This window comes from Suncus etruscus, chromosome 7, assembly GCF_024139225.1.
Source record: "Suncus etruscus isolate mSunEtr1 chromosome 7, mSunEtr1.pri.cur, whole genome shotgun sequence".
Taxonomy (NCBI): Eukaryota; Metazoa; Chordata; class Mammalia; order Eulipotyphla; family Soricidae; genus Suncus; species Suncus etruscus.
This window is the reverse complement of record NC_064854.1, coordinates 7,213,409-7,282,718: the sequence shown is the minus strand read 5'-3', so window position 1 is coordinate 7,282,718 and position 69,310 is coordinate 7,213,409. Positions and strand designations below refer to the sequence as shown.

The window sequence follows — 69,310 nt, the reverse complement described above, 5'->3', positions numbered from 1 at the left end:
GCTGTTGGGTGTCACGTGTGTTTTCTCCTTCCCAGAAACTGGGGCCTGTCTGTCAGGGGCTGGGAGCGACTGGCTGGCACTCTGGGCCTCAGCAGAGGCATCTGGACCGCCTCTTCCCTGTTCACCGGCGCCCGGCCTGGCCATCTGGCTGCCCAGGGCAGAGGGGTGGAAACTGTTCTGGGTGTACAGGGGTTCCCATATAGGAGAGGCCAGCTGTTGGGCTCTGGGCCCCATGACCCCTGAGGGCCTGTCCTGGGAAGGACCACGGCTATGATTGCTGCCTGAGACTCCTCCATTGCTCTGGGCCTCCTCTGTGTCCCTCCTAGGGCACCTCATAGGCCTGTGTGCCCACTCAGGTCTCAGTCTCTTCAGACTCTGGGAGCTCTGGAACTGAGGCCTCTTCAAGCAGGACCTTGTTCGTGTGGGCTAAAGTAATTGTGGGTCTGTGTGGGATTGTACACAGCACATTGTACTGGGGGGCGGGCATCCTGGGACCCAGGGCAGGTTCCTATGAAAGCAGATTTTTGATGAATAGTCGATTGTTAGGCTAGAGTGATAGCCCAGTGGGGCACTTGCCTAGTGTATGGCCGATCCCTGACATGATATCCGGTCCCCTGGACTCCCACTGGAGGGATCCTTGAGCACAGAATGGGTGTTGCCCAAAAACAACTGAAGAGAACAAAAGTTGGCTTCTTTTCTCCTTGGAGCCTCATCCCAGCTGTCCTCTCAATTAGTCCCTGAGCTTTGGGACCCATAGTGCGTGGTGGTGTGAGCAACTGTGCAGAGCAGACCTGGGTCATTCCCATTAACAGATAGCCAGGGACTCCCATAAGGAGCAGCCCTGAAGCATTGTAAGAACCCCAGGAAATGTCTGGGACCAGGTGGTAGGAATAGGTAGCTCGCAGGAGTATAGATGTGAGGCTATTTGGCACCTCAAAGGACAAAATACATCTAATAAAGTGGCAGCAAGAGGAGCCAGAGCGGTGGTGCAAGCGGTAGGGCATTTGGCTTGCATGTGCTAACCTAGGAAGGACCACAATTCGATCCCTCTGCATTCCATATGGTCCCCCAAGTCAGGAGCGATTTCTGAGCACATAAGCAGGAGTAACACCTGAGCATCACTAGGTATGACCTCCCTCCTCCCCCCCCCCCAAAAAAAAAAAGAAGAAAAAGTGGCAGCAAGAGCAGGGATGGGGCCCGAGGGTGCAGCCAATCGGTCCAACTGCTCAAAAGAGGGGTGTTTGTGAGGGCACAGGCAGGGGGAGGAGAGACCCAGTCAGTCCTAACAAGAATGCTTCACAGAGCTGTGGAGGCCTCAGGTGCCCCAGCAGGGCAGGAAGGAGGCAAAGGCTGGCATGGCTGTGAGGCTCTGTGGCATCATTTCTTTTGGGGTTTTCTCCAAGATGTTCAGGTGCTTGGCAACTGGCCGCCTTCTGCTCCAGCCTTTGCCTCACTCAGTCTCTCCCCACATCTGTGTCCCTGCTTCATCTGTCTGCTACTCTTGCCTCCCTCACAAAGTCAACCTTGTGCCCGTGGGTGCTTTCTGTTGCCTTGGCCCTGCTTCAAATGAAGAGAGAAGGGCCACTCTTGGCATTGGGGGGGCCCTGGGTGACCCCAGGGTGGCTGGTCACTATCAGCGGCTCCCCTGGACCCGGCTTCCTGTCTGGGCACTCCCACCCAGGCCGCACAATGCACCATTGTTCCCTCTACTCTGAGAAGCTTCCTCAGGACGTGAGGCCTGCGCAAGTGGCGCAGATTCTAGAGTCCGGCAAGACCCGGCTTGGCTGCTGCAAGGATGTTTTTCTCCAGAGAAAGCTGAGCCCTGAGAGCGGTGGACTGTCTGGCTGGGCTCCCACTCAGGGGGCCCAGTGATCTCTTGGGAAGGCTCCTGGTTTCTGAGACCCCAGGCATTGGGAACCCCCAATATCCAGAGTCCAGTAATGGGGCCCATAATAACGCAGATTCTGTCTCCAGACTCTGCTTCAAGTGCTCCTTTCCAGGCCCTGCCCTACACCCTCTGACTGAGGTGCACCTACCAATGCCTGGCTGGACTCAGGAAGCCCACCGCACACTTGGCACCATACAACCCTGCCTTCGGCCAACCCCAGCCTCTCTCTCTCCCCCGCCCTTGAGGTTGCTGACAGGGAAAGAGTTGAGTCCTCTGACCCCAGCAGCTTTATGGCAGCCACCGGCTCAGAGATTCCAAGGGGCCTGTCCAAAGTGGGGGACGAGGTGCAGGGGGCTCAGGCCTGGTTTTGACCCACGGCTCCCTCTTGACTCCCTACACCTCAAAGGGAAGGGGAATACTGTCACCATCTTAGGGACAAAAATCTTCTTTAGGAAGGATCTAAGTGGATCAAACTGGGCCTAAGAGTTAGCATGAGAGCACTTGGTTTGCATGTGACCAAGCACTACCAGGAGTGACCTATGAGCACAGAGCCAGGAGTACGTCCTGAGCACCATCAGACATGACCTTTCTCAAGTAAGTCAAACTTGGGTAGGAGGGACATAGGGACTCTCGGGAATACAGCACATTCCTCTGGGCTAAAGAGCCCCCTCCCCAGGTTTGCCCACACCAAGGAGGACCTGCAGAAGGCAACCTTCCAGTTGTCCTCAGCCAAATGCTCTTTTGCTGCTGGGGGTGTGCGTGCATGAATAGGGGGTGTGTGATACCCATCATCCTTGCAGACCCCAGAAATAGCCTTCCAGAACATTCTCTCGTGGGGGGACTCTGGCCCCCAAGTCCTTACCCTCTTGAGCTGGAGCTTCTAAATGCTCTGATAACCTTGCTGGCCAACCCTGAGCACTGCATGGAGATAGTGAAAGGATTTAATGAGCGAAAGTTCCAGACAGCCCTGAACCCATTCGTGGTGCTGGCCATGATAAAACGGCTGTTTTCTTCCTAATAGCACAGTCCAGGACCCTGAGGGCTTCAAAGCAACTTCACAGCTCCGGCCTGTGAAAATATTGAGCCAAATTCAAACATGCATTTCTCTTATCACCAGCATGAAAACTGCATCTTTGTGAGGCTGAGGGACCCACGGGACCCAGGAAGTAATACCTCAGGATGCAAACACTGAGATGCAGAACCACTTTGTAGAGCCTGGATTGGCAGGCTCATCCGGGGAAATTTAACCAACTGAGGTTAAACCAACGCTCCCCTGACCCTCATGCCCTTGAACAAGTAGCTTTTCTAAAGAATCCAGGTAAATCAGAGTAAGTGGACAGCTGAATACCACCCCCTGACATCCAAATGAATCTACTTTAAAAAGAATAATAAGACTCTCAAATAATAACCATGGGGATGAAAATAAAGGGGGAGGGGAAGAGGGCTGGTGTGGCAAGGTTTTGTGCTTCTTTTTTGTTTGTTTGTTTTTCTTTCTTTTATTTTTTGCATAGGCACAGTAAGTATTGGGGAAATTAGAAAGGGAATAAGTGAATCCCTTGGCCTAAGAGATCCAGGGTCTCTCCACCCTTGAAGCATACTGTCATGGGAACAACTACAGGCTGCCTACACGCTCATTTTCACACTCCAAGGTTTGTTTTTTTTGTGTGTGTGTTTTTGGTTATGTTTTTCTTCTTTTTTTTTTCATTTCTTCTTTTGACTTAATATTTATAACCTCTAGAGTCTAGACGAACTCCTCCCAGTTCTTTTCTTTTTCTTTTCTTTTTTTTTTCTAAAAGAACAACATAACTTGAATCATCTTGTTCTGCCCATAAATTGAGGGGAGAAAAATGGATGGTATCAGGACCAAACAGTCCTATGAACATTGGGTAAAAACAAAAAATTATCAGATGCAAACACCAACCCCAAAGTCAGTGAAAACAGAAACGATACCAATCTACAACAAGCTATACACAGAGGGGACCAGTTGCACTAACAGTCGGGAGGGCAAAGGAAGGAGATAGTGGATGCATGCTGGGAACAGGGGTGGAGGGAAGACAACACTGGTGGTGGAAATGCCCCTGATGCATTGTCACTATGTACCTTAAATATTACTGTGAAAGACTCCTACCTAACTCACTTTGTTCACAATAAAAATTACAAAAGAAAAAAAAAAGGAAAAAAAAGAATAAGATTCTCCTAAAGTCATGTTTGAAGGTGCTCGTTAGTCTGTGATGCTCTGGGACTTTTGGGGCTTACCTTCATACCCCTCAGAAAAGTAGAACCGAGACATACCCAGGTCCTCCAGGATTTGGTTGGAAACTCAGGGCTTTGTTTCTTTCCTGGCCGACCCCCAGGGCATAAACCACCTCTTGGCCAAACTCTGGTTAGGCCACTAGAATTGAGTGGGACTACAGTAGGGGTTGTGGCAGGGATGTAAGTCTACCCATCCCTAAATTTAGGGACAAAGCCACATGGGGCATTTCTGGGAGTTCTCTCAGACCAAGCATAGTGACAGAGTGTCCAAGAGCTTTGAGTCTCATATTTGAATCTGGCACAGAAATTGATCTTCTACCAGGACAGGCCCTCGAACTGACTTGGTACCTACTTGCCCCAGGGTAGGCTCAGATGCCACTCTGATGGCACCCTGGAAATCAGCAATGATGTATTTTCAAGACAGATGACTTCCCTGCCTCACTACCTAATGGTGAGATGATACCAGGAGACACTTTAAGACACCTTGACTTCAACATGGGATCTGTACAAACACCAAGATCTCTAACTAAGGATGCCTGGCTGTGACAATCGTGATTGAAGAGAACTTTTTCAGGGACCATGAAGAAAGACTTTGGGGTTAGACAAATTAGACAAAATGCCTGGCTTATGTTTTTCCAACTTTTGCTGTACCTATGCTAAAAACTGCCACCCCTTTTCTTTTTCAGATGGAGACATCTTTTTTTCCTTAGAATCGTGGGGGCAAAAGTTACTTTGTTTTACCTCATATTTCTGCATTTTTCTATAAAGTTCAGAAGGGGGAGATGTAGCTAATCACCTTAAACACACACCCTGTTTTAATATCCAGAGCATAAACTCTGCTTTCCCTAATCCCTTACTCTTCCTTCCCTAAACACAGAAGACACACCCTCTCACATTGGCTGACACTGAGTCCACACCTTACTCTCCCCTAATATAAATGTCCATTTCCTACCTATAATAAACTGAATTAATCTCTCAAAGTGGCTGGTGGCTACTTCTTTGTGAGTGTTCTACTCTTCTGAGATCTTCCCTCACCAGTGGCTTCAGCATCCAGTGACTCCAGTGACCTCACAAGTGACTACGTCTTGGGATCTGACCTTACGGGCATCATTTACAGAGGGAATGGGGATCCTGGGAGCACAGTGAGAAGTTTCATGAATGGGTGAGACTGGGGAAGAAGCTGCTCCCTTCAGAAGTCCTCCCCACCCCATCTTTCCCAAGCTGTCCCTCCCCTCCTTCCTTTGTGCAGCACCTTCCTACCTGGTCCCTGGTAGGGGTGCGGTTGAGCACAGGAAGGGGAGAGGCTCAGCTCACCCAGTCTAATAAGATATCACCATGGTCCGGCCCTTGGTTACAAGCAGTGAATTTATTTTCGAGTCAAACCTAGTTTGAACACAAGCTTTGTGCCTGCTGAGGATGGCTGCAAGGCCCCCTCCTGCAACCCTTTCCCAACTAAAGCAGGGTTCTGGGATGACTCAGGTTAGGTAAAGAAACCCACATCTCCTCAGCCCCATTGCACACCCTGTGCTGGGCATCCTGGGACCAAGAGAACTTCGTGGCCACTATGTGCCTCAGGAGAATCCAAATAAGTCAGCTGTGTGTCCCAACCAAAACAGAGAAGTGGGGAAGTCCCAGGGAACCCTACTTCCCTTTGGCTTTTCAGAAGACAGGGCTGGGCAGCAGGGCTGCCCTAAATTCCTAAAAGACTTGGAGAAATGGGGGGGGGGGCAGGTGAAACCCCCAGGAGTAAGAGGCCACCAAGTGTCGGGAAACTAATGATGCCTTTTTCCGGGGCCTCTGACCTGGGAGCATCCTGGGGGTTGAGCATGGCTCTCATGGCTCCTGCTGTGGACTTTTAGTGTCTCCCAACTTTTCAGCCACTTAGAACCTCAACGACCTTCTTTGGAACTTTGCAAATTCTAGATCATTCCAAGTTAAGGTCTGACCTGGACTGGTCCTGAGTATAGGAACTAGCTGTGAGTGGTACCCCCAGGGAGACAAGGGGCACTCTGCAGAGTAGGAGCGAGGTGTCCACCAGCCAGGAATCTCAGATGCATATTTCTGTTGCCTTTTGCAGAGCTGGAGAATGTGAAGCCCATGGAGGCAGGAATTGGGGGGCTGCGCAGGGCATCTTGGGGATTTTGAGAACCACCATGCCTGGGGGTGGGGCTGGGACACTGACAGTGTCCCAGGAAGATGAGTGAGGGAGGAAGGAGGATCAGGGCAAAGACAGAAACTGGCTGTCTCATCTCTGGGCCAAGTCTGTTATCCAGACCAGCCACCGGCCTGAGGCCCCACTGTAACCCCAAGCTGCCTAGTCATCTTGGAGCCCCCAAAACACTATGTGGTCAGCCCAGGAGACCCCTAGGTCCTTCCTCTATCTCCCCTCCTCTGACTCTTCAATACCTGCCCACTCCTGGGGGGGCTTTCTTCCTTTCCAGCCTTGCTTCTGTGGGCCTGACCCAGGCCATTTTCTTCTTTGGGGTTCCCCAACCCTGCCTTATTCATGGACTCCTCCATAGTTTTTTGGAAAATAGCTTCCACAGAACTCTCTCTCTCTCTCTCTCTCTCTCTCTCTCTGGAAATCTCTTGCTCGCTCTCTCCACAGAAATCTCTCTATCCACAGAAGTCTCTCTCTCTCCATGAAAATCTCTCTCTCTCACTCACTCTTGCTCTCTCTCTCTCTCAAAATCTGCAGCTGCCTCCAGCCATGGAAGCATTTTCCGTCAAGCTCCATTGCCCGCTAATTGTTTCCTGGCTGTCAGGTCTGTGTTTTCTGCTGGGCACCAGGGTCGCCCCCACAGCACACAGACAGAATAGTAGAGCACTGGGCAGCCTGAAGGCCCAGTGTCGGGCACGGCCTGCGGGCGTGGGACTCTTCCCAAGACACCCCCCCACCCTATTACTCTGTTACTCCCAATGACTTCCACTCTCCACACCTGCCTCACTCCCTGTCCCTTTGGTTCTTGGTCCCTGAAGCATATACCTTTGACTGTTTGTTGCCCAAGCTTCTGAGCCTTCTCTAGCGCTGGCTCTCCTAGTTCTAGAATTTTCTAAACAGCACCTTCCCAAAGAGCCCAGTCTGTTCACCCTGGTCTCCCAATCGGATCCCTGCTGAATCGTCCGGTGTAGACCAGGGGAAAAAACTTCGCCCTTAGCCTGGCCTCTAAGACCCTGACGTCCTTGGGGTCTGCCAAAAGTTTGCAGACAGGGCAAGGCAAGGCAAGGGGCTATCTGGAACCTTCTTTGTACCTTCCTTCCCTGCTGACTCTTCTGCCCTCCTGACATCTATTACCTCTGCTGGGCACCATTTTCTGATAAATACTGATTCATGTTTCCCCTAGCTCTAGCATGAATCTCATAGTTGTTTGGCGACAATTCCAGTCCAGGGAAATAAATTTTGTGATATTGGGGTCCCAAGACAGGAGCTGGAAAGACAAAAGGCTCAAATACTTCGAGTGGGGTTAGGCTAATATTCGAGCAGTTGTGTTAAAGCAGCTGAGGACAGAGGAAACCAGCCCTGCTGCATCTTGGGGCTCCATAGATGCGGCCTCAGCTCCCAAAGGGCCAGGCGCCTCTTTAGTGGGCCATCACCTTAGTGAGCTGACGCCCAGATCAGTCACTGCCAAGTTTGACCCATCAGTGAGCTGCACCAGCATTTACTTCTCGCTTTCTTTTTCCCTCTAAAGATCACTTGCAGGGGCTGGAGCGATAGCACAGTGGTAGGCCCTTTGCCAACCTAGATTCAATCCCTAGCACTGCTGGACAGTCTCACTTAAGGAAGTAAGTACAAGAGAGAGGAAGAGGAAGATAGGGTGTGCAGAGAGTTCACCTAGAACCATAGCAGGAAAGGGGCCCCTTAACAAACTCCAAGTAAGGTCTAACCACAGGGAAGACTGGGTTATAGGCACAATGGGGAGGGCCAAGTCACTCTGACCAGATATGAGTGCCAAGGAGCGAGTGTGCAGGTAAGGGATGGAAGGCAAGGTGAAGACTGGCCTTGGGTAGAAAGCTGGGGTGTGAGAAACCCACCCCATGACACCACTCCCTTCAGCTCATGGGCTTGTCCTCACCAGGCCTGAGCAGTCCTACATTCGCTGCTGCTTCTTTCTTTTTTTCTTCTTCTTCTTCTTCTTCTTCTTCTTCTTCTTCTTCTTCTTCTTCTTCTTCTTCTTCTTCTTCTTCTTCTTCTTCTTCTTCTTCTTCTTCTTCTTCTCCTCCTCCTCCTTCTCCTCCTCCTCCTTCTTTCTTCTTCTTCTTCTTCTTCTTCTTCTTCTTCTTCTTCTTCTTCTTCTCCTCCTCCTTCTCCTCCTTCTTCTTCTTCTTCTTCTCCTTCTTCTTCTTCTTCTTCTTCTTCTTCTTCTTCTTCTTCTTCTTCTTCTTCTTCTTCTTCTTCTTCTTCTCCTCCTCCTCCTCCTCCTCCTTCTTCTTCCTTCTTCTTCTTCTTCTTCTTTTCCTCCTCCTCCTCCTTCTTTCTTCTTCTTCTTCTTCTTCTTCTTCTTCTTCTCCTCCTCCTCCTCCTCCTTCTCCTTCTTCTTCTTCTTCTTCTTCTTCTTCTTCTTCTCCTCCTCCTCCTCCTTCTTCTTCTTCCTTCTTCTTCTTCTTCTTCTTCTCCTCCTCCTCCTTCTTTCTTCTTCTTCTTCTTCTCCTCCTCCTCCTTCTCCTTCTTCTTCTTCTTCTTCTTCTTCTTCTTCTTCTTCTCCTCCTCCTCCTCCTCCTTCTTTCTTCTTCTTCTTCTTCTCCTCCTCCTCCTCCTCCTCCTCCTCCTCCTTCTTCTTCTTCTTCTTCTTCTTCTCCTCCTCCTCCTCCTCCTTCCTTCTTCTTCTTCTTTTCCTCCTCCTCCTTCTTTCTTCTTCTTCTTCTTCTTCTTCTTCTTCTTCTTCTTCTTCTTCTTCTCCTCCTCCTTCTCCTTCTTCTTCTTCTTCTTCTTCTTCTTCTTCTCCTCCTCCTCCTCCTTCTTCTTCTTCCTTCTTCTTCTTCTTCTTCTTCTCCTCCTCCTCCTCCTTCTTCTTCTCCTTCTTTCTTCTTCTTCTACTTCTACTTCTTCTCCTCTTCTTTTCTTCTTCTTCTCTTTGTTCTTTCTTCTTCCTTCTTCCTTCTTCTCTTTCTTCTTCTTTTCTTCTTCCTTCTTCTTTTCTTCCTTCTTCCTTCTTTCTTCTTCTTCTTCCTTTTCTTTCTTTTTCTTTCTTCTTTTCTTCTTCTTTCTTCTTCATTTCTTTTTTCTTCTTTCCTTCTCCTCCTCCTCCTCTTCTCCTTCTCCTTCTTCTCCTCCTCTTCTTTGCTTCTCCTCCTCCTCTTCTTTCTTTCTTTCTTTCTTTCTTTCTTTCTTTCTTTCTTTCTTTCTTTCTTTCTTTCTTTCTTTCTTTCTTTTTTTTTTTGGTTTTTGGGACACACCCAGTGGGGCTCAGGGGTTACTCCTGGCTCTGTGCTCAGAAATTGTTCCTGGCTCAGGGGCCCATATGGGATACTGGGGGCCACTGAACCTGGATCTGTCCTGGGCCAGCCTTGTGCAAGCAAATATCCTACTGCTGTGCTACCACTCGGCCCCCATACATTCACTTCTTCTGGGCTTCCCTCAGGATTCAGAGAGAGAGAGGGACATGACTGAAGCCAAGGGTTTTTGCAAGCACCCTGGTTCCTCCTATTAGGATGCCTTCAACTGTGGGGTACAGGACTGAGCTCCTATGCAATGATTGGCAGCCTCAGGCCATGCAGCCTGTGTGTGAGAACCAGGCCTGAAGTTCTTGGCCTCTAACTTGCATCATTTCTCTGTGGTTCGTGCTAGCAACTCAGTGGGCCCTGGTGGACAAAGGGCTCCAGATCTGCCCAGTCCATGTGGCCAGAAAGAAGCTGCTGGGAACAAGAGGGACAACCCCCAAGAAAACTAGGGCCCAGCTCTGGACTTGCGTGTCACACAGACGCCTGCCACAGGCCCCTGGGTCCAGCAGAGGGGGGCTAGGGGGACTGTGTCTCAGCACCTGTCATTGGGGAGGGAGGGAAACAATCATTTCCTTTATATTTGTCAAGGGTTGAGTCATCCAGGTCAGCCCTGGCTTGGCACATCCACTTGTTGTCCCTGCCAAGGGAGATGTTGAGAAGGGAAGGTTGATTTATTTGGTGACATGTGTGCCAACATCAGCCAGGAAGAAAAAAAGAGGAAAAAGAAAGAATTAAGAGACAAGACAGGCCAGGAAGTATGTGGTATCCCCAGAGGACTCTCCTCAGTGGCTGCAGGATCACATGTCCAGCCTTTGTGTGGGAGTCTGGCGGTGCACAGAGCTCATACCGGGGAGAAGAAATATGTCCCTGCAAAATAGGGGAGCCCTGAATCTTGGTAGTCTGAGGCCTGCTAGTCCTCCAAAGGCAGTAAAAGTGTGTGGGGACGGGGAGCCAAGCCCAAACAGAAGAGCCCAGATTGTCTGACCCCTTTGAAGCTCTGCCTGAATGGCCATGTCCTTGCTCTTGACTTCATGGCCGCCCTCTCACCAGCCATCTATTAGGCCATCTGTGCCCAAACTGAGTGTTGAAAGAGGCGTTCGGGGGAGGGAGGTGGGAGATTTGGGGCATTGGTGACGGGAATGTTGCACTGGTGAAGGGGGGTGTTATTTCTATGACTGAAACCCAACTACAATCATGTTTGTAATCAAATTGTATACATAGAGACATTAATAATTGAAGAAAAAAAAGAAAGAGGTGTTCAGTGAGGGAGCAGAGCAGGGAGCACAGCAGGGAGGGCATTTGCCTTGCACATGGCTCACCCTGGTTTGATCCCCGGCATCCCACAGGGTTCTCCAAGCTCTGCCAGGAATGATCCCTGAGCCTGAGCACAGAGCCAGGAGGAATCCCAGGTATGGCCCAAAACAAACAAACAAAAAAAGTTCACTGAGCTCAAGGCAGTGCTTCTCTCCTAAAGTAGAGCAATCACCTAAACATGGCCTGGGACTGGGTTGAGGGTCTATACTGGGGGAACAGGACACCACCCTCTGAACAGCCATCAGGGTATCTTGATTCATAAAATGGGGGGAGATAAAAGTAATGGCTGATTCTGAGGTCAGTCAAAAACCATATTCAACCCCCTGAGCACAGAGCTAGGAGTAGTCCCTAACACGCTGGACAGTCTCACCCAGGGAAGTAAGTGCAGGAGACGGGGAGAGGGAGAGAGGATGTGCAGAGAGTTCTCCCAGAACCATGCAGCAGGAAAGGGGAGCCCTTAAGAACCTCCAAATAAGGCCTACTTGGGCTGAAGTGATAGCACAGCAGTAGGGCGTTTGCCTTGCATGCAGACAATCTGGGACAGACTCAATCTGGGAGGTTCGATCCCCGGCATCCCATATAGTCCCCAGATCCAGCCAGGAGCAATTTCTGTGCTGCAGGACCAGGAGTAACCCCTGAGTGCTGCTGGATGTAGCCCAAAAACAAAACAAAACAAAAAAACAAAACAAAAACCAAGTAAGGCCTAGCCACACGGGGATAATGGAGAGGGCCAAATCGTCATGATCAGATCTGAGCGCCAAGGAGAGCCAAGTGGCTGGGCTGATAGGTGTCTAGAGCAGGACTGGAGCCTTGTGAGAAAGAGAGGGAAGAGACACTTCAAACGAAGACCCTTCCATCAATTAGCTTAATTTTTTCCCCTTGCCAAGCCAGAAAAGAGTGTCATTCGTTAATATTAGCGATAGCCCCGCTTCGAGAATGCGGTTTCCTGCTGTGCATCTCCGGTGTGGGCCAGAGGGAGCAGTTTCAGCGCCTTAATCAGGCGGAGACATGATGAGATTTGTGCTTGGAAAGGTCGCGTGGCTGCAGGGGAGAGAAGAGAGGGGGAGAGGAGGTGGCGAGAAGGCGCTGGTGGAGTCTCAGCCCTGATGAGCACTGGTAATTGGGCATTGTCGAGGAGGGCAAATTCCTGGAAGACATCTTGTCCCTTTTTGAGGACCCCAACTAAAAGTGAGGCACAGACATGGCTTCATTTTTAGCAGTGCCCACTTCATCTTGAATTTTTCTGGTCTTCAAAGTTTAGTGGAGTCTGAACCAATACCTGTCACCTATTTTAGGGGAGAAGAACAGACACAGCCCTGGGGCTCTCTGAGGCTGGAAATATTTGAAGTTTGAAGAACTATTTGGGGAGACTATTGGGGAGAAAGCAAAGCTGTTTCTTCAGGCTGGCCAGCACCTGCAAACAGACACTCATTAGGCTCGGGGGCCTTTGGCTGTCTTAAAGGACCATCTGTCTTGCAACAGGCACTGGGAAAGGCCGCCTCTGACAGGGTGTTCTGTGGACGCCCCTCTTCCCAAGAAGAATCTAGAATGTTTAGATTCCCAGGCTGCAGGAAAATATCTGAAAAACGTGCTCAGAGGGGAATAACAGGATTCCGAGGGAGTTTCGTGCCTGGGGCCCCCCATTGAAGGAGGAGCCACAGACTGCTGGATCACTCAGGCAGTGAATCTCCGGTGGGCCCCATTTTACTCTCCACCCACCTGTCATCCTTTCCCAAACCTCACCTGGGCCCTTCCCACCTGCAGAAAGATGACAAAAAGGTGAGGAGACACTTGTCTCCGAAAGTATTTTCAAATATTAGAAAGTGAGTGTGAAACCCAAGAAACGGGACACCCCCAGGCTCTGGGATCAGACTCCTGCCTCAAGCTAACAATGAGTCACCGTGAAAAACTTTTAAAACATAAAACCATCAACCTAGATTTCCATTCCAAGGAAACACATACTTGGCCAGGAGGGAATGCTTTTAAAAAAAATCAGGCTTAAGCCACTTGACAGGAAAATGAAACAGCCAAGAAACATTCAAATATAATGATTTACATCCTCCCCCCCCTTCCCACCCACTCCCTCCCCGTGTGGGTCAGGGCGGCCACCCCAATCCCTGCCAGAAGGCTTGTCCTTCCCCAGCTTCCCCTGTGGTTCCCGAATTCCCGCAGATCGTCCCAGGCAAGGCTGGACCAGATGAGAGATGCCTTCTGCCAAACTCATGGGTTCTTCTCTATCAACTCCTCTGGGGGGCTCTCTGGTTGTTTTGGGGGGTAATCGGAGAGGTTTCCTTCCATTATTTATGTATGTGAGCACTGTTCATTTCTCACAAAGAAATGGAAGCTTGATTATTCCCTAAACCTAAGGATGGGATTGGTCCTATAATAAATATTTAAGATTGATCAGGAAAAGCGACCCACCACCAGCTGCTAACACCCAAGCCCAGGTATTACTTGGTTAAGCTTGGCCAAGCCAAGGGAATGAATGAATAACTATCATCTATAACATTGCTCAACATCTGATGACGTATGAAGATATCCACGCATCTCCACGCATCTCATTTGATCTTCCCCAGAGAGGCAGACAAGGCTAGGATAATAAGGACGATGAGTTTTTAAATTTTATTATTTTACAGGTAGGGGCTGTAACAGACTTTTAGAATCACAGGAAAAAGAGAGAGAGAGGTCAAGAGTATGGGGGTGAGATTCATGCACACATTGAAAACAGCAAAAACATCAGCAACCCTGCCACACTGCTCCAGGTTCTGCCAAACCCAAAGCGGCCGTGGGTGAAAAGATGAATAAAACACAGTCCCTGTCCCTGCGGAGGAGGAAGGTCACGTTCCAGCCCAGGAGTAAACAAGGTGCTGAGAGCTCCAGAGAGGAAAACACGATTCTGCCCTGACTTTGCCACCTCAGCCTTATTGAGGTCTCCGCTGGCTGGTGGGAGTTGTGAGGGGAGGGTTGGCCATGTGCCCAGGAGTGGGGGTCCCCTGCTTCCAGACCAGGCAGACACCCTGGATCCTCTGGTCCATTGTATCTGCGGGTCTTTGGGCCCAATGCAGATGTATAAGGGTGGGGAGCGACCCGGCAGGGTCTGTCTCCTCTTCTGGACATGGCAGGCCTCGAGCACTGACTTGCCCTCAGTCAGGGATCCCCCAGGTCATTCCCAACAACAGCCCTATGCCCAACAAGCAGGAGGGTTGGCCACACCAGCCCCATGTCTCCCACCAGGCTTGGTGCCACTCTGTGTCCCCCGGGCTGCCCACCCTGCCCTGGCTTCAGACAAGGGGGTTTGGAGTTGTGGGGCCCACTAGGGGTGCAGATCCAGGCTTGGCTCTGAGGTGTGTGTGTGTGTGGGGTGGTGGTGAACAAAGTTGGAGCGACTTTGGCACCTGAGATGCTGCCACTCTCCAGTGGCCCCTGCAGAAAGCAGTGGGTGGTTGCTCCTCATGGCCCAGAGTGCTCCCCATGACCTCCAAGTGTTCCTCATGACCCACCAGGTGTTCCTCCATGACCCCTGGGTGTCCCCATGACCTCTGAGAGTACCCATGACCCACTGGGTATCCCACAAGTGCTCCTCATGACCCATCAGATGTCCCCATAGCCCCTAGGTGACCTCATGACCCATGGGTGGCCCCTATGACCTCTGAAAGTTCCCACAACCCACTGGGTGTCCTCCAAGACCCCCAAGTGCTCCCCACGATCCTTGGGGTGCTCCTTATGACCCATCAAGTGACTCCACAACTCCTGGGTGACCCCTATGATCTCTGAGAGTCCCCATAACCCATTGGGTGTCCTCCAAGACCACCAAGTCCTCACCACAATCCTTGGGGTGCTCCTCATGATGCCTGGGGTGTTCCTCAGGCCCACCAGGCATCCCCCACGATCCCTTAGTGCCCCTATGACCCACCGGGAGTCCCACACTATCTCCTGAGTACCATCTAAGACCCCCCAGATGCCCCATGACCATCAAGAGTCCCCACGGCCTGCCAGGTGTCCTCCGTCACCCCCAGAGTGCTCTCCATACCCTCAGAATTCTCCCTACAATCCCTGGGGTGCTCCTTATGACCCATCAGGTGTCCCTCATAACCCCTGAGTGACCCCAGAGCCCCTGGGTGACACCTATGACCTCGGAGAGTCCCCATGACCCACTGGGTGTCCTCCAAGACCACCAATTACTCCCCACGATCCCTGGGGTGCTCCTTACAACCCACCAGGCGTCCCTTACGACCCACTAGGTGTTCCTTACGACTCCTGGGTGCCCCCGCCAAATCTCCAAGAGCCCCCATGACCCACCGGGTGTCCCACAGTACCTCCTGAGTACCATCTAAGGCCCCCAGATGTCCCCCACAACCACCAAGAGTCCCCATGACCCACCGATGTCCCCCATGACCCCCAGAGTGCTCCTCATGATCCTCAGAATGCTCCCCATGACCCCTTAGGTGTTACCCACGACCTCTGAGTGCTCCTCAAGACACATCAGCTATTTCCCCATAACCTGTGGGTGTCTGTCACGGCCTCTGAGAGTCCGCACGACCTGTCAGGTGTCTCCTAAGTGTTCTCACGACCTCTGAGTGCTCCTCACGACCCGTAGAATGCTCCTCATGACCCCTGAGTGGTCCCCACAATCCCTGAGTTCTCCCCACAACCCTCAGGTGTCACCCCACGACTTCTGAATGTTCCTCAAGACCCATCAGGTGTCCCCCCCATGATCCCTGGGTGTCCCCTGAGTGCTCCTCATGACCCGTAGAGTGCTCCCCACGACCCCTCAGGTATTTCCCCACGACCCCTGGGTGTCCATTCATGACCTCTGAGAGTCCCCACAACCCACTGGGTGTCCCCTAGAAGTGTTGCCTACGACCCTCAGAGTGCTCCCCATAACCTCTCAGGTGTCACCCATGACCTCTGAGTGCTCATCACAATGCCCTGAATGCTCCCCATGACCCCTGAGTGTCCCCACGACCCCTGGGTGTCCCCCATGGTCCCTGATTCCTCCTTAGGACCCCTAGAGTGTTCCTCACGACTCAGGAGTTTCCCCACATCCTTGGGTGTCTGTCATGACCTCTGAGAGTCCCCACGACCCCTCAGGTGTCACCCACGACGCCTGAGTGTTCCTCGCGACCCCCCAGATTGCTTCCCACGACCCTGGAGTGTGTTCCTCAGGACCCCTTGAGTCCTTGAGTGTTCCCCACAACCTCTCAGGTGCCACCCCGCGACTTGTGAGTGTTCCTCAAGACCCATCAGGTGTCCCCCACGACCCCTGCGTGCCCCCACTCCCTCTGAGTGCTCCCCACGACCCCTGAGTGTCCATGCATGACCTGTGAGAGTCCCCCACGACCCACCGGGTGTCCCCTAAGTGTTGCCCAGAGGCCCTGGAGTGCGCCCCACTGTCCCCAGGGTGAGCACCACGGACACCCTTGGCTTTCAGCCCTTTTTCTTTCCCGCCTTCCTTCCTTCGGGGCAGCTTATCGAAAACACATGTTTCTTGAGGCTGTCCCTTGCAGCGTCGAGGAGGAGAAGGAACAAGCGAAGGGAACGCAGCCCTGCTGTCTGCCCACCCGGAACGTTGGGCGCCGGGTGCCGGGCTCCGGGGGACGGCGCGACGGACGCGCACCGGAAGCGGCCTGGGGGACCCGCGGGGACGGACCGAGGGCGGAAGCGGCCCGGCCGGCATCTGCGGCGGCGTCGGGCGGGCGGCGGCGGGCGGGCGGGCTGGCGTCGGGGCCGCGGGGGCGGGAGCGGCGGGGCGCGATCGGCCGACCCCGACCCCGACCCTTCCCTGCCCGACCCGGGGCGGGGCCGCAGCAGCCTCCGCCCGGCTGGGCGCGGGCGGGGCGGGCGGGGCGGGGCGGGCGGCCAAGGCCTAGTGGGCCGCGCGAGGCCCGTCTGGGGGCCGAACCCCGAAAGGATCGGGGGGCTCCGGGGGCCTCTAGAGCCCGTGCCCGGCGCCTCGAGGCGGGGTCGGGGCTCCCAGGGGAAAGGGGGGCTGCAGGCCGGCCCAGCTCAGCTCTGGTGCCTGGAGGGGTCCTGCCCCACATCTCCTGCCATAGGCCCAGTTCTTGATCCCCCCAAATCAGGACACCACACCCTGAGTTTTGGGGCTCACCTCTCCCCCTAGGTGGGATGGAGTGGGCCTGATCCCCCCATCTCCTGCCACAGGCCCAATTCTTGATCCCCCCAATCAGGACACTCCCCCTTAGGGTTTTGGGGTCCCCCTCTTCCCCTGGGTGCAGGGCTGGGGTGGGCTTGATGCCCCCCATCTCCTCCCATAGGCCCATTTTTTATTCCCCCCCAATCAGGACACCCACCCCTGAGGGTTTTGGGGTCCCCTCTGCCCCTGGTGAGTCTGGGGTGGTCTTGATTCCCCCCCCATCTGTCCTAGGCCCAGTTTTTGATCCCCCCCTCAATCAGGACACCCCCCTGAGCTTTGGGGTCCCCTTCTCCCCCTGGGTGGCTGGGGTGGGCCTGGGTGAGCTTGGGGTCGGGTTGAGGGTCGAGGGTTCAGGGGGGACACCATGGCCACCCGGCGTCTGACCGACGCCTTCTTGTTGTTGCGGAACCACTCGGTCCAAAGCCGGCAGCTGCTGGCCGAGCAAGTGAGTAGCCTCAGCGCCTGCCGCCCTCCTCGCCCTCCTCCGCGCTCTCGTAGCCGGGCTGCGGTGAGTGCCCCCCACGCGTCCGTCCGCCCCCCACATCGCCTCCGCCGCCCACACCCGGTCTGGGGCTCCCTGTGGGGCTCCGGGCCTCCTTAGGCCCAGGCCTGGCTCCGCTCTCTCTTGCTCTCCAGCTGATGGAGCTGCAGGGACTTGCACTCCCAAAATGCAGAGAGCAAAACCTAAGAAGCAGCTGCAGCAGCTGGAAAAGGAGAGAGAGAGGTGGCATGGCACACACACACACACACACACACACACACAAACACACACACACACACACACACACAAACACTCAGAGAAATGCACAAATAGAAATATATACCAACAGAAACACACACACACACACACACACACACACACCACACCACACCCTTTTGGGGTCCCATACACACACCCTTGAGGATGGGGTCCCATACAGACAAACCCAGCACACCCTGGGGTTGGGGGTCCCATACACAAACACACACACTACAACACACACACAGTACACCCTGGGGGTGGGGTCCCATACACACTCACAGCACGCACACACACCCTGGGGATGGGGTCCCATATACACACAAACCCAGCACACCTTGGGTTTGGGGGTTCCACACACACACACACACACACCCTGGGGCTGGGGTCCCATACACACACAAACCCAGCACACCCTGGGGTTGGGAGTCCCATACACACACACACTACAACACACACACAGCACACCCTGGGGGTGGGGTCCCATCCTGGGGTGGGCAGGGCATTCAGAGGTGAGGTGGGGGTTCCTCTTTCTCCTCCTCCTCCTCCCTGGAGTGCAAGTTTATGTGAGGGCTGCAGACTGGGGACTTGCACCCCCAATCTGAGCCTGCCTTAGCCTAGCTGAGGCCTTCCCTCCCCTCCCCTCCCATCTCTCTCCACTTCCCTCCCTCCCCGCCCTCTCTCTCTCACTCTTTTCCCCCTCCCTCCCTGGCTCCCTCCCTCCCCACGCCTCCTCCTCCTCCTCCTTCCTCCCTCCTCCTTCCTCCCTCCTCCCTCCTCCCTCCTCCCTCCTCCCTCCTCCCTCCTCCCTCGGTGTGGGAGCCAGGCCTGGCTCTGCCTAGATTAGGGGTGCGAGTTTTTGAGGCCTTCCTAGGGGCGCTGTTGGGGAGGCGTCCAGGGCCGCACCGGAAACGCGGCTTTTACCTCCACTGCAACTTTGAAAACACAAAACGTGTTGTGCATGGGAAATGAGCCTGCAGACTCGTGTGTGTGTGTGTGTGTGTGTGTGTGTGTGTGTGTGTGTGTGATTTCATGACCCTGATGTATGTGTGTGTGTGTGACTGTGATTTCATTTCATGGACCTGATGGTCTATTTCAGAGTGTGTGTGTATTTGTGTTTCATCTCACTTCATGAACCTGAACTCCAGCTGTAGAATCTTCTAGAGGAAAGTCTAGTAGAATACTCGATTGTACCTTTATTGGGCTGTTTTTTTTTTCCCCCTATTTATTGCTGTAGGATCCTCCACGTTACCTCCTTAATGCCTTGAGCCTGGGGTTCCTGCTCCCCAGGGTAGGGGTGCAAGGGGCTGGGGCTGCAGGATTGATCTCAGCCAAACGGTGGTGGGACCCCCATGTGCTCCAATATCTTTCGTAGACCCCTGAAGTTTAAGAATTGAGCACACACAACATTTCCCAAGCAAGGCAGCCCTGGAGCAGGACGGCCTGGCCAGGCTCAAGCCAGGAGTACAGTCCCAGGAATTAATGTTTGAAACCTGCCTCAGCCTTGGGAGCTGGGGCGTCTTTCTCAGCAACTGTTTGCCTTCTAATTATTTTACTACTTCATCTAAATACTTAACCAAATTGCATCTCGTGTCTCGGTTATCTACAAAGACAGGGTTTTTTTTCCCCCTTTCTGGAAATCACAAGTGGAAATGTGTTTGGTGTTTTGTGCTCCCTGAGAGAGAGAAAAGGGGCTTTAAAAGCCGTGAACAATTTTAGAAATAAAATCACTGTAACTCGGGTCAAAAGTCCAGAAAACCGAGGCCCTGGGTCTGTTGGGTTTTTTTTTATTTGCATGAGAATGGGGCTGTTTTAGCATTTGTAAACAGAAAGGAATGAATGGCTTTGTAAATGCAAAAAAGGAAACGGTTAATTCCAGCGCTAATTTTGAAAAGAATGTTCTGAAATAATTATGCCAAGAATTGGAGTGGAAATGAAATGACCGAGTTTCTTTAGTGAAGCATGGGTTTTGTTAAATAAGATGTACAAACCGCTTGTTTCTTAAATGTCTTGATTTCATGCTACTTTGTGGGGGGGGGGAAAAACCCACACACACACACACACACATGAGAACGCGAGCTTGTTTTTAACTTATCTGTTTTATTTGATTGAAAAACATTGTTGGCTTTTACATTTTTAATCTTGTAAGACTCCAAACACCCAGACCCTCGGGTAATTTGATATTCTTTTATTATTATTAATCATGAAATCAGACGCTGTAGGAAAAAAAAAAAACTGTTGTCCGACGCGGGCAGCTCTTTAAAAGTGCTTCTCGGGCAAACGGCTTTTTAAAACATTTCTTTAAATTAAGTATTAAAAACTATAAATAAGCAAATTCAAATGAAAAATAGCCAAAGCACACAATTTGGAAAAATAAGCCAGAAATAGACAGATGTATTTAGCTGCCTCGGACAATTGCTTGGAAAAAAAAGATTCCTGAGGCTAACAAAATACACATTTAAGTCAGAACATGAGATACCTTTTCTAGATATTATAACGCTTAATGTATTCCGTGCTTTTTATTAGCCTGGCTATTAAATCGCTTGCTTATATCATTAGGGGTAATCAGATCATTTAAAAGATTCCCGTGGTCAACTGCGACCATCTTCCAACGCTAGACTTTGCAATTAAGCAAAAATAGATGGGCTGAGTTCTGGTTTAAAACTAAAGGAAGCACTTTCATCATTTAATCGGCGTGTGCTCCTAAAAACACAAGGCATATCAGACGTTTCTGAAATTTTTTAGGGGTGAAGTAAAAACATCTCTTAGTTGCTGCCCATTGCTGCTGCTGCTGCTAAAGAATTTCCTGCACACTCCAGGCTACAATTTTTTTCCCCCACTTTATTGGAAGTTGGAAAAAATGCTTCAAAACTTTGCAGGCGCAAACCCATGTCAGACACAATTTTCCAAGAACTGGATTGAATAATTAATACATTGTTTTTCATTGCCTACCTAGCTCATAAAAATTTTAAAACCTCGTTTCAGATGTGGACATTTGCAAATCATGTAGCAAATCGAATAATAATACCCGGGCAGCTGCCACATTTGAATAGGGACAGGGCAGTAGAGGGGACGGAGGCTGGCGAGTTAATTAAGCTAATTACAATGAAGGAAATTTGCTGGGTTTCTTTCGGAACAACCGAAAATGTTGAGCAGTGAAAGGTGGATATTTCGCTACTGCTAAAACAATATGAAAAGTCTGCTCAGTCCTATCCACTCAAGGAAATCAATAAGACAAGTTATTACTAGCTGTTAAATATTGAGGAATTTGTGGGGGACATTATGCCATTTTTCTTTTTAAAATTTAGGCTTGAAAAAGTGATATTTCTAAATTATAAAAACGGAAGCAACACAATTTGTTAAAAAAAAATACAAATAAGCCCACAGAAAGAGAAAAATGTCTCATTCTTTATTTAAAAATCAGAGCATTAGGAAAAAAGTAAACTGGAGAATTTAACTTTTAAAAAATCACCACCAGAAAATGATAATTCTTAAAGAAAGCTGTAAGAGATTTTGGTGTCTGTATTTCTTCTCTCTCACATCTGCACCTAAATTCCATGTACAGTAATTTGGTTTTTGTTGTTGTTGTTGTGGGGTTTTTTTGGGGGGGTTTGGTTAAAAACTTGGAATTTTGTATCCTTATTGAAGGGAAAGGCTGGAAAATGATGCAAGATTGTCTTGTGTGTATCTTGTGTGTATCCGAGATATTCAAATTTGCTTTTTTTCTTCTTTCTTTTTCTTTTTTCTTCTTCTTTCTTCCTTTTCTCTCTCTTTTTCCTTTTTATTTTAGTTTAAGGGGAAAAAAGGTGGAGGTAGTTTTGTGCAGAATATTGAGGTCTTTTTATTTCTGTCCATATGCAGACAGCTCCCTGCAGGATTGGGGTCACTGAATCTCGCCTGGGAGGAATTCACAGAGGATGGTCAGTAAAGAAACTGTGGAGTCTGTGGTCCTTTTAGCCCACTTCTGGTCCATCCCTCTGCCTGCCTGCGTGACCCCGATATCGGTGGCAGACTAGGAAGTCTTGTCAGCCATGGAATCGCCCTCCTGCAGGCTGGGAGCAAGTCTCTGGCTCTATCCCTTGCTGTGTGTGTCCTGGGGATCGGGTTCCTGGCTTCTGCAAAGTCTCTGCTTCAGGGAGCCTTTTTTCTGCCGTCTGGTCCCAAGTGTTTTCTCTGTGCTCAGTATCCGGGCTCAGGCACTCTGAGTAAAGTTTAGTTTTTTCTGCAGACTTTTTAATGGCCAGCACCTAGAATTGAACCAAAAAAAAAGGAAAAAGAATTCTAACTCAGTTATAACTTTCTTTGTTGTGTGAATTTGAGTAAAATTTTAGTTCAGAACAGAAGAGTTATTGGATTTCTCTTTTAGCGAAAGGTTGGCAAAATGCAGTTGTGGGCCAATCTCATTCATTCTGTTCTAGCCTCAGTTTATTGGGAGGGGACAGTGGGGCTTTGACTCTCCAAAGTCTGGGGATTCAGGGCTGCTAAATTCTCACTCTGGCTGATCGAGGAAGGATCTTAGGACAAACCCTGTATCTCTTAGTTGTCTTCTGCCTTGCTTGTGAGTTAAGGGAATTGAACTTGGTGGTTTCCAAGTGGCCCTGTGCATTCACAAGTTCCCCACACTTTGATTCTGACGGGCTTTCCAGGCTGAGTTTGCAGCCTGGGCTGTCATTTGGCTTGGAGAGGATTTGGCCAGTGGCCTGGGAGTGCCTGCGTGTGGCCCAGTGAGCACTCTTACACATCCTCAGAGACTGTTCCCCACACTGTGCTGGGGCTGTGGAGCCAACAGTGGCCAAGGGCAGGTTGGAGTGCAGCAGGGCACCTCCTTCAAGCTCTTGCAGCAAGAAGGAGCTGGAAGGAATTCCCGGCGTCAAAGCCTGTTTCCCACCCGACGATATGCTGGGTTTGAAGCCAAGGAGGAAAAGTCACAGTTGCTATCTGAGGAGCTGCTCTGTGCCTGCTGTGATCTGCTGTGATCTCAGATTGGCCCTAACAGAGGAGCATGCATCACGGCCGCATAAACACTCCTCTGCTAGTGTTTATGGCCTAATCGCTTCTTTGCTTTAACATAATGCATAATCCACAAATGAAAGCTAAACTTAATTGGTCCTAGATTAGTTTGAAAGTAGCACATTATTTTTAATAAAACATGGTGTGTTCCCAGGCAAGGCAATAGGAAAAAAAAAAAAAAAAAAACACCCTTGCAGCTGAGCTGTGGGTTAAAAACACCAAGACCCGGAGCCTGGCTTCTAATCTTAGCTCGGATTCGTCCTGGCCCTGCTGTGGCCTTTACCTGGACTCACTGAGGACTGTGCCCAGCCCTTGGCACATGTGACCTCATTTCCTCCACCCGAAGTTTCAGTGAGGAGGTGGTGGTTGTCGTTTGGGTTCTTGGGGGCAGATAAGAACAGGGAGTTTTCCAGGCCTAGCTAGGAGACGAGGCTAGTTTGGGGGTGGGGGCTTGCTGGGGGTGCTAGTGGAGTTGGGGGATTTGGAAGGAAATGCAGGAGGATGGCAGGAGTGTTCCTTTCCCCCTTTTTCTTCTGACAAGAGACTAACCTCTTTCTGGATTTCACTTCGCAGTGGTGGGCCATCCGTTTTCATTTGCTCACTGAAGGGTTTCAGTTGGAGTCTAGGCTGAATGTTGTGGAAAATTGGCCGTCTTTCTACTCCGAGGATGAAATCATGGGCGATTTTTCTTTAGATCTATTTGTGTTTCTGCCCCTAAAGATTCCCTCGGAGCAATGAGGCTTGCTGGAGAAGAAGGGGACTCTGTTGGCTCGAGAGGAGGCCAACTTTTCTTTTGGCAGGAGCGGAAATAAAGTAAATATCGCTCCAGCATGGACCTCTACTTCCAACTCCTTTCGCTCAACTTTTCCAGACTTCCTGAGTAAACACAGATGGGTTTCCACTTACTTTTTGCAGTGTTCACGGAGAAAGTCCTTTCCTCTCTCAACCCCACGCGCTACTTGAAGTCTCTCCATGTTTACTCCCATCCCATGCCACGGGCAGGTCAAACGCCTCGAGTTAGACATTTGGAAGATTTAGGAGGTGACGGATTGGGAATGAGTTCCGTGGAGCTACGTTTTTGTTTTTCCCCGATGGGGATTCTAAAGGTTTTAACTTGCTGGTAGTTTTGGTGACGGGAGTTGGCAGAGCTGTCATACGGGGGCAGGGGCCCGGTGTGAAAAGATGGCCTTGTTAGTGGAATCCCTGCTCTGGCGTGATGGGGCAACACCTCTCACAGATAATTCCCCCAAATTGTTCCTAAAATGTAGAGGCTAGAAGGTGAGCTGAGATCTTGCACTCCTGGGCCTGTCCCCATCCTAGCCATTTCATTAGGAGGCTCAGGGGCAGGGAAAAAACAGGCAGAGGGTTGGTTTTCTCTTTGTAAATGGAGCCCCATACAGCCCCAGAATGTTCTATGTGGAGTCTGCCCTTGCCTCTCATCCGACAGCGGGGACAGGCATGCGTGGTCCGTGGTGACACGGGGGCAGAGATGGACAGCTAGGGCAGCTGTGTCAGAGGCTGAAAGCAGGGACGTGGCCCGGCATTTTGCTTTATCACCAAACACACCTCCCGCTTTCTTAGCAAAAATGCGGTCTTCGAAAAGGGTGGGAGTGTTGCGTCTTTTTTCTTTTCTTTTTCCTTTTCGAGGGAAAGGTAATGAAAGAGGCTCCCAGCTGTCCTCTCCTATCACCGCAGGCTGAGGCTGTCGCTGGAGTTTGTCATCGGCTTCTCCGGCTCTCAGGGAAAATAGCACTTCCCTCTTGCCAGCAAGCCCACAAATCCCACTTTTACAGAGAGCAATGTTACTCAGATGACACTTTGATGGCTGTCATCGTTTAGGAGTATTTTGACCCTGGTAGAGTAGTTTTATGGGCATTATTTAATTTTTGACTACAGAAGTTGAGGGTTTATTTTTTTCCTTTCTAAATGTGCTGGTAAGCATAAAGAAATCCACATGGTTGATGATTGCAATTCGCCACTAATTATTTCAGTAATCAATACCAGGGGAAAAAAAGACCAACAGAACCACCTTGTTGTTCAGATTACCTATCATTAGTAAATGTCTGTTCTGTTCAGGAGATAAAGCACCACATTGATTCCCAAAAGCGCCTTTGGTTTTAAATGGAAACAGGTCTCTGGCTGCTGGCGCTGCTTCTTCCCGTGCCCACCCCCCACTTAAAAGAAATGAATCCTTACCTTTGGTTCTGTTTTATGACAGATTTTTTTGCAGGGTTAAAATGGTTGGGGGGTTTAGACCACATCTGGTAGTACTAAATGCTTACTCCTGGCTCAGGAAGATGTAGATTTGAACCGGGACAGACTGTGCAGGGCCAGCACCCTCCCCTCCTGTCCTTGTCTCTCCAGCCACGATGGTAGCTTTCTCAATAACTTTTCTGAGCCACTAGTACATGTTGAGCCGGTGGGGCCTTTTAATCTCACCTGTCTTGTTCAGGCTGCTTCTAACCCTGGATAACTTCGTGTCTGGGCTTTGGACGTGTAGACACCTGATGTGTGTGCGTGTGTGTGAGTGTGAGAGGACAACCGGAGACATTTTTGTGGCGTGTTCATTTTCTCATGTCGTACATGCAGGGCTGGTTTGCATTTTTCAATGTACATTTATTTGACGTGGCAAGCTAGCATTTCCGCTGGCTCTCTTATTTGATCTTCTGCAGGGGAATCTAGAATATCGAATGTGATATTTGAAACCTGTGCAGCAGACTAACCCCCTGTGTGTTTCTTTGGTTTCTGTTGTATTTTAATTTTTACACTCAGCAACGTGTGTACCTTATCTCGGTTGTACACACAGCAGTCACAGTAAGTAAAAATAAAAATAATGATGTTACTTTTTTTTCCTTTTGTGGTAGAGTTGGGGGGTAGGTTTGTTTTTGTTTTTTTTTGTTAATATCTTACTTAATTTTTATAGAAAACAAACTGTTTTAGCCAACTCTCATTATTTGCTCAACTGACCAAACTCCTTTTGTCTATCTGTTTGTCTGTCTGTCCCCATTCTTCTTTCTTTTTTGCTATCCCAACTGGATGGGACCACTGGGAACGACTCTGTCTTCAGGAGCTGGATGAGGTACAGTGCTTTGCGATTTCCTCTGTGTCCGTCTCTCTTCTGAAGTTTCTGAGCCAGTCTCCGATGCTCCCAGAAATCCCACATTTTTTAACATTCGTTTTTCTTGTCCCTGGTGTGTCAGACTTCATGCGCTGGCATCTCTTTGCCCAGGTGACCTGAGTCTTCAAAGCAGGGTTTAGCATCACTGTTTCTGGCTTGGGGAAGAGTGAAGGGCAGCAGTAGGGGTCTGAGGTCTGTGCTCCTTCTGTCTGGCTTGTACTTTGGAGCACTCAGTCCTCCACCAAAGACTGGACACCAGGGCTGGGAAAGGGCAAGGCCTGTAGCTCCAGGGCTTGCACAGTGTGGTGGGTTGGAGGCCTCTTGCCTATCCCTGGAGGCCAGGAATCTTCCAGAAACCTTAGCTCATGACCGCAGCAGCATCTGGGAAGGGCCCAGGCTGGCCTGGAAGCGGCGCAGGACCATGTGGGAGGAAGCGGGTGTGGCATGGCCATGGGGACCCCGTGTTCTTGGACATTCGCAAGCGAATCCACGAAGGCTTGGAAGAGCGGGCGCTTTTCAGGAATGGCTGGGCCAGGGAGCCACTTCCTGCCCTCTGTGGAGATGCGCGCCTGCGTCTCTGTAGCTTTGATTCTGGAAAGACAATTTGGGGGTTCCAGGCCAGCCTTCCCTGGCCTGTCAGGGGCCTCTTGGCTGCACCCAGGACTCGGGGACGGGTGGCTTTTGCTCTGTTCACCAGGCCTCAACTGGTCCTGCTGAGCCAGGCCCATGGGCAGATGGCACTTCCCAGGTCTCTGCCTGCCCCGGGCCTGACTCTGGCTCCTCTTGAGAGCCAGAGCTGGGCACACAAAGGACTGAAGCAGCTGGACCTTCAAGTGTGACCCACACTGGCAGCCTGGATTCCCTGGCAGGACCCGGTTCTTCCCCTGAGCAACGGCACCTGGTGCTGCTTGCCTTTGGTCTGCCCCAACCTATGACATTGCCAAGGTACACCCTAACCTGTGGACTTTCCTGAATCTGCCCCAGTAAATGCCAATGCTCGGGTGCCCTAGCCAGGAGACTGGGAGGTCGAGGGGGATCTGGGGCCACCACCAAAGCCACTACCTTGCTGAGTGTGAGCCTCGGTTTCTGTGAGCGGAGCAGGGCCTGATCTCCCCACCCTGCTGCTGGAGTCCCTTCCAGACCACCCGTCACCCCTAACAAGAGGAAGGTTCTGTGCCCCATTTTGGTGTCTGGATGCTTACCCCTCTCCTTGATCCCTAGTTCTTGCAGAAGTGGTCAAAAGGGTCGATTTTGGAGCTTCGGAATGAAGTGAGGAAAGACTCCCCCAGCTCCCCTTCTCTCTAGAGATGTGCTGAGACTGCTTGCTCCCTGGAACTTGGGATCTATGGGTGAGGCCAGGCACTACTGGACCTCCATGAGGCCAGGTTGGCCGTCCAAGGGGACGTCGGCGTCTCCCTGAGGCTGGACTTGGTGTGTTTATTTTATGGAAGGATGTGAGTGTGTGTCCTGATACACTAATCTCTTTGAGCTGTGTCCCTTCATTCTCCAGTGTTCAGGGTCTGCTCTCACAGAGGCAGCTCCCATGGGAGCCTGGGGTGTGTGTGTGTGAGAGAGAGATCCTGCCATAGATCAAGAGTTTGTCCATCCTGTCAGGTATCTTAGAAGGGCCAAATGCCAATGACTAAATTGGATCAAGGGCAAAAGATAACTCCAGTGAAAGGAGCAGAGAAACGACCTCCAAAGATGCCATTCCAGCCTTGGTCAGAATTTTCATGCATTTATGAATAAGGTCGGGTTCCCTGGCTCTGGGTTAGGATAGTCCATCCTCTTTGGTCCTTGGAGGACAGAGCTGCAAGTCTGTCAAGATTTTGCAAAATTCTTGAGACAAGAATTCTTAACCTCTTGACTCTTCCTAAGTATGATTTTTATAGTTTGTTTTTTCTCTTGTTTAGAAAGCACAGAGGATTTCTCCTTAATATCCCCCACCAAACACACACACACACACACAAACACACCCATATGGACTGGTCATATGGAATACTGGGATCAACACACACACACACACACACACACACACACACACACACACACCCATATGGACTGGCCATATGGGGTACGGGGATCAACCCAGGCTGGCTGTGTGCAAGGCCAGTGCTTTCCCCACTGTGCTATCGCTCTGGTTCGTAAGGAACCCCTGATGTATCCATATATGTTTAGTGAAGGTACTAAATTGAAATTCAACCCATATAAGAAAAGTAAGTGAAAAGTGGGTAGTCTGTTCGGTCTGCATTGCACCGGATGTCAGCTTGAAAACTGCCATAGCCTGATGGTACAGAGCTAAGAAAACGGGTTTTCCAATGGGAAATGAGGTTTCTGAAGTAGAAAGGGGGCTGGTCTTACACTTCAAATATAATATCAATCGCATATCTCACGTTTCAGAAAATTCTATTTCACATTTCAGATAGTTCGTATTTTATTTCATTCCTCTTCCCCAAACCTACCTTGAAAAAAAAAGAAAGAGCCTATTGCGATCAATATGACTGGCTTTCGCATTGAAATGAGTGGCACGTTTCCTCGGAGCCGGCCCGCATCCATCTTGTGGGGAGCGAGGAGCCTGGTCACTACTCCTCAGAGGCGGCACCCCCAAAGAATCTGCTCTGGGGAGCTTCTTGGTTGTTTGCAGTGGTATTTGCCTCTGTGGGGAGTTATGTGTGTGTGTGTTTTGGGGGGTGCTGCAGGCCTTCAGCCCCCTGGCTCCTGAGGCTAGTCCTGTGAGCAAGTTTGATGAGGGACCTTTGCCTCCGTTTTGATGTATGTGCACCATGGGCACCTCGCCGGCTTCCCCAGCACTGCTGCACGAGGCCCCCAAACCACCTCGATCTCCATCCCGTTGCAGATAAACACACATATAAGCATTGTGCATCTTTTCCATCTTCCAACATCTTTTGGAAATGGGAACAACCGTGAAATTCCGACTGGAGACCCTCTCTCTCGGGCCATGCAGTACGAGGCCCTTGAATGGCGTGGTGGGAGCCTCTGAGCCATGCGTGTGCGTGTGCGTGCGCGCGTGAGCCAAAGAAGTGTCTTATCAGTTCGGGCTTCGTGCAAAATGAGGCGTGGGAGCTCAGGTCAGGCAGCTGGTCTGTGCCCTGCACCCTGCACTGCCTCAGGGGAGCCGAGGACGTGCAGCATGAACAGGCCCCCCACCCAGCTGCTGCGCTGCACTCCATCCTATCTGCTGGGCAGGCCCTGGTGGGCTGCGTTTTGTCCCCGGGAGTGCCAGAGGCTTCTGGCCTCAGCAGGCCTAAGTTCTCATCTGTCAGTCAGAATTTGGGGGCCAGGGCAAGCTGGACTCGCAACCCCTCGCTTCACCGGCTGGCATGATGTTTCTCCCCTAGTTTCTGCAAGGAGGCAAATAATAGCAAAGAGGACCAAATTCCTACCACCGAGCTCTTGGAAATAAACGAGGGGGCCCACAGCGGTCAGGAGTGAGTGATCCCTGGTACTTGGAGGGCCAGTGCCAGGGCTGGTTGGATGACACCCCGTTAGTTTGTGGCCTCAAGGTACCCCCAGACTGAGGCCCCAAGGGACCTTGGAGGGACCAAGGGGAGCATGTTGCAGTGCTGACCAGGCTTGTTTGCCCTCAACTCTCCGTTCAGGATTTAGGGCTAATAGAGGTTTTTCCTTTATGAACTGGTTTTCCCCTTTCCTCTGTGGATTTTGCAATTTGGTCTTCTCTGTTGTTAGAAAAAAAACAAACAAACACATTTGCTGAACGAAGGAAAAAATACATTTAGATAAACGCAGGGCTGGGAAAGAAACAGCAATATAAATTCTTCATCCATCCTACGGTGTGCCGTAGACAATTTGTAAATTATTACCTATAAGGGGCTTTTAGATGCCATTTCCCATTATTTTTTTGATCGTCACTCGGGTCTTGGGAAACTGGCATTTATGAATGCTGAGCTCTGGAAGGAGGGCAGCTGGAGAGCCTTTCAAGCTTCACACTCACTCCGCCTTGAGGCACGAGAGCGCCTTGGCTTAACCCAGCCCAGCCCTCGATTTCCCTCAGTTAAAAGCTTTCTAAGGCAGTGTATTATGTAGGTAAAATAAACAAGAACCAGCGATATCATTTCGAAATAAGTGGAAACGCTGCCTGTGGACATTTTGTGGGGGGAAGGAGGCGGCAGCGTGAGATTGCACGGAGATTGGAAGAGGGTCGCCTCTGCCACACGGTGGATCATTTGCTCAGGGTTTCAGGCGGTCCGTTCACACATTTAACACATGGTTGACAGTTGCTGATCTTGTGACCAAGATAACCGAACCAGCCTCATGACACAAGAAGTATGGCCAATGGAAGTAAGCCCGGTTATTGGCATCCCAGTGGTACCCAAGGCCAGATAATTTGTGCCAACAAGCAGTCACTTTTTTTTTGTTTTGTTTTTTGTTTTTGGGCCACAACCAGTGATGCTCAGGTGTTACTCCTAACTGTGCGCTCAGAAATTGCTTCTGGTTTGGGGGACTATGGGATGCTGGGGGATCGAACCGCCGTTTGTCCTAGGTTAGCACTTGCAAAGCAAATGCCCTACCACTTGCAGCATTGCTCTGGCCTCCACCCCTAGACTTCTGTAGCGCTGGGAGCTCCATTTCAGTCAGAGGGAGTAGGCCTGGGCTGCTCGGGATGGCGTCAGAGTGATCGTTTTTCACGTTCCTTCCTTTCCTCCCAGCTCGCCGATGACCGTATGGCTCTGGTGTCCGGCATCAGTTTGGACCCAGAGGCTGCGATTGGCGTTACAAAACTGTCCCCTCCCAAGTGGGTGGACGGAGTCGACGAAGTAAGTTGAATATTAATTTTATGCTCTCTCTTGGGTTATTTTTGTTGTTGTTGTTGTTGTTTGTTTTTTGCTAATTGTGGCACTAACATTTGAAGAGCGTCGCATGCCAGTAAAACTGACCTGTCTGACTTGAATGTGTGTTCCTAGAAATACTTAGGGTCTGTTTAGTTTATACTCTGGGGCTGGGGTGGGGTGTAGCCCTATGGTTAGGGAGGGTTTCAGTGACAAACATCCGAATCATAGCAAGAAGCACAAGTAAGGGGCAGGGCTGAGATCCTGGTGGCTCTGAGCGCAAGTCGCTCGTGGCCCCTGCCACGGGGCTGACTCTCCTCGACACCCACCGCCAGCTGGTGACCTCGTCTCTGTAGATCCAGTATGACATTGGCCGGATCAAACAGAAGATGAAGGAACTGGCCAGTTTGCACGACCAGCACTTAAACAGGCCCACCCTGGACGATAGCAGCGAGCAGGAGCATGCCATCGAGATCACCACCCAGGAGATCACTCAGGTGAGTGTGGGCTTGGGCGCCCTGGCTGGGCATTGGTGGGTGCCCTTCCCAGGGTCGCGGTGCTCGTGGAGGTGGGTTGACCCGACCATGGGCCTATCGGGAGTCTGGGCCAAGACTGTCATGCAGGGCAGTTGTTGTTTATTCGGTTGTCAACTGCCGTTGCTTTTGCTCCACACTAGACTCCATTCCACCCCCTCACCCCCACCGCACTCTCCCCACTCCGGTCCAGGGTGTCTCCCACATCCTGGGAACAAGGGGAGCTGTTTCCAGATCTGAAGCTCTCCCGGAGCTCAGTACTCTAGTACTCTTTTGCCGTGTTTAAATCACTCTGGGCGCTGACATCCCTGTGGGTGCTTGTGGTATGAGGATTCAGGCCTAGGTGTTGGGCGCTTCTCGTTTGACCCTGGGAGGGGAGTGACAGTACCCCCCCGGGATCCGGATATGGGGGACTCCAGGGAGTGTTCGACGGCAGAACCCGCCAGTAGCACGGGCCCTACCCATGGCCTCGCAGTGCCGGCTCATGACTGGCTACTCAGGTCACGTTCAGAGTAAGCTCGGGGCCACTCTGGCTTCTGTTCCCCACAGGAAGACTGCCCCCTTCTCCCCCCACCCCCACCGTGCACTGTAGGGCTTAGTCCAGCTTGGCTTGGGCGTTTGCTTCCACCCAACTTAGCCTCGGGCTTGTCTCAGCTTTTCCACAGATGCCAGCGAGCGGTGCAGGCACTGCCCAGCCGGGCCCGCAGGGCCTGCTCCAAGCAGGAGGAGCGACTCCTGCGCAATGTGGTGGCGTCCCTGGCGCAGGCTCTGCAGGAACTGTCCACCAGCTTCCGGCTTGCGCAGTCCGCCTACCTCAAACGTAAGTGCCCTAGGAGCCTGGAACACACAGCTAGCTGGTTGGGGCCTTGTCGTCCTTCCAGCTTGCGTCCCTCGATAGATGTTTGTGCAGCCCTGGAGGTGCAAGGGCGGCCTTCCCTCCCCTCTGCCCTGCATAGCCTGTGGCCAGCCACAGGAATCTAGAAGTGACTGTAGCATTTTCCAAAAGCCGGTCCCTTTCTAGATGTGGAAGTGGGGTCATGGCTGCGACTAAGGACATGAAAGCGGTTGTTTCCACCTCCTAAAAGATGGCCCAGCTAGGACAGTGTCCGAACGCTCTTGGCAACCTTGCAGGGGCTGCCCTGGCTCCTCGCCACCCACCGCCCTGCCCCGTTCCTCGGTCCCTTTCCCTCAGTCCACCTCAATCCATAGCGTCCCCGCTCGCCTTACAACACAGCCCCCCCCCCCATTCCCTCTGACAAGTGGCATCTTTATATTTCCACTTTATTGCTTCTAAGATTTGATTAGGGTCATTTGGAATTCTTAGTAGCTCTGCTGCAAGAGAGAAATAACTACTTTCAAAAAAAGTAATGATGCCTGGTCGCAGCCGCCTCATGGAGTGATTCTGCGTCACTCAGAGTCCCCGCCAGGGAACTGGGCTGCCACTTCCTTCCCCTGTCCCCCGCGGGGCGACTCTGCTCCGATGCTCTCAAGCCCTTGCCCCGCATTGCCCCTCCCACCCCTGGAGAGGGGCTTCTTCGAGGCCTGCGGGAAGGCTCCGTTCTGATAGTTGAGTCTGGCCCCGACTCTGAGTCTCCTCTCCCTTTTAAGGGTGCAGCAATGGCCATGCTGATCTGCACATTCCCGTAGCATGACTTCCTTCTCCCCTAGGCATGAAGAACCGCGAGGAGCGATCCCAACACTTTTTTGATACGTCCGTACCGCTGATGGATGATGGCGAGGACCAGCCTCTTTATGACCGGGTACGTGATGGGATGACTTCAGGTGTGCCCCCGCCATGCTCTCTCGCCACAGGCCTTGTGCTCACAGGCGGTATTGCCGGGGATTGGGGGTGTCCTTACTGCTTGTAGAACCTCCAGCAAGGCCCCGACTTTCCCTTCCTTCTCAGGGCTATGGAGGGAGGGAGGGAGGAAGGGAGGGAGGGAGGGAGAGAGAGAGAGTGGGGGGGAGAGAGGGGGGGAGAGAGAGAGAGAAAAGAGAGAGAGAGAGAGAGAGAGAGAGAGAGAGAGAGAGAGAGAGAGAGAGAGAGACCTGGCAGTTGGCCTTCCAGATCTTTCTGGCTGAGCCCTCATGTGGCTGTGTGCTGATCTGAGCTTGGGTATCACGCCCTTCGGTGGCCGGTTGTAAGATCCTGCTTAGTGGGCCACGTGGGCCTTCCTCCGGGAGGAAAGAAGGCATGCGGCTGCATGTTGTCGTGTGCCGTGCAGAAGTGTTCCCAACTGCTTTACTTTGAACTGTGTGCCACCAGCAGTCCATGTCCTGGCTTCCCCAAGTGGCTAGGTGTTGCAAAGTGACGCACGGGTCCTGAACTTTTTGTGCCACCAGGGTTTCACGGACGACCAGTTGGTGCTGGTGGAACAGAACACGCTGATGGTGGAGGAGAGGGAGCGAGAGATCGGGCAGATTGTGCAGTCCATCTCGGACCTCAATGAGATCTTCAGGGACCTGGGAGCAATGATCGTGGAACAGGTGTAAAGGGGAGGGGGAGAGGAGAGGGAGGGAAGGGAGGGGAGGTGGGAAGGGAGATAACAAACACGAGAACCTATATACATTGACTTTAAAAAGATAGATATTTTTAAGTTAAAAAAAAAAAACATGTCAACATTGGTCTAGTCTCTCATATTCTCTGCCAGGGCCCTCGAGATGGCCTGCTCACGTACGTCCCCAGTTGTTTCTGGCACTAGATAAGATTTCCCTGCTAATTTGGGCAGGTGATTGTATAAGGGCAACTGCATCCACTAGCTTTCAAGTAGAATTAAATTGTGTGTTCACTGTTCCAATCTGATTAGGGTATTTTATTATCTTGCCAGTGGGGATTTGGGCCCCGATCCCCCTGAAACCAGCTGCAGAGTGGACTGTTTGTTGAGAGTCTGGAAGATTCACTTACGTTAACGACTCCTGCTTCCCCAGGAACAGGCTCTGCCCGCCCCGCTAATACAGTGCATTTCCATTAGGATCCCTGCTCGACCACTCGGCCCGCTGCCCCGACTCGCTGAAACCAATTGATTGTACAATCAGACGCAAAACGCTCCTGGAGGCCCATGCTCCCTCTTAGGCGGTGGATCGGGGCTCGGCGTCCTGGTATTGGCGCTTAATGGCATGGCCAGCCATTTCTGGGCCTGATGGGGACCTAGCATGACTGGCCCTTCTCTGCTTTTCTGCTTTCCCAAACCCTGGATTATGAGTGGACCCTTGCCCAGTCCCGACCCCCCACTGCTGCTTCCTTATTTTCCTTTTTTTTTTTTTTTTTTTTTTTTTTTGGTTTTTGGGCCATACCCAGCGGTGCTCAGGGGTTACTCCTGGCTGTCTGCTCAGAAATAGCTCCTGGCAGGCACGGGGGACCATATGGGACACCGGGATTTGAACCAACCACCTTTGGTCCTGGATCGGCTGCTTGCAAGGCAAACACCACTATGCTATCTCTCCGGGCCCTGCTTCCTTATTTTCAAAGGCCCCACTTGGCTCTAGTGTGATGTCGTAGCCCAGGGTGCCCAACTTCAGAAGGGAAAGGTTGGGGGGGGGGTCTCTGCCTTTTCCAGGAGCTGCCCTCAATGGCGGCCACAAGTCCTGAGCCTGTCTGGTGACAGGATGCCAATGCTCCTTGTGTACCTTCACAGTGTCATTAGGTCACAACGGCTGCCATTTGCATATGTCATTTCTGAAGTGTGATTTGCCGGGTCGAGGTTGTTGCTTGCTAACTGGCCTCTTCCTCAGGGCACCGTTCTGGATCGGATCGACTATAACGTTGAGCAGTCCTGTATCAAAACCGAAGATGGCTTGAAGCAGCTTCACAAGGTAATACCTGGCAGAGACTTGGAGCAACCATGTTCAATTCTTCTCCCTCGGGACAAACTGCTAGAGTTTCTTGGGGGTAGGAACGGCCAGGACTTTCTCCCAGAGCATCGCTCTTGGGCCGGGACTATTTCTCTCTGGTGAATGATCCCACATGCATCCCCACTCTTCGATTGATGGTGGAGAAATCCGTCGGGGACAGTAAATTCCAAAAGAGTCGGGCTGTTCTTTCCTTCTGAAAATAGTTTATCCTGCTAAACCCTCTGGTTTTCGGGAATCGATGAGCAGGCATTTACTAAAGTCTGGAACCTGAGAGCTGACTCAGGCCTCTCTGGCTGTGTCATCTTGCTGATGAGTGCTGGAGAAGAAAAATACCTAGCTTTCCTTTTTTATTTCATTTTATTTTATTTTATTTTATTTTGGGGCCACAAAAGGTGATGCTCAGGGCTTATTCCTAGCTCTGTGCTCAGAAATCATCCTGGCTTGGGGGACCATATGGGATGCCAGGGATCGAACCGAGGTTCGTCCTGGGTCAGCCGCGTGCAAGGCAAACACCCGACCAATGTGTTTCACTCCGGACCCAGTTTTCCTTCTTAAATATTACTGTCCATCTGGGTAGTTCTTTCTACCTTTTTGTTCAAAAGAGTCGTTTGGTTTAGTATGAATAATAATTTTCTTTCTTTTTTTTTTTGGTTTTTCGGGCCACACCCGTTTGGTGCTCAGGGGTTACTCCTGGCTAAGCGTTCAGAAATTGACCCTGGCTTGGGGGGACCATATGGGATGGCGGGGGATCGAATCGCGGTCGTGGTCCTTCCTTGGCTAGCGCTGGCAAGGCAGACACCTTACCTCTAACGCCACCTCGCTGGACCCGAATAATAATTTCCTTTTTTGCTAGGAAGTGGCTATATTTCAGTAATATTTCTATGTTTTTTTAAATAAATACAAGCCATTTAAGAAGCCGTGTCATCTCGACTATGTATGGATGAGGAATAAAGCCACATTCTCCAGTGTCTCTCAGATGAAAAGGGCCACGCTCAGCGACCTCCAGTCTGGTTTCATTTGAACCACACTCTGTCCATTTCCTGTGTCTCTGAGACCCAGTGGCTATTTCTGGTCACAGAATGAGTGTTTTTTTTTTTTTTTTCTGACTCACCGATGCGCTGCTCTGTCATTGTCCTCGAGCCTGTTTGCTTTCCTGAGAGGCGAGGGCTCCATTGTCTAAAAGGGCTGTGCTGTGTGTGCAGGTGGTCGGGCTGGATCGCATAACGGCCCTGGCACTGCTCTCTGGAGCTTGCCTTTATGTGGAAGGGCCTTCTTCTCACACGAACACCCTGACCTCACGTTGTGTTGGGTTGATTTAAAACAACCGAGGGGACCAGGGAGATAGTACAGCGGGGAGGGCACTGGTCTTGCACCTGGCTGACCCCGCTTAGATCCCTGCACCCTATTTGGTTCGTTGAGCCCCTCCAGGCGTGAGCCCTGAGCACCCCCAATTGAGATCCAAAAACCACAACGAAAATTAAAATGGAGCAGGATCAATAGCATAGCTAATAGTGCCTTGTGTGTGGCCATTCTGAGGTGGATCCCTGGCTCCACTCCACCGTCCCCCGAGCCGTGTCAGGAGTGATCCCTGGCACATAGCAAGAATGAGTGTCCTGAGCACTGCCAGGTACAGCCCCAAACCAAACCAGATCAAAGCAAAGTAGCATAAATAAGAAAACAAAATGAGTGACATATTGTTGGTAATAGAACGCAGATTAAGGAGAAGCCTCTCTGCAGTGGTGCACAAATCTAGTGGGAACTAGGAATTGTGTTTGTGGTTCTGTTTTATAAATCATTCTGAGAAGTATTAAAACCTGTCATTTAGTGTTGGCGTCCCTGGTGTCCCAGGTACTTACTCGAGAAGGAAACATGCTTCTCTCCCCCCTTCCTCTCTCTCCCCCTCTCTCTTCCTCTCTCTCTCTCTCTCTCTCTCTCTCTCTCTCTCTCTCTCTCTCTCTCTCTCTCTCTCTCTCTCTCTCTCTCTCTCTCTCTCTCTCTCTCTCTCTCACGTCACAGTGCTGTCTTGTGCAGGCTGGCGCTGTTTGCCCAAAGATGCTGGGGCCTGGGCACTGTGTGCCCCCCGTGGGCATTCCTGTGGTCCCTCCATCTCTTGTGGGTGACAAGTGGCCCCTCCCCTGGTGACCTGAAGCCTCGCTTAGAAAACCCACTGCTAGTCAGTCGAGCCTGAGGATTGGGCTCTCCCTGTGGGGACGCCCCTCGGGCTGGCCACCACCCCTTGGCGCTGCCCAGGCAGGGTGAGAGCTGGGAAAGAAAGCCTAGCTCGGGGGTCTCTTACCCTACACCCCTAGGCCACACCTCCTGCGCTTCATTCTGTAGGCTGGGTTGTTTCTCCTGTGAACGAGGGCGGTGGGGGCTCGGTGGGGTCTGAGGCAGGAAGCCACATTTCCACCCTTCTCCCTGCAGGCAGAGCAGTACCAGAAGAAAAACCGGAAGATGCTCGTGATTCTGATCTTATTTGTCATCATCATCATCCTCATCGTGGTCCTCATTGGCGTCAAGTCCCGCTGAGTGGCCTCGGAGCTGTGTGCTGCGCGAGAGGGTCCCGGCGAGGGGCCAGGCTGGGTCACGCCAGGTGGGACCAGGCTGCCGCTGAGGGCAGCCTCAGGTCTGCATCTGCCCGTTGGGGGAGCGAGCTGGCGGCGTCCAGACAGCACGGGAGCGGGCTTCTGTCCCTCATCCGTCCGGGACCACCACGCAGCCTGGACTCAGGGTTCTGTCTTCCCTCGAGGAGGTTCTGTTTCGGAGAGGGGCAGAGACGAGTCGGGTGGCCATCTCCGGGGTACCATCAGCATCCATCATTTGTGTATATAAGCTACTTTATTTCCACTCGTCGTCTCTGAGGAGCATGTTCATGTAATGTTGGTGGGGGGAAATGAAGCCATCTGATTTTTGAGAAATTCAGTTCCAAAAAATTATGTATAACAGCAAAAAATATATATAATAATAATCAAAACCCAAAAATCAACCCTTCATCTTTCTCATATATTTTCCAGTTGAAAACAAACTGAGAGAAACCCTTTAAGAATTTATAATCCATTCCCCATTAACTTAATTTCGCTTTTCCATCACTGTTAATGATCAGAGTAACAAAGTGTGAAAAATAAGAAACCATCATTGATGTTAATCAACACATTGAGATGGGCCAGTTAAAACAGCTTCATAAGTTTCAATGAATTGTAAATGGCGTATTTCTCATCTACGGTCTGTGCACCCTATTTCCGGCCGTGAATAAAAAAAGAAGGTGGCGGTCAGGGCCCCCGAAACCCCAACGTTGCTTGTGAGCGACGAGGGTAAGCCCGGCGTCATTCAGAGGGAACGAGCTTGGCCGGGTCAGGCCGTGTCCGTCCCGCGTCGGTCCGCAGCCATCCCTGCCCTGTCGTTATTCCCAGCCCGGCCTGCTCAAACCAGACTCCATCTAATGAACTGTGAATTTACACAGAGGCCGTTCTAAATGGGCCACCCCATTTCGGATTAGCGGGTCTCAAATGATTAACTAAACACCACTCCATTGCAGAGTCAAATATTCTACCCGGGGGGTGATTTATTGGCTCTCTCACGCCATTTACCCTGCTCAGGAAGTAGCTCGTGGGAGCCGCTGGGTCCCCGTGTGTCTGAGTGCACATCAGACCGTCCCAAGTCCCCATTGCTTCTGTACCTGTGACCACTTTGGTGCTATTTGCCCCCGGGGCCTGTGGGGTCCTTCGGGGCAGGAGGTGAGCTCGGAGCCCTTGGCTTGGCCTTGGCCCGGAGACGGTGGTCTGGGTGGTCTCTGCTTGCTGACGGCCTCTCCACCCTTCTTCCTCCTCAGACAGTTTTAAGATGAGCCTGGCCTCCTTAGGTCAACTCTGCTGTATTCAGACCAGCCATGAAAAATGGCTCCAGTCGACTTTCAGATAGTTTCCAGAAACTTCAAACTCAGGTTCAGAGATTCAAGTTGTCCCAACAGATTTGGCTTCAAGCCCCACTTAAATCCCGCCTCCATGTCCCTATCTCGCAGCAGACAGCGTGACCGTGGGACGGACTAGCTGTTGCACTTCAGGAGGCAACTCGGACCTTACTGACGGATTGCCACTGTTAGTTGAAAGACCAGGGAAGAGTCCGAGGGTACTCTCCAGGCTGGAGCATGACTCGGCAGGGCCCAGGGCCAGTTCCCTGCTTTCCCCGCACTGTACTGCAGAGAAAGTGCTCCTCCATCACCCCGAAGGGGCTGCGGGCAACTTTGGGGAGAGGTTTTTTGGTGTCCAGTCGTCCCCAACCTCGGTGTGGGCATGCTGAGAAGCCCCAGGGGTGAACTGAGATGGTGGTGCCTGCCAAGGGGCCCCATTTCCTGATTCTGGACTTTTCCCGTGGCTGGGGTTGGTCACTGTAATCATGGTCTGATCAGAAATGGCTCCAGAAGGGGCCGGAGCGGTAGCACTGTGGGGAGGGTATTTGCCTTGCACACAGCTGATCTGGGTTCGATCCCTGGTATCCCATAGGGTCCCCTGAGCACTGCAAGGAGTAATTACTGAGTAGAGCCAGGAAGTAACCCTTGAGGACCACCAGGTGTGGCCCCCCCGGAAGAAGAAGAAAAAAGCTCCAGGATCTTGGGGGACCAAGGGTGCGTCTGATGTCAGGACCTGGGTGCCGAATTGGGAGCTCCTGAAAACACTGTTTTCCTCTTGGGGAAAAGTAGCACCTTTGGGGAAGTAAGAAGGAGTGTGTGATGGGGTCCTCCTGCCTCAGGACACCTGCTCTTAGACCGTCCCCGCAGCTCTGCCAGCCCCCCAGCTCCCGATTGACTGGAATCTGCTGCCTCTTGTTTTATTCACGCGGGGGTTGGGGGTACCTCACCTTGGCTGCGAAGCGGCACGTGTGTCCCCGATTTAACAGATTTCCCACTTTCTCTGCTAATTGAGAGAGCATTATTTATTTGTTTGGACGTGAGTGCTTTCAGTGTTTTATCCCAGCTAATGGCTTCGTCAAGGTAATAAAACCCTTCCAACCTAATTGGACAGATAAGACTTTTTTTTCCTCTCCCGGTGTGCTTAAATAAAGCAATTAGTGAAGCACTTCTATCCCAAATGCCTTTTGTTGTGTTGTTGCTGTCATCCTTTTTTACAACTGATTTACCGTTACTGGAAATTTTTTGTACAATAAAGCAGACCTGCAGATTAAAGAACATCTGGTGATCCGCATCTTGCTGTTGACGACGGGGCCCTCGCGCGTGTGTGTACGGGGAGCGAGGCTGCTGACCTCGTGTCCTTGGGTCGAGCTAACGGACACTTTTCAAAGGATGTCAAATCTGCCTGCTGTCCCATAGACAAAAAGTGTTGCCGCCCCAAAGACGGGTGATTCTTCTCTCATGAGAATGTGGACACGTCTGTACATACCAAGAAGCATTTGGGCACCTCCAAGACGGGCACACATGGGGCCAGAGAGATAGCACAGCAGTCGGGCATTTGCCTTGCCTGTGGCTGACCCAGGAAGGACCTGGTTTGAATCCCGGCATTCCATATGGTCCCCCAATCTGCCAGGGGCGATTTCTGACTACAGAGTCAGGAGTAACACCTGAGCAATGCTGGATGTGGCCCAACAACTAATCAATTAATAAATAAAAGTTTAAAAAATATGTTAAAAAAAAAAAAAAAAGGTGGGCAGACATGCTTTACCGAGAAAAGATTCTTGAATGCTCTGGAAATCGTCCATGTCTAAATGGCTCGGGAGGTTCAAAGGCTTCGGGAATGGGGGGACTGCTGCACTTCAAGCACCGATGGCTCCGGGACAGTCTGTGCCAGTCTGTTCCTTATGTTGAGGCAGGAGCTGCATGCTCAGGGTGAGAACATACCAGAGGTGGTGCCGGCAGGGCCAGGGAGGTAAAATGTGGGTAGAAGCCTAAGTGGAGGCTTTGGTCTGCAACAGGAAATAGGAGACAACTTAGGGCCACCAACCCCAAGCTGCACCAACACGGCTGTCACTTGTGGTAACAGAAGGAGCCTGCCCCTGCCACCTCCACACAGCCTCTGGATTGAACCTGAAACACCACCTCCCCAGTAGGCTACAGGAACAAAGTGGCCACTGTTGGTGGTGTGGGAGAGACCCTGCCCTCTAATGTTGCAAATATCCGGACAGCAACCCTGTGTGATGTGCCTAGAAGCATCTAGGAGCCGCAGTTTATGAGCAGAGCTGCCAAAACTCGGGCCCACACCTGCAGTGCCACTTGCCCGAGGCCTTGACCTGTCGCCGTTCCATTTGAGTGCCCACAGGTTCTAGAACAGGCTTCGGGCAGCTTTCACCTGCTGAATCAAGAGCTGGGCCTCTCCCAGTGCTAACTGGAGCCCAGTCTGAACTGCTAGTCGCTCCTGGTCGTTGCACATAATTTTGGGGTTGGCTTGTTGTTCTGACAGTCAGACCTACACACAGCTCATCCCTGCTGGGATGTCCTTTTGAGAAACACGTTAGGACCAGCCTTAGGAGTGTCTGCTCTGGGGCTGGCGGTAGGATGGCAGGGTGAGTGCTTGTCTTGCACACAGCCAATTGGAGTTTGCTCCCCAACACCGCAGAGGGTCCCCTGAGCCCAGAACCAGGAGTAAAAGCCTGAAGAATCTGGAAAGGGAGAGGCTCAGACCCCCCAAAATAAATTGGAAAAATGTTCTGTGTTGATGGTTACTCATAGCCAACTTGTGTTTGATCCCCATCACTCCCTGTGAGCCCATGAGCCCCAAGAATGGCCCTTGAGCATCTAAGCCCTGAGCACTGCTGGGTGTGATGCCCGGAAAATGTTCTGCTTTGGGGTGGTGCCAAGTCATCGATGAGTTATCAGAAGTGTCCGTGTCTGGGACTCGCTCAGCAAACCAGCCCCGCTGGCTGTTTATGTTTTGCAACTTAGCACTGTGCTTGTGTGTACGTTGAATCACATGGGGGGCTGGAGTTGTTTATGACTGTGTGTCAGCCGTTAAACACTTCATTCTCTTTCCAGATCCCCTTGGCCACCCAGAGGCCACCCTCTAACCTTGGGGCCTCATGTTTTTGTTTAGCTTAGTTTTGAAATTGAGGAAAAACAGCCCCCTTTGGAGGGTGGGGTTTGGCGAGCGAGGGAATGAGGCCGGGGCGGCCACAGTACGTGGTGGGTGGGGGAGAGCTGGGTGTTCCTGTCCCTTACCCAGGCCAGTCCCCTGCCCTGGCTGTCTGCATCTCACCACCCCACAGCGGACATTCCACAATCTAATGGCAGAGACGTGGGCACAATTATCTGGTCAATTGAGGCAAAAGAAAATAATCATTTGTTCAATTGTCCAAATTATCTCTCTGGACTGTCCTGAATGCTTGGGATAATTGTGTGGACCTCCACTTCAGCCCCATAATCTGGCTAAAATGGGCCATTTAAACGAGACTTCATTCAGCACAATGTCCATTTAAATTGGGCAGAGTTAAAACAGTCCATCGGGTTTAGCATTTTCTGTTTGTCAACTATCATTATAAAATTGCTTTTTGCTAATCACTCCGATTCTGCCATTAGTAGTCACCATTTCTTCTAATGGAGGCAGGAGGGCCCGGGCTGGCATCGTTTGGTCTGCTTTTCTCCCAGGAAGCACCGAGGGCATCACAATGTCTTTTCGACGTGGCCTTCTGGCTCAGGACACCAGAGCGGGCGTTCCCCTTCTGGGCTGAACCTCTTCCTCTCTTTCCCAGATGGGGAGACTGAGGCCTCGCTCAGGTCACATCCAGGGAAGGCCACGCGAGTTGTTGAGCCCGGGCTGGACTCCAATCTTCAACTCGATCATTTCCAAGCCAGGACTAATTTCGGCTGATGCCATTTTAATTGTTCATTTCTTGCCATAAAATTAAATGACCTCAAGAAAGATTTAATGGTCAAGATGTGATTTGGTAAAAAGCTTCCTCAAGGACTTTTTTTTTTTCCCTTCTGATTACAAAGATGAGAGCAGAGCACGGTTCGGGAGATTTGCAAGCCGTGGTTTGTCATTACCCTCGAGTTCAGTTTTTCGTGTAATTGGTGTGAAGAGATTGTGGTTGAGTGGCTGAGGCGGGTTGCTGAGCTGGAAGGAGCGACTCTTCCCAGACACTGGCCCGGGGTGCAGACGGACCTGCCTGTGATTGTTTAGAGAAGGTTAGATGTATACATAAAACGCTTACCAAGATGGATAATGTCATTTTAAAGTTGTAAATAATAAAATATCATCTTGAGCAAAACTGCTTTTACAATTGCTCGAGAATGTAGCACTTCATTTCCACACACTGCAATGGCTAGGAATTGATTTTTTTTTTAAATCCAATTAAGCCTCAAGGTTGGTTATCCATTTAAAAGGTCTGCTGAGTTAACTAATGACAGTACCTTCAGTTCATGCAAATAATTAAATTTACAAAGCACTTCAGCAGTTGCCTGCTGCCTGGCGGAGGGAGGTGAACACGGGGCGTTCTGGGGAGCCGATTCTGTGGGAATCACACGCCAAAGATCACGCACCCCGTCTTGTAAGCCTGCAAGCTAGGCCAGCCACGTCCCTCCTCCTGAACCCCCAGCTTCCGGGGGTCCCTACTCCAGAGAGCTCTGGTCTCCCTGCAACCTCCTCTCTGGCTCTAAGAGGATGGGGGAAGGGTAGCCTCTCGTTTCAAGGAGGGGTGGGAGGTTAGGGGGGGTCGTCCATGTAGAAACTACTTGGTTGAATGTACCGTCGGATTTATAATGTCACAAATGTCCTTTCTAGTGCCTGTTGACTGCGTTCCCAGGGTGTTAAAAAAGATTTCCAAATCTCTCTGTGGTTTTCGCAGGTCCTGTTTAAAGTATTACTGAATTTATGAAGATCTTATGAATCATTATATTATGTTATTATATATAATAAGATCTTATGAAGTGTTATGAATTTATGAAGAGAGCCACGGACCTGATTGGAGTGCTTTTTGTTATTATTATTTTTTTGTGTGTTTTGTTTTTGGGCTACACCCGGCAGTACTCAGGGGTTACTCTCATTGCACTGCACGCAGAAATCACATTGGCATTCTCGGGGACCCTATGGGATGGAACTCGGATCAGCCACAGGCAGAGCAAATGCCCTCCCTGCTGTGCTGTCGCTCCAGCCTTGAAAAGCTTTTTAATTTAATTTAATTTAATTAATTTGTTTATTTATTTTTGGTTTGGGGGCCATACCCAGTGGATCTTAGGGATTACTCCTAGATCTGAGCTCAGAAACGGCTCCCGCTAGGTTCAGGGGACCATATGGGACGCCGGGGATTGAACCCGGGTCTGTCCCAGGTCTGCCGCATGCAAGGCAAACCCCCTACTGCTGTGTTATCACTCCAGCCCTGGAATGCTTTTTAGACTGAGTTATATAATGTTACTCAAGTTTTGTAAATCCTTGAGAAAGGAGAAGTGATCTTATTGTCCAGATTAAGCATTTTGAATATACGGAGGAAGACAGAGGGGATCTTTGTTTCCCGAGGAGCCGTCCTGAACTTGGAACCAGTGTGAAAGGCAGAACCTTGAAGGTTTAGGAAGACACATGGCCCAGGGAGAAAAGCAAGATGTCAGGTGCGTGTTTCCTTCTTCCCACCCCCAGGTCTCGGCCTCCAGCATCCTCTGCCGCCCACACGGCTTCTTTCATTTTATAAAGATACACATTTAGACCCTGCAGACAAATGCATCGTTTTACTGGGGCTCATGGGGGACAGGATAAGTCACTCCTGTTTGTGAGGATGGAGTCCCTTTGAATGCACTAGAGTAACAGACTCCTTAAAAGCCTCTTAGAAGCGGAGGTTTTCCTAGAAAAAGGCTTTTCTGAGCATAATAAAGGGGTTGAGGGGACCAGGTACAGCTCAGGGTAATGGTGCTTGGTTGGAACTCGACTGACCAGTGCGGCCTACAAATAAGCAAACAAAAAGATGTTTTTAAAAAAAAACCTATAAAATCCACCTGTGCTTTAGGGGACTGTGAATCCTTGGTCAGCAGTGTGGCTGTGCCCTGAGAGCTGATGCCCCATGGTGACTGGGGTCTGAGAGGGAGGAATTGGAGGGATCAATGGGAAGCATACTCTGTCCTCTATAGTTTTCTACCTTGGTGTGGGCAGAGGATAGGCGCTGGACATCAAATGATGTGGCAGGCTTTGTCCTTCAAAGGGACCCAAAACTGACTTCACAAATCTTCCAACTTGCACATGTTTCCACACACACACACACACACACACACACACACACACACACACACACACACACACACACTCTCTTGGGTGAGCTGGCACTTAGGTACCAAAGAACCAGGCTCATCTGTTCCAAAAGGGACAAACAGCCCCAAAGCTGAGAGGATACAGTCCCTGGCGGCTCTCTCAGGCCTAGTGAATATACAGAAAAGCAGCGAAATCTAGGCCTGCTTGGGTGGCCACCATAGCCCAGGTCACAATGTTCTCCCTTGTGGAAATCCAGCTGGTTTGTTGATCGGTTGGTTGGTTCTGGGGCTCCACTCGGCTCACTCCTGGCTCTGTGCTCAGGAGGCCTCATGATGGAGTGCTGAGAATTAAATCCTGATTAGCCGGGCAAGTGCAGTCAATGCCTTCCCCATTTACTTTTTCTCTCTCACTTTCTCTGCCCCCCCCCTAATATATTTGGATAAGACTTTAAGTGTCCACACCCAGCAGTGCTCAGGACTTAGCCTGGGTTTTGCAGGGCTCAGAGCACCATATGCAGTGCTGTGCTGAGGGTTGAATGTGGGCCAGCTCTGTGAAAGGTAAGTGCCCTACTCATTGGACTAGTACTCGAGCCCTTGGAAGAGTGTTGGGTTACTGATCCTACCTTAATCAATAATTGTACTCCACCCTAGATTGTGACCTGGTGATAGTATAAAGGATTAGTCCTTACTTGGTATTCTGCTCCCACCCTAGGGTGGTACCTGATTCTTGTCAATAAAAGCAAGGGTCTGAGGGAAGGCTGGGGCTCATTCTTCGGTCTTGTTCCACTGAGCTCACTCCATCTTAGGAGCAGAAAGCTTGGGTGGTTTGAATTCCTTGCTTGAGCACTGGATTTCCGGAACCCATTCTTGTACCTTTTCACTGTGTGAATTATTTTCTGCGAATCTCTACAACTGGAACTGTTCCCCCCGACCTAATCTGACAGGGGAATGGGAACTGCCTTTCCTGTCTGGGAGCTCGATGGGAATCAAACCTTAACCAGTCTTCTAGAGAATGTGACACTCCAGAAGAGAGCACAGGTTTTTTTTTTTGTTGTTGTTGTTTTGTTTTGTTTTGTTTTTGGATTACATCCGGTGGTGCTCAGGCACGGATTTAAATTAAGAAAAGAGTTTCAGTCCTCCACCGTAAAGAGAACTGGCAGCCCCCAGCTAACCAGCTCTGGCCAGCTCTCAGGCATGAGAAACATCCATATGGGAACCAGAAAATATTGAGCCCAAACCTGCAGCAAATCCAGACAGTTGGGTTTTCTAAGACCCTGTCAGGATCAGGGAGACGGGTAGGCCAGAATATGGAATAAACGGTGTCTGATCCGGGGGGCAGGGGGTGGGGGTAGGAGGCCTCCAGGAGGCCTAGGAGACACTAGGACACATACTAGGGACACATCCAGCGGCCTGGTGGAAGGAGCCAGAACTGGCCACTGCATCCACAGGACTATCCATCCCACATGGCCAACACTGTGTTCGACTGTGAACTATGCTCCTGCCCTCCAGAGATCCCCTAACAAGTCCTGGGAACTGGATTTGAATTTCTTCCAGAAGCTTCTAGTGTTTTCTTCAACTCCTAAATGAAGTCTGAGCCACTGACTGAGCTTAGAATGACTGAGGCAGGAAAATTCTAAGGTGCTTCTTGAGTTGCTTTTAAGATGGGATAAATTGTGTTTAAAAAGAAAAAAATATTTTCTTACAGAAGATTCAATTGAGGTCATATTTTCATTGACAGTGAAATATATCTGAGGCTGTGGATGAATTCCTTTATAAAAACATATTATCCAAACAGAGCGAGTGCTTGTTGTGTTATTTCTGTTGAAAGGGCAGGAGATTCCTGGAAAAAAATCTTTCTTTCTCAAGCCCATCTTGAGGAAACTAGCAGGACTCTGTGTTTGGTTCGGGTTCAGGGGTGCTTTCAAGCCAAAATGGGGAGTATCGGAGGCCAGCAAGCATGGAACACTGGCCTGTATGGGACACTTGCTCAAGAAATAAATCCTCTTGTACTTCATTCTTGGGCATACTGGGGTAACTGGGCCATTCTCTAGTAGGGAAGAAGTCTTGCAGCTCTCCCACGCCTTGTATCTACCTCCAGGTCCACACACCATAGTCAGAACTTTCTGAAATGTAGGTACTGGCTGAAGCTGTCCACAATTCTCAGAGTTACATTCTAGTCTTTCCGCTCCCCCCCCCCCCCCCAAGGCCTACACCAATTCTAGGGTATCTGTCTTTTGAGTCTCAACTTCTTTCTTCCCTTGGGAGAAGTGTCCACTGTTTTGGTCTCTGATAAGGGCCCCAACTCCACTCCTAAAACTCTGCAAGCTGAAAAGAGGGATTATTCCCATGCTAGCTTCATTCCCTTTACGGAGTGTCAAAACCCTCAGTGGCTGTGTAGCCTTTCGAAGGAAACACTCGATAGATGTTGTCCGTTGTGGAAGGGAGGACTTTCTTCACTCCACAGACTCAAGGGAGAGAAGATGGGGTGCCGGGATAGGAAATCGAGCCCACAATCTTTACTACTAAGGTGAAGTATCTGAAAAGGGGTGGCAGGCAGAATGCAAGGGGGCCCAAAAAACTTCGGAGCAATTAAGATATGCTAATATCATCTTATTTTAGTGTTTTTTGTTTTTTGTTTTTTGTTGTTTTTTTTTTGGTGGGGATTAAACTTGGGTCAACTGCATACAAGGCAGATGCCCTATCTGTTTTATATCTCTCTGGCCCCTGGTCTCTATATTTTTATTTTAACTGACTATCGGGGTGGTTTTCTCAAGAGGGGGCCTTGTCCCTGGGCCCCAGCAGATGTTGGCCGCTACCCACAATATCAGTGACTCTGCCCACTACAGGCCCTCCATGTCCAGATGCCCTGGTTTGTGAAAGAGGATGCAGGTGCCCCTTTTCTGTTGTATTCTCCCCCAAGGCCAGGCAGGAAGTCAGGCAGCAGGTAAGCTTCCTGCAGTGGCACAGGCTGGGGTGACCCCATTCTGCAGGGCGAAGCTTGCACTGTCCTTGGCTACCCAAGGCTGGCAGCCTTGTCAGAGAGTGACTCCTCTCCCACGTAGGGTGGCCTCCAAGACAGCTAGGCCTGATAAACGCCAAGGAACTTCTGGGGCAGGGGCGACTCCCCCGGCCGGGCACAGGCCGCGTCCAATCCCAGCACAGGGAGAGAAGCCCGTTCCAGGGCCAGGAAACTCGGACCATCTTTAGTGGGCATGGCTTAGTCACCTCCCAGCTGAGGAGCTGGCAAAGGCCTCTGGAGACAGGACAGGGGTGCGCAGGGCCCAGGAGCCTTCCTGGCAGTCGGGGGACCTGTGACCTAAGGGTTCCTGGGGCTGGATCCCGAGAGTGGAGGTAAAGGGGTGGCCGCAAGGAACCCCTGGCAGCGGGTCGGGGGCACTGCTGGCCAAGTCAAAACTTGGTGGCTGGAGCTGTGAAGGGCTGATGGAGCGAGAACTGGAGAGGGACGTAGAGTGGGTGATGGAGCGGGTGGTGGAGCAGGTGGTGGAGCAGGGGCAGGGGCAGGAGCTGGTTATGGAGCCAGCTGCAGGGCCGGGACTAGGGTCTGAGCTAGGGCCCAGGGTGGCTGGTAGGCCAGAATCAGAATCAGCGGTGGGACTGGAGCTGGGCCAGAAATTGGGATCGGCTGGTATGGAGCCAGAGATGGGCCCTGAGACTAGGTCTGGCTCTAAGCAAGAACAAGGCCACCCATCTGGGTCCACCTTGGACCAGGGGCCAGGACTGGGTCCTGCGTTGGAGTTGGGACTGGGTGCCGGGCCGGACATGCACCCTGAGACTAGGTCCGGCTCTGAGCAAGAGCAAGGCCCACCATCAGGGTCCATCGTGGACCTGAGGCCAGAATTGGGGTCAGGTCTGGAACTGGGTCAGAAGTTGGGGTCGGCCGGTGTGGAGCCAGAGATGGGCCTAGAGATCAGATCTGGCTCTGAGCAAGAACGAGGCCCACCATCGGGGTCTGTTCTGGACCCGAGGCCAGAACCGGGTCGTGCATTAGAGCAGGGGCCAGAGATGGGTGCTGGGCCGGACATGGCCCCTGTGGCCAGGTCCAGCTCTGAGCAAGAACAGGGCCCACCATCGGGGTCCATCCTGGACCCGGGGCCAGGACTGGGTCGTGCATTGGAGCTGGGGCCAGAGATGTGCCCTGAGCCCAAGTCCAGCTCTGAACAAGAACAGGGCCCACCTTCGGGGTCCATCCTGGACCCGGGGCCAGGACTGGGTCGTGCATTGGAGCTGGTTCCAGAGGTGTGCCCTGAGCCCAAGTCCAGCTCTGAGCAAGAACAGGGCCCGCCTTCGGGGTCCATCCTGGACCAGGGGCCAGGACTGGGTCGTGCATTGGAGCTGGGGCCAGTGATGGGTGCTGGGCCGGACATGGCCTCTGAGACCAGGTCCAGCTCTGAGCAAGAACAGGGCCCACCGTCGGGGTCCATGCTGGACCCGGGGCCAGAACTGGGTCACGCTTCGGAACTGGGGCTGGAGCCGGGCCGGAAACTGGGCCGGGTCGGCGCAGGGCCGGAGCAGGCGACGGGCCCCGAGGCCATGTCTTGCTGCGAGCAGGAACAGCCAGGCCCACAATCCGGGTCCATCCTGGCCGGGGCGCCGGAACCGGGGCCTGGGTCCGGGCCGGGGCTGGAGCCGGGCCCCGCCTCGAGCCCGGGCGGCGGGCCTTCGCAGCCGGGGTCCGAGTGCGGGCCCGCGCCGGCCCGCCCAACGCCGCCGTCCCCTCCGCCGCCGCCGCCGCCGCCGCCGCCGCCGCCGCAGCAGCAGGCCCGGCCGGGCGGAGCGGCGCGCGTCCCGGGGCGGCGGGGGAGGCGGGGCCGGGCGTCCGGGCGGGGCGTTGGCGTTGGCGGCGGCGGCGGCGGCGGGGCCCGGGGCCGGGTTCGGGGCCGGGGCCGGGTCCGAGGCCGGCGGACGATGGCGAACGTGGGGCTGCAGTTCCTGGCGAGCGCGGGCGACGCCGACCCGCAGAGCCGGCCCGTGCTGCTGCTCGGCCGCTTGCACCACCTGCTCCGCCTGCCCTGGAGCCGCCTCCGCGGGAAGCTGCAGCCGAGGGTCGGAGAGGAGGTGAGCTTGGGGGTCCCCGGCCCCCCAGGCCTCCAGGCCCGCCCGCTGCAGACACGCCCCGGGAGCACCGAGCCACCCGGCCTGCCCTGGGCTGCACAGGGCCCGGCCTGGCCCAGATGCCCACAGGCCTCTCCCCAGCCTGCTCCCCTGGGTGGCACCGGCCCCCCAAGTCTCCCTTGGCACCCTGGGCCCAGCCGGGTCCTGCCCCCGCCTGCCCTGCCTGGAGCCAGAACCCACATGGCTCTGCCCGGCCTTAGGCCCAGCCAGCCACCACCCCCTCTGCCCTGTTTTTCTGGTGGCACCGGCCCCCCAGCCTCCCCTGGCACCCTGGGGCCCAGTCAGGTCCTGCCACAGAGCCAGAGCCCACGTGGGCCAGCAGGGCCTCAGGCCTGGCAAGCCAGCACCACCCCTCCCCTGCCCCTCTAGGTGGCACTGCACCCCCCAAGTCTCCCCCTGGCACCCTGGGGCCCAGCCAGGTCCTGCCCCAGTCTGCCCTCCCTGGAGCCAAAACCCACATGGGCATACAGGGCCTCAGGCCTAGCCAGCCATCACCCCCTCTGCCCTGTCTCTTTGGTGCCACGGCCCCTCAAGTCTCCCCCTGGCACCTTAGGGCCCAGCCAGGTCCTGCCTCGGCCTGCCCTGCCTGGAGGTAGAACCCACATGGGTCTGCATGGCCTCAGGCCTAGCCAGCCACCCCCCCCCCGTACCCTGCCCCCCTGGTTGGCACCAGCCCCCCAAGTCTCCCCTGACACCCTGGGGCCTAGCCAGGCCCAGCCTGGAGCCAGAGCCCACATGGGTCCGCAGGGCCTCAGGCCCATGGCCTCTCTCCAACCTATGTCACTGTCTCTCTCTCTCCCTCTCACTACTCTCTACCTAGCTCTGGCAGGCCGCTCTGAGCACGCTGAACCCCAACCCCACCGACAGCTGCCCCCTCTACCTCAACTGCGCCACCGTGGCCGCCCTGCCCGCCCGGGTGAGCCGTCACAACAGCCCCGCTGCCGCGCACTTCGTCACCAGGCTGGTGAGGTCCTGCCTGCCGCCCGGGACCCATCGCTGCATCCTGGTGAGCACCTGCCCGGCACTGCGGCAGGGGATGGATGTCGGTTCCCCCACTCCGGCCTGGTGCCACCCGAAAGGTGCCCCCCCTACTCTGGCCCGGAACGGGCTCCGGGGTCCATTGATCGGCGGCTGGGCCTTACTTTGGCTTGGCACTGCCCCCTGGATATGGATGTCGGGCCTCACTCTGGCCTGGTACCGTCACCAGGCCTCACTGTGGCCTGGTGCTACTGCTAGCACAGGGTGCCAACCTGGGAATAGTGCTGGAAGCTGGCCTAGTGCCAGTACTACCACTGGTAGTATCCTCCTGGCACACTACTCTAGCCTAGGAATAGTGCTGGAAGCCAGCCTGGCACTTTTACTGGTGCCCAGCTTCCACCTAGCAATAGTGGTAAAAGCCGGCCTGGTAATACCTCTGGTACCCAGCTCCAGGCTAGTAATAGTGCTGAAAGATGGCCTGGTACTCCACCTCCATCTAGTAACATACTGAAAGCCAACAGGTGCCTTTACTGTTACTTAGCTCCAGCCTGGCTAGGTACCATCGCTGGTATTGAAAGTTGCCCTTTGTCTTTCATGGGTTTAGTACCAGCCCCTTGCCCAGGTACTGGATACCCTCACCTACCACTGGTGACCATCTCTGATGGTCTCTAGGATTCAGTCCATGCAGTTGGGCACTGGAAGGACCCCCTGGTGAATAGCCTATTGACCCCCATGGTTCCTGAGTCTCTAGGGCCCTAGGCCCCATTTGACCTCTTCCCAGTCTTTGGAGACTGGAGGCTGTTTCCATCTCACCTCCCTGGCGGGGCAGGGCACAGGTGCTCGCTTGGTACCCAGTGCCCACTGTGTGGCCATGTGTGCAGATGGTCTGTGAACGGGCTGACGCCTTTGCATCCGCCTGCGCCCTGGCCCGGGCCTTCCCACTCTTCACACACCGCTCGGGCGCAGCCCGCCGGACAGAGAAAAAGACCGTGATCGTGGAGTTTCTCCTGGTGGGCCAGGATGAGGATCCCCTGGATGCAGCCACACTGCAGGTAGGCAACAGGCTCCTGAGCTTGGCCCAAGTCCTTCCTGGACGGCAGCCCCTCTCCCTCCTCCCTCTGCCCCTGAGGGGCATGTCTGTCTGTCTGTCTGTCTCTCCTAAGGGACCCCCGTCTTTATCCTTCTTGACTCCATTTTTGGGCCCCCAGTATTGGAGATAGCAGAGTCTTGCAGGCCCAGGACCCATGTGGTCCCTGGATCCCCACACCTCCATCACCGCCCCTCCCCTCTAATAGTCCTGAGGCCCCTATGCGCCCCCACTCTGAAGCTGACACTTGCAGGTGGTTGAACCATGCTCAGCGGTGCTCGAGGGTCGCTCAAGACTGTATGGAGGACATGGGTTCTGGGGATCAAACCTGGCGCTCCTGTGTGTGATACCCACAGGGTAGTCATCTGGGTTTGGGCACCTCTTCCTCAGTGAGGGGCCCTAATCACATGGCTATGCCTGGTGTCTGCTGCCCATCCCTGGCTTCTTCCTAGGTACCCACCATCCCTCCCTGGATGTCTGTCAGTCCTTCCTGGGTGCTCATCAGTTCTTTCTGGGTGTCCATTGGTTCTTCCTGGTAGGCTACTGTCCCTCTCAGGTTGTCTGTTGGTCCTTCCTAGTTGTCCACCGTCCCTCCCAGGGTATCCATCGGTCCTTCCTTGTTCTCATCAGTTTTTTTATGAGTGTCTGTTGGTTCTTCCTGGTTGACCACTCCCCCTCCCAGGGTGTCTATCAGCCCTTCCTGGTGCCCATCAGTTCTTCCTGAGTGTCCATTGGTCACTCTCTGGGTGTCCATCAGTCCTTCCTAGGTGTCCACTGGGCCTCCCAGGGTGTCCTTCGGTCCTTCCTGTGTGTTCATCAGTTCTTCCTAGGTCTTCATTGGCCACTCTCCAGGTGTCCATCAGTCCTTCCTGGCTGTCCATTGGTCACTCCCTAATCGTCCATCAGTCCTTCCTAGGTGTTCACTGGGCCTTCCTGGTTGTCCACTGTGTCTCCTAGGGTGTCCTTCGGTCCTTCCTGTGTGTTCATCAGTTCTTCCTAAGTCTTCATTGGTCACTCTCCAGGTGTCCATCAGTCCTTCCTGGGTGTCCATTGGTCACTCCCTAATCGTCCATCAGTCCTTTTTAGGTGTCCACTGGGCCTTCCTGGTTGTCCACTGTGCCTCCCAGGGTGTCCTTCGGTCCTTCTTCTGTGTTCCTCAGTTCTTCCTAGGTCTTCATTGGTCACTCTCCAGGTGTCCATCAGTCCTTCCTGGGTGTCTATCGTTTCTTCTTGGGTGTCCTTCCTAGGTGCCCCCCAGGATACAGGCTGAGGATTGCATGACTGTGTCAGATGCCTCCCTCAGGCTCTCCAAGGCCATTAGCCCCTGCCAGGCTCTGTGGTTATCTACTGATAACCCTGACCTTCACTGACCCCCTGAACTCCACTGATCCCTGCTTACCCCCACTAACCCCCACTGATGCCCCACTGACCTCCACATACCACATGGATCATCACCGGCCCTCATTGACCCCCATTGACTCGCTACTGAACCCTATTGACCCCACTGAACCCCACTGCCATGATAATTTATGCCCACTCAGAGGGGCAGCAGCTTGCTATGGGCACTATCAGGGACAGTGCTCCTCATTCCTGGGTCCTCCCTGCAGTGTGAATGCTCAGATCTCTCCTTCCCTGGGGGGCAGGGCCAGAGCCTGGAGCACCCCGAAAAGCCCTGAGAGGGTGAGGTCATTCTCCCTCCACTGTGGACACACCCTGTTTTGGGCTTCTGCCTCACCCCATCCCTCCCCCTTCCTCATGACAGGCCTAGTGGTATGCAGACAACCCTGGGATGGGCCAGATTTGGCCCAAGAATGCCATTTCTGGGACCAGATTTTAGGGGTAGAAGCAGGAGAGATGAAATATGGGAGTTTAGAGGGGGTCTCACGGGGCTCAGGGAGCCTTGAGCTGGTCTTTCTCAACTCAGGAACATAATGGGGGCTGGAGTGACCTTTCGCTGGGGAGGCCTGTGGGGTGGGACAGGCTACCCCGTAACCTGTTTCCTCTTTCCCAGTGCTTGGTGAGTGCCACGGAGGGGGTTCGGCTGGCTGCCCGCATCGTCGACACACCCTGCAGCGAGATGAACACTGATGCCTTCCTGGAGGTGGGCGTTGGGCCAGCCAGGGGGCACCATGTGTGGGGTCTAGAGCAGGAACAGTGGGCTAGAGAGTCGTGGGCTGGGCCCAATGGATGGAGGTTTTTGGGGTGGGCCCAGTGGACGGGGCATGGTGCCCTTTTCTGGGGGAACTTGGTCTGTGCAGGCCTGGCCCTGGTTACAGGCCCACAGGGCTGAAGGAATCGTCTTCCCTGGGGTCTCACAGACTTCCCCTCTTTCTTCCCACCAACTCATCCAGGAGATCAAGAAAGTGGGCCAGGAACTGGGCATCGTCCCCACCATCATCCGGGACGAGGAGCTGAGGTCCCGGGGCTTTGGAGGTAGGTGTGGCAAACGCGGCACCTCACACAGTGTCTCCAAAGGAACTGGGGACTGGATCTATGCTCTAGGCCAGGAGTGGCTCTAAATCTGAAGCTCAGTGTTCAAGTGTCTACCCCGTACCTCTGGGCAGGACCTTTGCATCCCCCAGAATACCCCAGTTTCCAGTTCCCCAGTATTCTCTTAGGGTAACCAAGAGAGGGAGTCTCCTACCTTGCACATCTCAGTTCCAGTTCACCCGCTCCAGGAATCCACCCTCTTGTGCTCCCCACCCCCTCAGGGCCAAAGTTAACAGTCTTGAGTCCAGCCAGGAGAGATCATGATACAAACAAATCAATGATGCAGACCCAATGAGCAGCAGTAGAAAAGCCCCCCCACTCCATAGTTCTGTGCTTGGACATGGCTCATGGTGGGTGGTCTCTGGGCCCTGAGTCCTCAAGATTGGGGTTGGAGGGCAGGTTGCTCCCAGCTGGGCTGAGTTAGAAGTGGGGTGCTGGGTGGGGCGAGAACCATAGCACAGCGGGCAGGGCCTTGGCCTTGCATATGGCCTACCTGAGTTTATTCCCAGAACCTCCTGGTCTCCTGAGCTTGAGGGGGTGATCCCTCTGTGATCACAGAGCTGGTAGTCAGTTTTGAGAACCCCCAAGTATGCTCCCTAATGGAAATAAGATACTGCCCTGGTCTGGATGGTGGTTGGAGAGTATGGGAGTGAGGGAGCTGCCAGGTGCCTGCCCCGAGCTAACCCTCTCTGTGCCATCCGCAGGGATCTATGGTGTGGGCAAGGCTGCCGTCCACCCCCCGGCTCTGGCCGTCCTCAGCTACACGCCGGAGGAAGCCACGCAGACCATCGCCTGGGTGGGCAAAGGCATCGTGTATGACACGGGAGGCCTAAGCATCAAAGGGAAGGTAAGGTGCCCTTGGGTGGAGGTTTGGGGCTGGCGTGGGTGCACTGTTTTGGCGGAGTCGGCTCAGAAAGTGAGCCCCAGGGCACATATTGGAAACAGGAAGCAAAATTACTGGGTGGGGTTCAGAGAGGTTCAGGTGAGGCAAGAGAGCTGGAAGGAAAAACGCTGTGGGCCTTTCGCCGTGCTCAGTAACTCTACTGGGCAGCTTGTAGGAAGGGGGTGCCTGAGAGGCTGGCTGGGGTCTGGCCTCCCCCACGCTTGGGAGAAAGCTCTAGAAGGGACCTTATCCACTGGCCCTCAGACAAGGTCCTGGTTGAAGGTGTGAATTTATTTCCGATTCTCAAACACAAGGAGATGTCTCACCAAAGACAAGATACTCCACCTTTGGTAAACTTGGAATGCTGGCAAGGCCTGCCCGTGAACCGCTTGGTGACTTGTTTGGCTAGGGTTTGGTTTGGGGGCCAGATTTGAGAGTGCTTAAGGCTGACGCCTGGCTCTGAGCTCAGTGATCACTTCTGGTGGGGCCCAGGGGTGCTGGGGAGTCAAGCTTGGTTCAGCCATGAGCAAGACAGTCTCCCTACTGCTTGTCCCATCATTCTTCCCTCCATCCTACCCATAGGAGTTAATTCAGAGCTGAATTAACTCCCACATCATAGATCCCACTGTTAGTTACCTAGTGCCCACCATGACTGAGCACTGAGCACAGAGTCACTGTGACTGACAACAGGGACCTGGCTGCATGCTAGCAGCTTCAGGCTGCTTGGTACTTAGAATGTGTGACTTAGTACGTTTTTTTTTAAATCATCTTTCTCTAAATAACAAAATGATTTTCAGGACTAATTAGGAAGTGAAACAAATAATAATAATGAAGTGTTTTTTTTTTTTTAAATAACCCATCGCTAGTAAACATTCTCTTTGATTGAATTTGGTACCTATTATTATGCTACCGAAAAAATGAAAAAGAAAATAATCATTGCAGTGCAAATAAGGAAAGTGGCAGGCATTAGCACGGATGAAGTCTAAGTCTGTTCAAATGGCACTTGGGTACATTCAAAGTTTTAGTTTTGGTTGATTTTATTTGTTTGTTTTTGGGTCACACCCAGCGGTGCTCAGGGGTTACTCCTGGCTCTACACTCAGAAATCATTCCTGGCAGGCTCAGGGGATCATATGGGATGCTAGGGATCGAACCTAGGTCTGTCTCTGGTTGGCCACTTGCAAGGCAAACGCCCTACCGCTACGAGCTGGAGTGATAGCACAGTAATAGGTTGTTGTCCTTGCACGCTGATGACCTGGGATGGACCAGTTTCAATTCCAAAATAAAACAAAAACAAACAAAATGGAAATCTTGATCCCCAAAGTTTGGTGGTTTGCCCCACCCCAGTGTTTGGGCCAGTGACACTCCTGGCTCTGCACTTAGAAATTGCCCCTGGCAGGCTCGGGGGACTATACTGGATGTTGGGGATTGAACCTAGGACCAGCTATACAGGCTTACCAGCATCCAGCTCTCCAAGGAAAGGGGCCATGTCTATGCCTCTTCAGGCAGCTGGCATGGGGGCGACCTGTCCAGCAGGGCCCCCCCAGGCTGGGTGACCTTTGGGGTGGCCTTCTGCATGGGCCCTTTTTCCAATGGATGGATGGATCCCGACCCCAAGGTTTTGTTCTGGGGTTGGTTTAGTTTTGTTTTCCCTCAGTGTTTAAACAATCCCCAGGTTCCTCGCCGCCGAGGTCAAAAGCAACAGCTTATTATCAATAGTGCCAGCTGGGTCATTTCCATAAGGCTTAATTGTAAAAGAAGCGCAGTTGCTATCTAAAAATACCCCCCATTAGAGCCTCGAGGCTCGCCTAATCCGATCAGGGTTCAAAACACCTCTCAGTAACGTCAGCTCACCAAGATCCACCCGTGCGGTGACCTGTTGTTAATTTAAAAGATGAACTTGTCAATTAGACTCGGGGAGCTCATGAAAATGCAAGCTAGTGCAAACCCTGCTGGGCTCATTTCCAGGAAGCAGCGTCTGGGAGGCTGGCTTAGGTCACCTGGGGGCTGGGGGCCTTTGAGGCAGGTGGGCTGGAGGTAGATGGGGGCGTCTGGCTGACCAGGGATCACGGTGAGCCAGTGCCACGGAGGAAGCAGTGATGAGACCCTGGCTATGGGGCTGGAGAGATAGCATGGAGGCAAGACATTTGCCTTGCTTGCAGAAGGACAGTGGTTCAAAGCCCGGCATCCCATATGGTCCCCCGAGTTTGCCAGGAGCGATTTCTGAGTGTAGAGCCAGGAGTAACCCCTGAGGGCTGCCGGGTGTGACTCAAAAACCAAAAAAAACCCAAAAACCAGAGACTCTGGCTATGATGTCCTGTCTTAGATGGCTTGCAGCAGATCTGGGCAGAGGCTCCAAGGAGCAGGGAGATGCTGAGTCCAAGGCCATCGATGGAGGGGACCAGGCAGTATGGATTGTAACCTTCAGTAACCCCCATCCTGTTACTGTGGGTGCAGAATAGAAGCTCTCCCAAGCGAAGGAACTGATAGGCCATGCTATTCTCTGACCCTGACCTTGGAGAGCTGGCGTGACCAGGGGGAGTTAACTGATGCTTTTGATTGCTGTGAATATTTTGTATCAAGGCACCATGATTTTCAGTTGGTTCCAATCAAGACTGTGAGGCACTCGGGGGTTTCAGCACTAATCTCTCCAGTTAAGTTCTCATGTCCCTCCTCCACCCTACCGCTTGCCTCCTTCAAGACACAGATTTCAGATTTGGGGTGGAGACCCCTGGGGTTTGGTGTGTCCACAGATCTCTGAGACTCTGGCCCCTTAGCCCATACTCCCCCCACCTCCCTTCTTTCCGTCCTCCCCTGCCCTTTCGTTGCTGTAGCCCAGGGCCAAGGATTTGGGCACCTCGCTCCCTTTCATTCATTCCCTTGCACAGTTTTGTTATACACCGCAGATATGTGAGATCATTATGGGTGTTTGTCTGTCCTGAGTCACTTCTCGCAGCATGAGATTCTCCAGAGACACCCTAGTAACACAGGATTTAATCCTCCTTTGGGGGTTGTACAATGCCTTTTACAATGGGCCCCAATCCCATCCTTTCATCTCTCACAGACACTGTATATGTTGCACTCCTTCCCTATCTTTTCTCGTCCTGGGCACCCCCTTTGGTCCCAAACCCTGCAGTGGAGCTTCAGTGTCTGTGGCTTGCATATGTCCTTCTTAGTGGGTGTTTTCTGAGTCTTGGGGATTCCGAGGGGGGCAGTAGCTAGGGTAGGGTTGCTGAGATGCACGACAGTTCTGGTCTTAGTTTCTGGGAGAAATCTTCAGATCATTTTCTGCAGAAACTAAATCACTTTTCCTCCCCTAGCAGTGGACAAAGCTCTTCCCCAGAAATATGAATTTTTGCTTTGTTTGTTTGTTTGTTGTTGTTTTGATATGTGACATTCTCAGTGGGATGGGATGATATCTCATTGTTTGGAATTGGATTTCCCTGGCCCTAAGTGACTGTCAACCCTTTTTGGTATGCCTGTTGGCTCTCCGTCTGTCTTCTTCGGAGACGTGGCCCTTCATTTCCTCTCCCCACTGTTTGATAAGGTTATTTATTGGATTGCTGTTGGTGATCTTTATGAGAGCTTTACAGATCTTGAATACTAACCCTTTATTTGTTTTTTGTTTGTTTGTTTTGGGGGCCACACTCAGAAGTACTCAGGGGTCACTCCTGGATCTGCACACAGAAATTGCTCCTGGCAGACTCGGGGGACCATATAGGATGCCAGGAATTGAACTTGGGTCTGTCCTGGTCAGCCACATGCAAGGCAAAAACACCCTTTCACCAGGCTATCACTCCAGCTCCAATACTAACCCTTTAGTCTGATGTGTTGAGTGCAAATAATGGGACCTTTTTGTTTTAGCCCATGTTTCTTTTCTTTTTGGGGGGCGGAGAGGGTTTCTTGGCCATTCTCAGGACTTATCATGGCTCTGTACGTGGGGATTACTCTTGGCAGGGCATTGGAGGTGGGGACCATATTGAGGTCATGGGGATGGTACCTGGGTCAGCTGCATGCAAGGCCAGCACCCTCCATGCTGGGCTATTGCTCCCATCTTTGTCATTGGGCCTTTGACCACCATCTTAACCGGAAGTGGACAGTGGACATCCTTGGTCATGCCTGATGGCAGAGCTAATGTCCAGAGCTCTTCATCTTTGAGGAGGAGGCTGTGGGATGGTTTGGGCCATTAGAAGGAAGATCCTTTCTGCTCCTATTCTGCTGTGATTTGTTGATTAATGGGTTCTGAGTTCTGAGTAAGCTTTCTCTTTGTGGATGGACTTGACTTCCTCATGTTGATTCGATGTATGATCTTAGTTGATTTGCTTGAGTTGAGGTATCTCTGCATTCCTGGGATGTGTCTCCAGACCCTGGTCCAGGCCTACAGGACCCTTGAAGAAGATGCAAGGCTAGAGGGGCCTTGCTGGGGCTTCAACGTCCGTGGCTCCTCATCTCCATCTCTCTGTGTCCCCTCAGACCACCATGCCTGGGATGAAGAGGGATTGTGGGGGAGCAGCGGCTGTACTGGGGGCCTTCAGGGCTGCTATCAAGCAGGTAAGTGTGATCTGAGGCTCTGGAGCTGCAAGAAGGGAGGCCAGGGGGTGAGGCAGGGTCTCTGGGTCCTCGGCCTCGGCCTGTTTGGCTTCCATTTGCTTCCACATAAGTGGCTTACTTGTTTATGTGTTGAGAAGGAACAGGGCACTGGGAGCATTACGAAAGACCATGCACCCCCTTTATATGCCTGTGGTGGGGGCAGCAGTGAAGGCAGAGGCCTAGCGGGGTGCAGCCCCCCTCGCCCAGACCCTGACCTGGCCCTACCCTGAACCTCCGCAGGGTTTCAAGGACAACCTCCATGCCGTGTTCTGCCTGGCCGAGAACTCCGTCGGTCCCAATGCCACGCGGCCTGATGACATTCACACGTTGTACTCAGGAAAGTGAGTCCTCTGCCCCCAGATCAGCTCTATTGGGGGGGACATCCAAGGAGGGGCCAGGCATGCATCACCTTGGAGGTCTGGGGTACCAGCCCGCCCTGGCTCATAAAAATGAGCTCTCCCACCTTCAAGTTTAATACTCACATGTCTGAGGCCATTTGGGGACCCCTCGGCATCTCCCTGAGCTCAGCCCCTCAGTACAGAGGCTCAAAGGCCAGTCACAGAAGTGGTCTCCTGGCCTGTCCCAGGATCCCCAGGGGTTCCTGAGTGTTTTAGGGTGACTCTCTCCCAGCTTCCACTGCCCAAGCTCACCCATGAGGATCCCGTGAGGGCCAGAAACCTCATTGCAGGGGCAGTAGGATGAGGGTGACCTGTCTGTCACCCTGTGCTTTGGGGGAAATGGGGACCCCTCAATCCAAAGGGCTCACTCTGGGATAGTCTGACCCCCATCTTCGTGTTGGGCCCAGGACTGTGGAGATTAACAACACGGATGCTGAGGGCCGGCTGGTGCTAGCTGATGGGGTCTCTTATGCCGCTAAGGACCTGGGTGCTGACATCATTCTGGACATGGCCACGCTGACTGGAGCTCAGGTGTGTCCTGGGCCCCAGGGCCCTGTCTCATGGGAGGTGCCAGTGGAGCCAAGGCCAAGATGCCCGGACGTGGGTACAGATGGGGCTCCCCAGTGCTCATGGCTCGTCTTCTCTGCCTCCTCCTCCTCCCTGTTCTCCTCCCTTCCCCATCCTATCCCCTCTGTACCCTCCGGCCATGCATGCCTGTGCAGGGCATTGCCACCGGAAAGTACCATGCCGCGGTGCTGACCAACTGTCCCAAGTGGGAGGCGGCGTGCGTGAAGGCGGGCAAGAAATGTGGGGACCTGGTGCACCCCCTCGTTTACTGCCCTGAGCTTCACTTCAGCGAGTTCAACTCCGCCGTGGCCGACATGAAGAACTCAGTGGCGGTAGGCGGGCCCCTGGTAGCAGGCAGATGGGGTCTACCCTGCCCTGGCACTCCCAGCGTGATGGGCATCTCGGGGGTGTTAGTTTGTTGTCTCCATCAATTGCTCTGCCCGCTAAGAGTTTGCACCCACTTCAGGAGGCACTCCCTACTCTGCGGTCACCTTAGTGTGTGTTTCTCCACTGCCAGCTCTTCAGTTGGCCTTCGACCTTGTTTTGTGTCCAGGGTGCAGGGGAAGTCCCGAGCTCACAGGCTAGCCCCAGGGTTCTTGCCGCTCCCCCCTGCATCCCCTTGAAACCTTCCAAAGGCAGCCCCCCACCCCCCATGGAGCCATGTCCAGCCCGCGCCTGCCCTGTGTCACAGGATCGGGACAACAGCCCCAGCTCCTGTGCTGGCCTCTTCGTTGCCTCCCACCTTGGCTTCGACTGGCCTGGGATCTGGGTCCATGTGGACATCGCGGCGCCCGTGCATGCCGTAAGTGAGGCCCCCCACTCCACCCAGAACCCCCCGGTGCCCGGGGCTGACCCCCATGTCCGGGCTGCTGTGTGTCACTGCCTCCACGGGTACCCAGAACTCACCCCTGGGCTCGGGAGGCCAGTCCCTGCCGGCCGCTGTCCCCACTGGGTGCCCTAGGGTAGTTAAACAGCCCCGTCTCCTCCCCTCCATCAGGGCGAGCGGGCCACAGGCTTCGGCGTCGCGCTCCTGCTGGCACTCTTTGGCCGCGCCTCCGAGGACCCTCTGCTGAACCTGGTGTCCCCCCTGGGCTGCGCGGAGGACATCCCTGATGGAGACGTGGGAAGGGACACCAAGAGACGCCGACTGGTGTGAGGCCCGCCAGGCGTCTGGGCCAGGAGATGAGACCCTGTGGGGCCTTGGGAGGGTGGGCCGCACACTGGGTGAAGTAGGGACCCCGACACCCACATGCAGACAGCACCCTTGGGACGGGTGCCACAACGGCGGGGCCTGTGTTCATTGTCCTGTACCGGGCACCTGCTTTTCTTCCAGTCTGCACCCCACCTTACTTGCCTAACTTTACCTCCCCCCCGCAACTCTCTTGAAGGACAGGACCTCCCCACCCCTCCATGGCCCCCATCTCATAAACTGAAACATCATGTGGAATTAAATCAGATTCACTTCACCACACTTCGTGTCTGTCTGTCTGTCACGGCTGCCCCTTTGGCATACATGTGGACCCCCCGCCAGTGGGATAGCGTACTTGAGCCCCACCCTTTAATGGCCGCTCTTGCCCCCTCTGGGGGAGCTTCTGTGGTTCTGAGTACCCTAAAGCTCCAGGATGGAGCTTGATTGCCTAAGGCAGCCTGACCAGGGTCCCCTTCTCTGGGTCTTCTGTTGTCTGACATCCGAGCAAGTTGCTTGAGCCTTGTGCGGAGCCGGCTGCAGGACACACGTCCCCAGCGTCCGATGGCCACTCCACCCCATCCCAAGGCCCCCAGTCCCAGCCGTTTAAGTGACTTTCCAGCCTTTGGTCCTGCTGAGCTTTTATTAGCTGGAACAGGCTGCCCAGGGCTGTCAGAGAAAACCCCTGGCCCCACAGGCTCAGTGACGCCAACAACAGTCACAAGACCACAAGACGGGCAGCGGGCAGCGTGGGGAGGCGGTGGGCTCCACCGGCACCAGCCAGGGGAAGGGGGGCAAGGGAGCCCCGGGGACCAGGAGCCTTCATGGGTCATTAGGCTGCTTAATGGCCTCACCATCAGCCCCTTCCGGGGCAAGCTGTCCCCCGGGGCAGGGCAGGCAAGCAGGCAGGGGCTCTCTGGCTCCCCCTCTTTTGAGGGCAGCTGCTCTGTCCGCTCCCTCTACCAGGACTGCAGGGTCAGGGGGCAGGGGAGAAACTGAGTGTCCCTTGTGTGGGCACAAAGGCTGCCTCAGGGTCAGAACTCAGCCGGTCGCCAGCTGCAAGCTTGGGGCTGGCGTCTGGGCAGGGGTGCTGGGGAGATAAGCTGGGACTGAAGGGTCTCAGGGTTCTCCAGCTGCTTCTCCTGGAGCCAGAGCTGCAGCTGCCTGGTCTGGTGCAGGCGGGCGGCGAGGGGGGGCCTCAGGGGTGTCCCGGGTCCACTTGATCATGGTCTCGGGGGAGCGGTAGAGAAAGATGAGCTTGGCGAAGAGCTGCTGCTCCAGTTCCAGTTCTCCCAGCTCGCGGACCAGGAAAATGTCGGTGCACAGGCGGAAGATGCGGTCCACGTTGGGCAGCTCCTCAAACATGATGGAGCGGGAGATGCCCAAAAAGTGCTCCCTGATGAACTTGGCTGCCACCATCACCACGGAGACGTAGAGCCCAACAATGCTGCGGGCGAGATGGGTGGGCATCCATCAGCATTTGAGGGTCCCCTTGGCCCTCTCAGCCCCACACAACCCGCCAGGGCCTGCAGCAGAAATGAGGGTCTATGGGGCCAGAGCGATAGGGTGTTAACCTTGCATGCGGCTGACCCAGGACAGACAGGGTTTGATTCCCCCTGGCATCCCATATCATTCCCCCAAGCCTGCCAGGAACCATTTCTGAGCACAGAGCCAGAAAGAACCCCTGAGTGCCGCTAGGTGTGGCCCCAAAATCAAAAAAACAAATGAGAAATGAGGGGCTTACCCATATCCCGCCAAGAACCCCATGCTCTGGGGGCTGACTTTGTCATTGTAGATGATTAATTCCAGGTCCCGGCTGCAGCCCCGGCCCTGGTTACAGCCGGGCCACCATTCCTGGACCACCCACCAATCCACCGCCAGGCTGGCCTCCGGGGGTCCCACTGGCTTTAGCTCCTGAAGTCGGACAGTGGCGTTCCGAAAGTAGGCCAGACGGTCTATGTCCTGGGGCCGGCGGGAGTGGGCTGTGGGGACCAGGTGGCAGCAGGCAGGGTGAGACAATCCGGGGACAATCACCAGGGGGCTTGTCCTCCTCATAAACACACAGACACCACTGAGCCCCAAACCAGTTCAGCAAACACCCCCCCTAAACCCACCTCTTTCTGCTGAGCAGAGCAGCGCCCGTCTGAGTCATACATCCCGCTCTCCTGCCCCACTGGGGCACCCATCCCGCCTGATAGAGCCCAGAGCGCAGAGCCTGGGGCTGGGGGAAGGACACCCCACCTTGGCCCCAGCTAACCCCACACCCAGGTCGATGTTGTTGGCCATGGCTCGGCCTGGGAGCAGACTATGTTCCCGGCTGAAAAGATGTTCCGTGTACTGTTATTTGTTTGTTTGTTCTTGAACAAAAGCTTGTTTTGGTTTGAGATTCAGCAAAAACACACGCTGTATTCAGTTCATCTCTATTTAGGATTCAGTAAATTACTTGTTTTCCAGTCCTTGCTCAAATGAGCCTCCAACAAGATAATACGTTTTTTAAGCCCTTGGAAAATTACCAGAACCCCCTCCCAATGCACCCCACGGCTGGGAGATGCTCAAGGCAGTTCTGCTCCCCACAAGTGGCTGCGATGGGGGCAGGGTGGGGTTCTGCATGGGCTTTGGACAGGGCACCCCCATGGGGAGGGGCTGTAGCCAGTTGGACCCCCCCAAAGTCCAGCTCTGCCTTCCCTCCCTTCCCCTCACACACAGTATAGGGGTACCCAGAGAAGCCAATGTCCCTGGGCATGTGGGGGGTGAGTGGACTCACAAACTTTCAGCTGCCGAGCGAGCTTCGCTTCAGTCCCTGCATTGGTCTTAAGCGCTTTGGGAATCAGTCCGGGTAGCATCCTGCAGCCGGGAAAGCAACCCCACACCCAGGCACACCCTGTGGAAGAGCTCAGATGCCTGATGGCCCACACCCAGAGAACAGAGAGCTCTGGGGGTGCCCTTGGGCTGGATGCAAGATTTTGGCCACCCCCAGAAGTACTGGAAAGGGTAGGGGGACCTTTTACTTCTAGTCTGTGCTTTGGAGAGCAATTGTTTGGGGGCTGGTGGAATAGAGCTGGACCTTCCTCACCCACAGCTTTGCCCTCCACACCCCATTGGGAAACTTGTCACCCCAGAAGGCCTGATGGTGGGGTGCTTGGCAGCATTATGTCATGAGTCATTCCACCTGGGCACAGGGCAGGGTACCTACACAGGCTCTTTCCTGGCATGGGTGAGCATCTGGACGAGCTGGTCCCGCGTCTCGGTGTTGGTGTAGTAAGTCGTGTACTTGCCGGATGCCTCCACGTTCTCCACCAGAGACACATTCCTGCAGGTACAGGAAAGGCCCAGCGCAGCTCCTGAGAACTGCCAGGCCCTGCATAGTTGGGTGTATTCCAGCGGTGTCTACCACCCTGGTTCCAGGAGCCTGTGCAGAGAGGGGTATGAACTGGGCCACGGCCCATCGGAGGAACAAAGCAGGTAGACTGCCAGCTGAAAGAGGACAGGAGGAAGAGGTAGGGGAGAGGGGAGGAAGGGGGGAAGGCAAGGAGGTCAAGACATTAGGAGGAATCAGAAAAGGAAAGAGAGCAAAGAAGAAATGCGATTTTTCTCCAGCACATTAGAACAGGATCCACTCCTCTTGTGCAACAAAAATAAAATGTCTAGAATGAAATAGGATGGTGTAGTATCCAGAGACAATGGAGGTGAGTGCCAGGAGGACCGGACCATGGGGCAACCTTGCCACAGAGAGCAGGGGAGTGCAGGTAAGGTCAGAGAAGGGAGCACTATGACCACAAGAGTTGGAAACGGTCACTCTGGACAAGAACTGGATGCTGAAAGGAGATAAAGGGAGAGGTGAGATACCCCTTCAGTAACAGTATTGTAAACTACAGAGTGTCTAGATGGGGGAAAAAATGGGAGGAAGGGGAAGGAAGAGAGAGACACAGACACACAGACACACACACACATACGCACACACATAGAGAAACAGAGAGAGAGAAAAGAAAATGTCTGCTCTAGGGAAAGGATGGGAAGGAAACTGAGAACATTAATTATGGAGAAATGTGGAGACATTGATAACTGGTAAAGGGTGTTGGACATTGACTGAAACTCAATCATGAACAATTTCACAATTGTGGGAAAAAACCCTGTATTATGGGTTTTTTTATGTATTATGATAAACCTTGTAACCACAGTTTTTAAATAAAGTTATTAATTTTTTAAAAACCTACATACCATGAACCAAATTTCAAAGGAAAGGCCAGCCCTGAGAAGATCCAGATGGTGGAATTATCCAAGAGAAGGCCACATTCTGATCCTGAGGTACAACGACACTTGTTTGGTTGGTATTTTTTTTTCTTTTTGAGGGGGACATGCTGGGGATCGAACCCAGAGCCTCACCCACACAAGACTGATAGGTTACCCCCTGACCCCAAAGTTCAACAATTGCTGAATTAAAGGAAAGAGACTTCTTGGAAAAGAAGATAAAAATTTGAATGAAAGGTTAACTGCAATGTGCTATTGGATCTTGGAAGCAGTACTAGAACCTTAATGTAAAGATAGGTGAAATGAGAAAGAATTGCTTTATGGTTAATAATCATGATGAGGAGAGTTGCATTGCTAACATGACCAATAGACCCTGGTTTATGCTCATGTAAGACACTAGCTTTGAGGAAACTGAGTTTTTAACACACATCTTTCAACCTTTCTGTATAATTGTAAAAGGCTATTTCTTTAAAATAAAAAAAAAAAGCGTTTATGACCAAGTAGATATCTGATACAAGAATGTCACATTATTGGGTCCAGAGCGATAACACAGTGGATAGGGCTTTTACCTTGCATTCTGCCAACCCAGGTTCAATCTCTGGCATCCCATATGGTCCCCTGAGCCCACCAGGAGTAGTTTCTGAGCATAGAGACTGGAGGAACCCCTGAGCACAACTGAATATGGCCCAAAGGCCATAAGAAAGAAAAAAGAATTGTACATATTGGGGTGTGATGTCAAATTCCTGAAATTCTATAACATTGTATAATGGCAATAAGGAAAAAAATAAGGGTTTAAAGACAGAGGGCGGATATTCGAAAGAATGTACCAAGAGGCTTGACAGAATTTCAGCTATGTGAGAACAAGCCTAGGTTGAAACAATAAGTCCCAGGCATTTTCAAGGACGGTGCCTATCTAAATGTCCTGAGAATTTCCTTTGCTTTCTTCCATAATAATCAAATCAAAGATAAAAGTGTTATTTAGACCCAGAAGAAAAATGCCTCTATAATGATTTAATGTGGGGAAAAACAAAATAAGATACAATATAGAAACTGGTCTATGTCAAAAGATTAAGAATTTAGAGGGTTTGGTTGAGCTAAGTAGGACTCTTTTTTTCCTTCTTATTTTCTAGATTTTCTAGAAATCAGTACATCCATGCCATCATCACTATGTTTGTTTGTTTTTTATTTCACATATTATTAGTAGACATATGGGCAGAAAAAGACAAAATAAACCACTAAAGGGGAAGCCAACAAAAAATGCATCAGATCATCTTATATCACAATGTTTTTAAGTCATATCACTTTCCCCTGAACTTTGTTTATATTAATGTCCAAACATTCACGGTTTTCACGTGAACCAAAATGCTGAGCATTTCAAAAGTCAAAAGACATAAAATCAACAAGTTTAAGAAGCTGAGAGAAAGACAGGATCAACCACACCCAGAACCATAGAATCCATTGACTGAAAAGCCAAAGATAATAAAAATACCAGAAGCATCTAGAAAAAAATTATACTCTGTGTAAAAGGGAATCATGGCTGATGTGTTTCCCTTACAACAAAGGTTGTCAGAGACAGAGAAACATCTTTTAAAATGTGGAGCAGTTCTTTTGAACTGGTCGGCTCAGAATTCCAAAGTAGCAACAGTAATTTTCATGAATGAAGACAAAATAAAGATGTAATACAAAAAAATATTCAGAACTTATTCACCAGCACTTCTGCTCCCAGATATGAAAATAATGCTCTTTGTTTTTCATATGATACCTGAAAAATTTTCACAATCAGCAGTGCAGGAAGACCAGAAGAGGCAAATATAGTGGAATGCTTTTCATAAATATGTTTAAAAATGTGTAATTTTTAAGAACCTTACAATGTTGAAGTCATTGTCTATAGAGGTAATACAACATATATAGAGTAATACAACATATTTAAGGAGGTATGAAAAGATAAAGATAAAAGCCTTCTATCATAGTCGAATATTAACACTAAATAGATCATCAAAGATTAAGTATGTATAATTTTCTCCATAGCAACAATAAAAAATATAACAGAGAAGACCAGAGAAATAGTACAAGTAAGATACTTGTCTTGCATTCAGTTGACCCAGGATCAATGCGGGGGACCACATAGAGTCCCCTGATCTTTCGGCACCCATTTAACACTCATTCAAGCTCTGAGGATGACTGGATGTGACCCAAAAACAAAAAATAAACAGAATCATAGACTAAAGATACTCTTTTTCTTCAAATAATTGAAGGCAAAAAAAAAATAGAGAGAGAAATGAAAACAGCAATTAAAATTATGTTAACTATATTAGAGTGAAAAGAAAGGATCACACGAAATCTTGCTTTGAGAGAATTTGCCTTAATTATTCAGGGACTAGGGCTGGAGAGACAGCATGAAGTTTGTCTCTCATGCAGAAGGACGGTGGTTCGAATCCTGGCATCCCATACAGTCCCCCTGAGCCTGCCA

The 69,310-nt window shown here is 52.2% G+C and overlaps 2 protein-coding genes and 1 long non-coding RNA gene across 4 annotated transcripts; 2 read left to right on the top strand and 1 right to left on the bottom strand.

Annotated features, from left to right (window-relative positions):
- Positions 1-17,348: 17,348 nt before the first annotated feature.
- STX16 (syntaxin 16) lies at positions 17,349-38,257 on the top strand. 2 transcript variants are annotated; one of them, XM_049776359.1, is made up of 8 exons: positions 17,349-17,493; positions 30,604-30,711; positions 31,080-31,220; positions 31,911-32,076; positions 32,925-33,016; positions 33,600-33,743; positions 34,989-35,069; positions 37,533-38,257. In XM_049776359.1, exons 1-8 carry the CDS (start codon positions 17,413-17,415, stop codon positions 37,635-37,637), a joined length of 918 nt encoding a protein of 305 aa, XP_049632316.1. In that variant the 5' UTR covers positions 17,349-17,412; the 3' UTR covers positions 37,638-38,257. The 2 variants fall into 2 exon arrangements, with proteins under 2 accessions (XP_049632316.1, XP_049632315.1); XM_049776358.1 differs by having other exon boundaries at positions 17,349-17,556.
- An 11,883-nt stretch (positions 38,258-50,140) lies between these two features.
- NPEPL1 (aminopeptidase like 1) lies at positions 50,141-62,611 on the top strand. Its single transcript, XM_049776346.1, has 12 exons — positions 50,141-50,358; positions 51,236-51,421; positions 52,275-52,445; positions 54,492-54,581; positions 54,832-54,913; positions 55,675-55,817; positions 60,325-60,402; positions 60,682-60,782; positions 61,247-61,370; positions 61,562-61,738; positions 62,098-62,208; positions 62,404-62,611. Exons 1-12 carry the CDS (start codon positions 50,209-50,211, stop codon positions 62,560-62,562), a joined length of 1,572 nt encoding a protein of 523 aa, XP_049632303.1. The 5' UTR covers positions 50,141-50,208; the 3' UTR covers positions 62,563-62,611.
- A 1,784-nt stretch (positions 62,612-64,395) lies between these two features.
- LOC126013338 (uncharacterized) lies at positions 64,396-65,834 on the bottom strand. Its single transcript, XR_007497520.1, has 3 exons — positions 65,786-65,834; positions 65,357-65,436; positions 64,396-64,554 (listed from the first exon to the last, which is right to left on the bottom strand). It is a non-coding gene; the product is annotated as an uncharacterized LOC126013338 (long non-coding RNA).
- Positions 65,835-69,310: the final 3,476 nt, after the last annotated feature.

Excerpts from the sequence above, each read along its gene's own strand:
- STX16 (XM_049776358.1), top strand. The coding sequence starts at position 17,413 with ATGGCCACCCGGCGTCTGACCGACGCCTTCTTGTTGTTGCGGAACCAC. Across the intron at positions 31,221-31,910 it reads CCACCCAGGAGATCACTCAG|CTTTTCCACAGATGCCAGCG; the intron begins GTGAGTGTGGGC and ends GGCTTGTCTCAG. Across the intron at positions 33,744-34,988 it reads GAGCAATGATCGTGGAACAG|GGCACCGTTCTGGATCGGAT; the intron begins GTGTAAAGGGGA and ends CCTCTTCCTCAG.
- NPEPL1 (XM_049776346.1), top strand. The coding sequence starts at position 50,209 with ATGGCGAACGTGGGGCTGCAGTTCCTGGCGAGCGCGGGCGACGCCGAC. Across the intron at positions 55,818-60,324 it reads GCCTAAGCATCAAAGGGAAG|ACCACCATGCCTGGGATGAA; the intron begins GTAAGGTGCCCT and ends GTGTCCCCTCAG. Across the intron at positions 61,371-61,561 it reads CCACGCTGACTGGAGCTCAG|GGCATTGCCACCGGAAAGTA; the intron begins GTGTGTCCTGGG and ends ATGCCTGTGCAG.